The sequence below is a fragment of the Apodemus sylvaticus genome, chromosome 13, assembly GCF_947179515.1.
Source record: "Apodemus sylvaticus chromosome 13, mApoSyl1.1, whole genome shotgun sequence".
Lineage (NCBI taxonomy): Eukaryota > Metazoa > Chordata > Mammalia > Rodentia > Muridae > Apodemus > Apodemus sylvaticus.
The window spans coordinates 41,044,834-41,116,922 of NC_067484.1; the positions used below are offsets into that span (position 1 = coordinate 41,044,834).

At 45.3% G+C, this 72,089-nt stretch overlaps 1 protein-coding gene across 1 annotated transcript; it reads right to left on the bottom strand.

Moving 5' to 3' along the window:
- Positions 1 to 595: 595 nt before the first annotated feature.
- Lmnb1 (lamin B1) lies at positions 596 to 44,844 on the bottom strand. Its single transcript, XM_052155361.1, has 11 exons — positions 44,212 to 44,844; positions 26,130 to 26,286; positions 25,411 to 25,536; positions 23,621 to 23,791; positions 21,819 to 21,944; positions 13,203 to 13,423; positions 12,333 to 12,558; positions 10,080 to 10,184; positions 5,107 to 5,226; positions 3,410 to 3,517; positions 596 to 935 (listed from the first exon to the last, which is right to left on the bottom strand). Exons 1-11 carry the CDS (start codon positions 44,568 to 44,570, stop codon positions 894 to 896), a joined length of 1,761 nt encoding a protein of 586 aa, XP_052011321.1. The 5' UTR covers positions 44,571 to 44,844; the 3' UTR covers positions 596 to 893.
- Between the last annotated feature and the right edge of the window lie 27,245 nt (positions 44,845 to 72,089).

Genomic DNA, 72,089 nt, shown 5'->3' on the forward strand with positions numbered 1-72,089 from the left:
GTTGAGTCATACTATGAATATGCGTTTTTCTGGTGGTCTTAGGTGACCCCAGTGAAAGGGCCAGCACCCCGTAAGGAGTCACAACCCACAGGCTGAGACCCACTGGTCTAAAGGGTTAACAAAGGACAGCAGATTAATAGTAAAACAGCCTTTTATTTGTTAATGTCGAATAAGAAATTTAAGCATGTTACACTATCTTAAAAACTCAACTAGCGCATTTGAAGAGAAAGCCCCCCCCACCCCGCCTGCCCCATTCCCCTCAGGAATCAAGAATCTAAGAGAAGGACCATACCACAGCTCTGCGGAACCTCCATCCAGAGTGCTTACATGATGACTAGATTAATATTGCCTTCTTACAAAGTTTTTCTTCTCTTTTCTATTTAAAAAAAAATTTTGTAACCTTGATCACTTATTACAAAAAAATTCCATACAAAAGTTCATATATTGAAAAACTGCTTTCCCCCCTCCCGCGCAGCACCATTTTATATAGAGCAGAGAAGGAGCGAGAGTGGATTACCCTCGGCTGGGAGAGCGATCCTCAATTACGCCCGGACACGCAGTGGTTCTTACCCTCCCTGTCCCCTCTTAAAAGAACTTTAAAAAAAAAAATTACATACACACATACAAAAAGGAAAGAAAAATGCCAAAAACTTGAGGGCCCCTTTCCAAACAGTACAGTTAGCTCAGTGTCAATAATTCACATCTTGCAACATGTATGGATAGGATTTCTTTTACAAAACTTTCAGTGTCAAAAAGGAAATTAAGGCCATCAGATTCGCAGCTTAAAAATTCACATAAAGGAAATACAAAAATATCCTGTGCTTCTGAGAAGGCTCTGCACTGTGTACAGGACTCCACGCTTCTAGCTTGAGGAAGACGGTGACTGGACAAGCTCACATAATGGCACAGCTTTTATTGGATGCTCTTGGGGCTCCCTAAGAGGGGAAAGAGAGGGAAAGTCAGTGCCAACAATATCACAACGCTCTAAACACAAGCCATTTTCCCAGAGGCTGCATTCCCAACTTAAAATGGACCTGCTCACACCTCACTCTTTCTCGCGTTCCCTACGGGCTTACTCAGCAAATCCCACGACTGAGCTCTTGCTCCTGACTATGCCAACTTTTTCCAGAAAACAAACAAAACAAACAAAAGTTGGTCTAGGCCTGGGAAGCTCAGGCCAGCTGAGGTTACAAACATAAGAAGATCTGATCTATGGGGCTGCAGAGATGGCTCAGCAGTTAAGAGTGCCGACTGCCCTTCCAAAGGTCCTGAGTTCAATTCCTAGCAACCACATGGTGGCTCACAACCATCTGTAATAGGATCTGATGTCATCTTCTGGTGTGTCTGAAGACAGCTACAATGTATTCATAGAAATAAAATAAATATATCTTTTTTTAAAAAAGAAAAGAAAGAAAAATTCTATAAAGCGTGTTTTTTAAAGAGTAGCTGGCAAGGTAGACGAGATGGTTCCGTGGGTAAGCGCACCAGCCACTCTCTAGAGGACCTGCATTTGGCTCACTATAATGCAGTTCCAGGGGATCCTGTGCCCCCTTCTGGCCTCCACAGGTACTGCATGGTTAGGTTACTCAAGTGCAGGCAAAACACTCACAGAGCTGGGACATTACTCAGTGTCACTTGCCTAGCAAAACACAAACCCTTGGTGACTTGTGACTTGCTGCTAACTAGACTAAAATTGAAAGTTGTCAGTCCCAAAGGCACTAGATCACTGCCACTGTGCTTGGTGGCTCTCTGTCATGACAATAGCAGGGGACTCTCCTAGCATGCGGGATGGTCTGATCTCAGTAGCACCTGAGGTCTCCTGAGGTCTAGAGACTACAGCAGGGGGCTCTGGGCCCCTCTCAGGAGGCCTACGACTTGCCATTTTAACCATCGTTGCCAGATGCTATTTTGTAAAGAAGCTTGGGCTGAACTAGCCAATCCCAAGAACCCACCAGAAGAATACTGCCGGCCCTGGTCAATCCCAGTCACATCATAGAATCATCAGAAGCCCAAGTTCAGTGTATTCAAACACTGTCATCTGTTCTTTCTATATATAATACCCAAATATCCTACCCTCTGCCACACTGTCCAAGTGCCTTTTCCACAGCTGTTTACAATGACACCAGGGGCCTCGAGAGCCTTCCCCGGGGTCTGAGCAGCCAGGACTCATGCGGATAGATCACTTGTCTCAAATGTCATCTTCTAGTCATTCAGAGTAGGACCATAACGTACTTGTTAAAATCCCACCTCAAGCGATTACACAAATGGGGTTACACATGAAGTCTGCTGAGGGCAAGATGTGGTTTGAATAAGAATGTTCCCCATACACTCATGTATTTGAAGACTTAGTCTGCCCTGTCTTAGCTTTCTTTCCTCCCGTGGGGATTTGAACAGTTTCCTTACTGTCCACAGGCCTCAGTTTACTTGCTAAGACTTGAAACTAAAGGCTGTGGCTCGCTTGGTTGCCTACTTGTTTGGCATGCGTGAAACCCTGTGGTCCACCCCTAGTACTCTTTAAGCCAGCCGTGGTGCCACAGGCCTACAGTTCAGCATTCAGGAAGGAGATGGAGGCACCATTTGTAAAGATTAGAAGGGCTGAGGTGTGTGCTCGTTGGAGGCAGTATATCGCCGAGGGTAGGTTCTGAGACTTCAAAGGACTCACCAGGCCCAGTCTCCGCCTACGATCAGGACGCGGCACTCAGCCACTGCTCTACAACCATTCCTGCTTTCCTAAGAGCTGCCTTGGTCACGGTGTCTGTTCCCAGCAACAGAACAGTGACTAAGACACAGGGCCAACCTAAATTACAAGTACGTAGACGTGGAGACAAGAAGGGGCAAACTAATGATTACACTCAAAAGCTTATATTCTGTTATATAGCAGAATATAAACTGAAGGCTCATTAGCTATATTGATTTTTTCCCAAAATTAATTAGTTAAAACAGAATTTGGGGTTTAGTTGGAGTTTAACTGGGGCTCTGTAAACCCCTGCAGTTCTTAGTGAATGGCAGCGTAATATAGCAGCAATGCCTTGGGCTCCACACTGAAGGTCAGTGTGGCTCTGGGTCTCCTTTTCTGTTCTGCGTTTACATGCAAATGCTGCTCTCGTTTAGAAGCACAAACTTTCCAATAAGGCCTCGGCATTCAATTAAGCTACGCATTTGTAACTAATACACATGCTCAACACAACATATTATCTATACCAGAAAACAAGACAACAGCTAAAAGTTGGCAAAAAAGGACAAAGTCAAGGGGCTACCATTCTGCTCTGCATCCAAGTCTGTGCCCTGTGCACCACTGGTTGAGTGTGCACTGCCGCAGGGGGATGGCCACTGCTTGGGTTTGAATACAGGAAGGAAATGCTCACAACAAGCTTTCAGGCAGTTCTACTACTAAAAATTAAAATCATACCTGCTGGTAGAAACGCTCCTCCTCAACAGCCACTCCAATGGGCTCTTCCTCCTCCTCTTCCTCCTCAGGTATGGTAGTTTTGAAGACCGTGCTTCTCTGAGCGACCTCCTAAAAGCAACATGGTAGACTTCAAACCACAAGGCTAACGGAGACTTTTTAAAGCCATCTCATCAGCAGCTTTAGCTGGTGAATTTTGCATAATTAGCAGCAGTTAGTAGACCTTCCTTCCCTCTTTCCTGCAGGGAGCTACTGGTGTCCATTGGAAATACCTGCTGACTGGTTTCTAACACTTTTTATCCTAGTACAGAAATTCTGTGCAAGTGACTTGGCATTCTAAATTCTTTATAAAACTCAATGGGAATCTGCTTAAACATCTTAGCCCCTGGCAAAGAAAAGGTGCTAAACAAATGCTGAATAAAACTAAGGCGGAGCCAGCTGCTCCAACCTCAGGGACCTTCAGGGGCCTCAGGGGCAGCAGGGCCGCCCAGGGAGTTTGAAGGCCAAGATAGCACCTTTCATTCTATCAGGAAATGAAACCTGGACGAATTGGCACTAACTCCTAGTAACAGACAGTTGAGCTCAAATGTACTGAGTGGAAACAGAGGCCTGGTCATTCTCTAAAGTACCTATTTCCATTTTCTAATAACATGTCCAAGTACCGCTAACTTTCCTGCAGAGAACACTGAGTCAGGCAAAAGCTGCCAAGTTTAAGCACGAGCTAACCTGCAGCTAGTATGAGTTCTGTCTAGTTCAAAGGCCACGCAGCACAGAACTCCACAGTGGAATGGCTTCAGTAGGGGCCATCTGACATTTAACAGGGCCCCTGGTTTAAAACAAACAACCAAGAAACCCCAAAGGCAGGGTCACGTGGTTTCTTCAATGCACATCCATCAGTGTGAAACACATCCAAGCACACAGTCTGTGAACAACTAGGTGCTAAAGGCTGTGTGTGACTTGAGTTAGTGCAGCAGGGCGGAGGAGGCTCCAGCCTGGGCCAGAAGCTGCAGCTCTTCAGAGTCAGTCTTCTCAAGCACTCACACAGCATTACTGTTCTAACCAGAACAACAGCATTACGATGAACTATTTTGTTGTTGTTTATTAAGAGGTTTCTCTGTGTAACCCTGGCTGTCTTGGAACTCACTCTGTAGGCCAGGCTAGCCTCAAACTCAGAGATCCTCCTGCTTCCCACCTGCTGGGATTTAAGTCTGTGCCACTACAGCCAAACACACTTTAATACAGAAACTGACGCCTTATAGCAAACATCAAAGGCAGCTATTCTATTGTTCTTGCGACAAGAATCCTACAATTAACATGATGACGATGGCAAGAAAATCTGTGTCACAGTCTTACAGTGTTTCCTGAGCCCCGGGACAAGGTTGACAAACATTTGTCAGGTTAACAGAATAAGCTTTACCAGGTAAGCACACTGCACCGTATGCTGTTTCATAAAGTATGAACATTCAGAGGTGAAATTATGCAGGGCCCCAAAGCCAATGTGCAGTGGAGACAGAACCTACCCAGGAAAATTGGACCCTGAGTGAATTAATCAATGCCCTATGCGACATTATTTTTAAAATGTGTGGTGCTTCCGCTTACTCAGTGTCTACTACTTGACAGTCGTAGTCTGACTAAAGTCTCAGTTACTTTACATTTCAATGGATTTCTGATTAGGAAATCCTTCAGTGAACCTTCCGTACCTCTCCCTGAGAATTCTTCAATATAACCTTCACATCTTCACCAGTGCCCCAAGAGTTCTGGTTCTTCCAGATGAGGTCAGTTGGAGGACTGGCCGTGACGCCAGCATTTGCAGCCCATACCTGAAAAAGAAAAGGACATCAGTCCACCCAGAAGCCAGCGCGCACATATTTCACCTTCAGCAACATGATGAGACTTAATTTTCACGTCACGTGGCCTGAGGACTCTGCCCAGCTGTTTTGCTGTTAGCTAGCTGCTTGTGGTCATTACCACCCAGAGACTGTATAAGCATTCCACTTCCTCCCAGGACAGGCATATGGACACATGAGCTCCTGAAATAAAGCCGCCATGCTCCGGCCTAGCTAGTCTACAAAGCAGCTAACCTAGAACAGATTTCCTTATTTTCTTCATATACAAAAACAAGGTAACAATGGTACTTACAATAGGTGGGACTGTTGGTAGACTGGCAACCAATGCAAAGGAGAGAGCTCACTATGAAACCGTAGCATTAACAATCAATTTTTCTACGGGCTTCCTGGGCCCACCCTTCAGCACGTGCGCGCGCACGCGCGCGCACACACACACACACACACACACACACACACACACACACACACACACACACCATAGAACTCCAATTTCAACAAAAGAAATTAACCTTCTAGCAACTAACAGTCTATCTAAACTATTCAGGGAGAGTGGCTCCTCCCCAATCAGAGATAGTGTCACAGTGCCCCAGCCTGTCTCAGATTATTTATGCTCCACAAAGAATGCAGAAAATGTTCCAGGTAAAATATGATTGCTATTGAAATAAGCCAAAGGAAAAAAATACATTCCTCTCATCAGGATGGAAATTCTGCCATATTTTCCTGTATTTTTTGGCAGAAGGAAACAGGTAGACTAGAAAAACACTGGCAATCAGAAACCCCAAGTGCAGAGGCTGGAGAGGGCTCAGTGGGTAAGAGGGCTCAGCGGGTAAGAGGGCTCAGTGGGTAAGAGTGCAGCGCTCTGGCAGAGGATCCGGGGTCAGCACTTGAGCCTCTATCAGGTTGCTAACCAACCACAACTGACTTTAGTTTTAGGGGTTCTAGAGTTGCCCCTCTGGGCAATGCCTAGGCATGTGATACACACACAATCTTATAGAGAGGACATAGACATAAGACATACAGAATCCATTAGGGGAATTCTTAAAAGGGGAAAAGGGGGAAAGAAAACCTAGGTAAAATCCTAGACAAATCATGCTTTTGTGGTCTGTCCTCAGAGGCAGATACAACCAACCCTAACCCAACAAAGAAACAAACAAGCGGGTGAATAAAGAAAACGATTAAGCAGGATTAAGCACAGAAACACCTCAACTGGTTGTAGAATGTTTTGGTTAAAATCAACAATGCCAAGAACAAACCCAAGCTATGAATCTCTGTGATCAATGATCCCTCCTCCCTTCAAGTGCTTTCCTGTCTTAGAAAAGTATCAGGCTGTGAGGGTCCGCCCTCGAAGCAGGTGGGCTGTTCTAAAGTACCTAAAGCCCACAAGCTCACAAGCCCACAGGGGGGGAGGGAGGGGGTGACTGGGCCTGTGTACCTCAGAGAAAGTGAGTCACGTCCCTAGTTCTAGACAGAAAGGTCCATGGAAGCTTCTAGATCTTTCATGAGCGTTACAGACAGAAAGGGGCATTTACCAGGATAAAACTGAAAAATGGAACAGCAGTTTTCAGACACAGAGCAGCTGGCTTCCAGTCCTAAGTCCTAGCAATACTCTTCACTATTTACATGGAATCACATGGTTGGGTTAGTGTGAGTGGTAACCTGTCAGAGGTTCAGATCCTTCAAGGCAGCTAATAAAATAAGGATGTGCTGTGCACCCCAGACTGCAAAGGCTTAGGAGGAAATTAACATACCCAACTAATGATTTTTATACTGAAATAATATTCTAGATTTTTGTTTGGTTTTGATTGTTTCTTGAGACAGGGTTTCTCTGTGTAGTCCTGGCTGCCCTTAGAACTCTGTAGATGCGGCTAGCCTCAAACTCAGACCCTCCTGCCTCTGCCTTCCTGGTGCTGAGACTAAAGGAACATGTCACTGTGCTCTTTGATATGATATTCTGAACAAAACAGACTAAATACAATCCCATAATTAATTTTACAGCTTTGGAAGCTTTTAAACTGTAAGAATTAGTTTTTAAAGGCGCACATGGGAGCCTTTCATCTCTGCTCCGAAACTTCAGACTGACGCTTGCAGTTTGCCTTGAACAATGAATGTCATCGGGAAATCTCCCTCACTACTGTGTCCCAAAACTCCGAACACACTTAATACAAGCTACTAAAGAAAAGATGCGCCGGGCGGTGGTGGCGCACGCCTGTAATCCCAGCACTTGGGAGGCAGAGGCAGGCGGATTTCTGAGTTCAAGGCCAGCCTGGTCTACAGAGCGAGTGCCAGGACAGCCAGGGCTACACAGAAAAACCCTGTCTCAAAAAACCAAAAAAAAAAAAAAAAAAAAAAGATGCACTGTTATCTCCTGGATCCGCCCTTCTGTGAAACAACCCACAGGAGCAGTCCCGGTAGCGGTCATGTTAGTCTCTGGATGGCACATCCAGAGGGAGAAGCAGTGACTGGCATACCAGCTAGCTCATCATGAGACAGAGAATATTCAAGTCTAAACCTTCTGAAGTAAAATACCAAACTTTAAAACACATTATGCAGTTTCCTTAAGACTTATAATAGAACTAAGCAATCTTCTCTCACTATAATTACTAAAGAATAGAGCAGTTAGGATATTTGTTCTCATTTTCACTCATTATTACAAAATTAACACCTGCTGTTTTCAGAGAGATGTCAAAGCTCTCTGTACTTTAGAGAAGTTCTAACCTGCATTTTGAGCCTTTGATCTTCAACATTAAGGTTTGTACTGATCAAAATTATAAACATGTGAGACACTAAGACAGGGTTGTGATCACTTCAAAGTCGCCTGGGCTGTAGAGGGAGACTCAGGGGGGGCGGGGAGAGAAGGAAGCTTGGTGTGGAAGTGACGCTTTAATCCGGGCATTCAGGAGGCAGAGGTAAACAGATCTCTAAGACCTCCAGGCCAGCCTGGTCTCTATATAGAGCAAGTAAATTCTAGGACAGCCAAGGTTACAAAGACCTCATCTGAAAAATAAAACAAGCCAGGCGGTGATGGCTCACGCCTTTAATCCCAGCACTTGGGAGGCAGAGGCAGGTGGATTTCTGAGTTCCAGGACAGCCTGGTCTACAGAGTGAGTTCCAGGATAGCCAGGGCTATACAGAGAAACTCTGTTTCGGAAAACAAAACAAAACAAAAAATAAATAAATAAAATAAAAACAAACCACAGGGGGTAGCTTTTGTTTTCTGGATATAGTGTCTCAAGTGGTCCAGGCTGGCCTCAAACTGTAGTGCTGTGAATAACCCCTGACCTCGGCTTCCCAAGGTGTTCCCACACTCAGCAGCGCTTTATTTTTTTTGTTTTTAAAGAACCCATAAAAACAGATAAAGATGCCTTCTTTGAAATCCAAAGTTAACACATTAGCCCCCTAAGTGAAAAAACAGAGGAAGCTTTTGGTTGCTCTAAATTCAATGTATTCCCATTTAAATGTGGTCCTGCAGAGCACTCAATACAGAGCTAACTGAGAATAAGTTAAGAGTGCCATTTAGCCATCTCTAAATTCACGCTGTTAGGCCAAGAGCCGGTTACTCTGGACAATACTGGGGTCCTAGCCCAAAAGAGGACTTCTTTGTACATTTCTGTAGCCACCTTTAGAGTCTAGAAGAGGGTGTCAGGTTCCCTGGAGTTGAGTTCACAGGTGATTTGGAGCCACCCAATAATGTGGCTGGGACTTAAACTGGTCCTCCGCAAGAGCAGCCAGTGGATATTTTGTTTGGTTTTTCAAAACTAGGCTTTTTTGTGTAGCCCCAGCTATCTTGGAACTTGCTCTGTAGACAAGGCTGGCCATAAACTCAGAAATCTACCTTCTTCTGCCTCCCAAGCCCCAGGGTTAAAGGCACGTGCTTGCTTTTTTGTTTTCTTCCAATTATTTGTATTAACTCTCTGAGATTTCTATTTGAGCACTACTCTGAGCACATTGATGCCCTACCCTAGCCCCTCCCCTTCCCACTCTCACCATCCCCCCAGCCCTTCCCATCTAACTTTGAGGTTACTTTTTTCTTCTTTCCCCACCCAGTTCAGTTGGTGTGGCCCAGCCTATTTGGAACTGAAGGCCACCCCTGCAGTGGGGTCAGACTATCAGGAGTCACATCATTAAAGGAAACTGAGTCTCCTTTTCCCATAGCTATCAAATGCCAACTGCTCCTTAGCCCGTGCCTCCCCTTCTATGCTGGGATCTCACTGGCTGGATGGAGCTGCAGCCGGTGCTCTTAACTGGTCCACTTCCCACCTAGGAAGACAAAGTCTTGCTACTGCAAGCTAAGGTGGCTTTGAATTGCAGTGTTCTGCCTCAGCTTCCCAAGGATAGAGGTACAAAGCACGTACAACCAACTACAACTGACCACTGAAGGACCTTTGTTAGAATCCCAGCCCGCAACTCCATCTCTGAAAACAACTAAGGGTAAAATGGAGTGGCAAGATAGAAAAGCATTAAAGCTTATCCCAGATAATAATTTAGGCAGCTGTTGTTTTAGGAGGACACTAGTGTTGGCTTCCTACAGATCTTTATGCATTGCAGAATCCTGGATTGCACGAGGCTGCAAGTATCAGTGAGGAAGCAACTATTTTATACTCAACAAAACAGACAAAATAATCCAAACTTCAAATCTGTTCACTGCTCTAAGGCATAATTTTTAAGTATTTAGCAGCACACATAATACCCTATTAACATAAAGACATTTTAAAGCCCATTTCTAAAATGCTTCTCTTTCATCCGAAATGTTGTTTTGGTTGTTGTTACAACTACTTTATATCTGTGATTAAGATAAATAAAATTAAATGATGACTGAGTTTACTTACTGTCACAGTCTGGCCGGCCTTCAGCACATATCTTGAGGTATATTTGTAACTGACTGATGTGTCTCCAATTTTCCTGATCATCTCCCAGCCTCCCATTGGTTGATCCTAGTCACAAAATGCAATATAACAAGGTTACTTTACACATACAGAAAACTATGAAATAATCAAACCCATGAACCCATACAGGCTCTGCAAAAAGTGACATCATGAACACTGCGTCCATGAATTTTAAAGGGGACAAAACTGAGGAGATGAAAATTACCACCAAGGATCATGTTCACTGCTCAATTAGATGGGTCCTTAAGATTTACAACACAAGCCAGCCATCAAAAGCACAAACAAAACCCCTATGATCTGACAGCTTTCTGTTTTTAAATCATACTCTCATGACTAACAAAAATCAGGAGGAAACTTTTTTTTTTGGTCTCTTGCATCTGTGTCAGCTTTGCCTAGAATAAGCTGTTCCTGAGGGAGTAAAACCAAGCCAAAGAAGCCATGCACCAGCCCTGGCCCTGCCTGCCCAGTGAGGAGTCTGTAGCCAGCAGAGCAGGAAGGCTTCCTTCACATTGAGCAGACACCGAGGCACACTCCTGGTGGCTGTGCCTCTGGAATCTGGAATCATCAGGATAAAACAATAGGTTCTCTGTTTCCAAACTGTGGCCAACCGGACCTAGAGCCCAGACCCTCCTGGAACTGCCTGTGCTCTCTGACTTATTTAGATGCATATACACACAGTAGTTCTAGTAGGCTGGTGAGGAAGGGAGCTGCTGTGGATTTGGCCTAATGCTACTTATATTATGTTAATCTGGTCCCCAAAATTGCACGAGAATCCACGTAAGAGTCTGAGGGCCACTGGCCCTAGTTGGTTTTGATTGGTAAATGAAGTTGGCAGCAATGGCTAGGCAGGCAGACAGAGGTAGGACTTTTAGGATTCCTGGACAAGAAACCTAAAGGACTTAGCCACCATGCCGGCAAAGAGTCACCGCCACACATGACAAGTGCAAGACAGAGAGACAGACAGCCAAAGTGCAAGAGCCGGGAAGAGCGCCCCTCCCCCCGAGTGGGGGTGGGGTGGAGGAGCAGACTGGGTCTAGGGCAACAAAGATGGAATATAGATTTTAGTAAGTAATAACTCAGGAATACTAGTGGAGGTTCTGGAGTGGCCCAGCCATCAAGCTCTTAAGGTATATTAAAATATAGAGGCTGTGTGTGTGTGTGTGTGTGTGTGTGTGTGTGTGTTTCATTTGGGAACCCAGAACATTGGGGAAGGTATCGGGGTCAATTTGAGTGGAGATTAATTGACAACATCAACAGGGAGTGACCTCACGATTCTTATCAGACCCCAAACATTTTACACTTGAAGTGACATTCTCCACACTGCGCCCCCATTCTCTGCTTTCTCCAGCTCCACCCTACATCCTCAGAGTTCCTTCAGAACCACAGAGCTCTTTAAAATCCAAGTTCTAAATCTCAAAAATCCCTGAGGTGGATACTTTCTATCCAAACAAACTTTCAAGATGGAGATTCCTGTTGTCACTATTTCAGTATAAATCAGATTATGAGCATCTGTTCAGTCATGAACTCTGAGAGTTCAGCATACCTGAGCCTGCACACGTATCTTTCCAGAAAGCTTTTATTGATAGCTACAACTTCAACTTCACCTTCACCAGCTAAGGAAAAGTTATAATTCATCTTTGAGAAGACCATCATGGGGGCTTGAGAGTTAGCTCAGAGGTTAAGAGCGGTGACTGCTCTTCCAAAGGACCTGAGTTCAATTCCCACTAACCACACAGTGGTTCATAAACCTCTATAATGGGATCTGATGCCCTTTTCTGGTGTGTCTGAAGACAGCAATGATGTACACACATACATAAAACATCCTTTTAAAAAGAGAGAGAAGCCATCATAAAATAGCCCGACCAAGTCTGGGATAAAGGGATACACAGTTTTATTAACAAAGGAACTCTCAGGCTGGTAGGATGGTTCAATGGGTTCCGCCAGCACTGATAATATCATCTCAATTCCTGAACCCAACACAGTATAGGGAAAGGGAACTCCTCTGGCTGCCACACCCAGCCGTGGCACATGGACACCATCCCGACCACCACTACAAACAAACATAAAAAAGAACAAGGAAAAAATCTTCAAGCCGCTAAAGCTGAAGCACGTAGAAGATGGATAGCTATTACCACCCACCACAGCCAGGCAGTCTGAAAAACCAGGCCCGAGGAGGAGGAGGGGCGACTCATTTACCTGCTCAGAAGTGTTCTTCAAGCGAATAAACTTCCCATCGACATCGATCTCTTCGATGCACACATTCCCTGTGGCTGAGGCAGAGTGGGAAATGCTGACACTACTGCTCGCCTCTGACTCTTCCACATCAACTCTCTTCCGCTTTCCTCTGGTGGTGCGCACACTGCGACTGGACGATGCTCTGGACACGGTCACCCGGGAAGAAGGACTTGGAGAGAGCTTTAACCTACGTGGGGAAGAAGACGGTGTGGATGGAGTTCATGCACCTGACTCGCCTGGGCTTTGGTCCGCACAGGCAGGAGTTCCTCACCGTGTCACACACAATAACGGTCTTAACCAAAGCAGCATTTGCTCATGCTGGATGCTCTCAGTACACTACTAACACACATGCATGGGCCAAACTGAGAGTCAACGTAATGGCAAATGAAGATTTCTACATACCACCTGATGTTAAAACCAATGACAGGAAAATGTCAAAGTGGCTTCCTTCCTTTTTAAAAGGAATGTTTCGTTTTCCTTAAAAGTGAGCATTTACTATGTAGTTTGCTCCCATCTAATACATTTATTTGGGAATACACACTGGTGGAACAGGTCTCCATGTTGCAGAATGCACTGGGTTCTCAGGACACTTGCAAATGCTTGGGCTCTTTGTATGGGACCGACAAACCCTAGTTGGGCTGTTTTTTACCATGAACCATTTATAAATGTCTTACTCTGATGCAAATACCTCTGAGACACTAGGAAAGATTTCAACTTAAAGCAGTCCTAAAATACTGGATATAAAAATAAGAGGAGGGAAGGGGCGGGGAGGCTGGTTTAACATGAAAACAAAGCCCAGCCGGCACGGCAGGGGCCACGCGACACCCTTACCGCTCTTCTTCGCCTTCCAGGAGTTTCCTGTAGGCGCTGATCTCCATATCCAGAGCCAGCTTCACGTCAAGCAGCTGCTCGTAATCATTCAGCTGCTGCTGCATCTGGTCCCTTATCTCCGCCATCTCTCTCTCTTTGTCTGATAGCATGCGGCGCGAGTTGTCTCTCTCTTTAGCAAGCATGTCCTCCAATTCTTGAATCCTTTCCAAGCATGCTCTAGACTTCAGAGTCAAAAGAACACATTTACTCTCTAGGACCCTTTCACCATGAGCACAAGGCAGCTATTTTAAGCCACCTTCTGACTAGAAAGCAAATACAGCCCTACAGGAAGGAGCTCTGACTCTCAACCCAAGAGATCATGACCGAGCAATTAACTAAATTCCCAAGTCCTTAAAAAATTAAAGGCTTAAAGCTTTGGGTAGTGCAATGGTGCATGCCTTTAATCCCAACACTCAGGAGGCAGAGGCAGAAGGGTCCCCGTAAACTAGAAAAACCAGTCTGGGTCTATAAAGTGAGTTCCAGGAGCTGGTAGAAACCCTGCCTCCCCCAATAAAAGTTTTGGATAACAATAGCTTACAAAGAAATATTCCTCATGTTAAAGCTTAAAAGTACAGATAAATTTTCAGTATTAGCCAAATAAATGTTACTCTACAGCTCTGGAAACCTCAAGTCTGACTTTCCTATAAGGATCTCACTTCAAAAGTGGCAATTAACTGCAGAATGACAGCATATTCCTTCCCAAGAGGAACAGAAGAGGGTGTGTAAGAATACTCTGAAAAACTGCTAGGGCACTTTCTAAAATTAGAAGGAGGGGTTTCTGGCTGCCATGTTGAATACACCAATCTCATTTGATGGCCCCATCATCTCCTGTTTGGTTAACACACAAAACCAACGTGCTACACAGAGATGTATAAAATACTGCCAGAAATATACAAGCTGTATTTGGAATACAGAATGAAAAAAAAAAATGACACATCCAACATGACACAATTCATCTCCGACACCTTGTAGTTCACGCGGTTAGGGCATTCACCTGTGCTCCATCTCAGGGGCCTCTCTCAGAAAAGGATGAGGACAACTAGACCAAAAAGAATAAAGGAAGCCGGGCCCCAGGATCCCACATCCCTGCACCGGTGGAGGAGGGAGCCGGCTACTCTGGAAGGAGGCACTGTTATAAATGCTGCACTACTGAACTTCATGTAACAAGTACAGGCTCAGCTTTTAAACAGTGGGGCTCAACAAGTAGCCACACTGCCTGGACTGAGAGCTTAGGAATACATGAGAAAAGAGACAAAAACAAACAAAAAATACCCTGTAGTATCAGATTTGAGAGAAGTGCATGAATTCCTACTCAAAGGGAGAAAACCCCTTTATAGAGCAATTCTAATCAATGAATATAGATGCTATAAACACATATCACTAGATAGAAAACAAATTAGACTGTGGCTCTGCTAAGTTTGCCAAGTGTGGGACCTGATCTGTGAGAATGAGTGTGTGCCCAGAATCCGAGACAGCATTCAGTGTCTAGATCTTACATTCATATCCCGTTCTCCAGTAAGAAGAACTGGGACTTCTTAGAGAAAGAAAAGCATGGCTAGCACGGCAGAGGAAGTACGTGATAAGCCTAAAGCACACTACAAAATCAGGTAGTAAGGTGATACTGGGGTTGACTCGGTGGTAGAGTGCTTGCCCTGGCTCCAGTCCCCGGCAACACAAGAAAACATAATCTCGCCTGTAAGCCCAGCACTCTGGGAGGCAGAAGGAGGCGGATTTCTGAGTTCGAGGCCAGCCCGGTCTGCAGAGTGAGTTCCAGGACAGCCAGGGCTATACAGAGAAACCCTGTCTTGAAAAAACCAAATCCAAAAAACCATAGATAGATAGATAGATAGATAGATAGATAGACAGACAGACAGACAAACAAACAAATAAATAAATGTTTAAAAAAAGAAAGTACTGAAGAGTAAAGCACACAGCGAAGAAACTTCGAGCACTCCCAACTGTCCAGCCATGCGAGCCAGCCCAGTACACAGTCACTGATGGGGAGGGTGGGCTCTACCCAATGAGTATAGAGCCGTCTCTCTAGGACATAGCGCTTAGTCATACTTGTCTGGGTGGGCCAGAGAGCAGGAAATGAAAAACCTCAGCTCTATTGACAGTTAATAAACCTAGCCAATGCTACTATAATCAAATATCCCCAGTTATTTGCACGTGCTCCCTGCTATGATGTGACATAACAGGTACTTTAAACCACAAGCTGTCTAAACATGTGGAAAGCACACAGACAGGCTGACGGGTATCTAATGGGACACCATGTCCACCCTGGCGCATCCCAAACATCCTAGCTAACAGCAGTACGCGACTGCCAGTTTCTGAGTTTGACCAATGTCCCATGGTAATACAAGATGCTACCAACAGGCAAACCAGGTAACACAGAGGACAACTGTCTCGTTTCTATTTTACTACGAACCTAAAATTAGGCCAGGACAGGGCCAGTAAAGATGGCTCACCCAGTAAAGGCCGCTTCTTCCACCCCTGGAACCCACACGGTGAACAGAGGGAAGCAGTGCCCTGACCTTACACAAGCTGCTGCAGACACAATAAAACAGGAACAACTACTAGGCCTCAGTTCCCCAGACTGCGCACACAGGACTGTGCTGGGAGTCTCCACTCCCCAGACCAGCTCTGCTCTACTTTTATTTCCTTTCTAGAACACCTTGTCTTTACTTTCTTTTCCACGTGGGGGTAGAGGAAAAAATAAGGCATGAAACATGCAGCACCAACGTGAGAGTGGGCTGGAGATGGCTCAGTGGGTAGATGGGACCTGCTCCACACCTGACGACTGAAGCAGTAGACAGAATCCTCATGGAAGGAGGAGACAGTCGCCTGCCACAAGTCATCCTCTCACCCCTAAGTGTGCCTCTGTACACATGTCCACATATATGTCCACATATATGCACAAACAAGTGTGAAGGAAAATCAACAAGCCATAAACTATTTAAGACTTAGAGATTCGCACTGAGACAACAGATGGAAATGTGTGTTGTATACAGCTTTTGATAATACAGAATTAAAAGTGAAGATAAGGGGCTGGAGAGATGGCCCAGGGGTTAAGAGCAGACTGTTCTTCCAGAGGTCATGAGTTCAATTCTCAGCAACCACATGGTGGCTCACAACCACCTATAACGGGAATCTGATGCCCTCTTCTGGTTGTCTGAAGACAGCAACAGTGTACTCAGATATAGAAAATAAATCAATCTAAGAAAGTTTCTAGCCATACACATGCTGTATAATAACCACAGTCTTAACTCTGTCAAGTCTGATTCTGAGATAGTGATTCAATGACAACAGGTTTTCTGTTTGTTACACTTTGAATCTGAGATGCCCTCCACAGGCGAATGTTTAAACACTTGATCTCAGCTGACGGAGCTATTTTGGGATGTTGTGGAAACTTTAGGAAGAGGGGCCTAACTGGAGGAAGGTCAATAGATGTGCATTTGAAAGTTTCATTTTGGCCCCAGTCCTCCTCCTGTTTCTGCCTCATCCACACCTCTTGCTACCATGATGCTCTGCCCAAGTGCATGGGTAACAGATATGGCCAGACTCTCTGAAACCATGAGCCAAAAACAACCTCTGTCCTTTAAATTGTTCTCTCGGGTATGTTAGTCATAACTATACAGCAGTAATTAACTCCCCTCCACACTTGATTTTCCTTGCATTTCTGTGACTACCAAACTCTTTGCCTGAGGTGTTCTCTTTCAGACGGCCCCTTGCCCGACTTCATGCTCAGTTCCTGTCTTAGTTTGGTCTCCACTGCTGTGAGGAGACGCCATGACTGGGCAGCTCTCACAAAGGAGGACATTTAATTGGGGCTGCCTTACAGTTTCAGAGGTTCAGTCCATGATCATCATGGCGGGGAACATGGCGGCATGCAGGCAGACATGGTGCTGGAGGAGCTGAGAGTTCTACTTCTTGGTGAGCAGGCAGCAGAAGGGGACTGTCTCACATACATATGCCAAACTTAAGCATGTATATGAGACCTCAACGCCCCGCCTCCACAGGGATATACCTCCTCTAACAAGGCCACACCTCCTCTAACAAGGCCACACCTCCTCTAACAAGGCCACACCTCCTCTAACAAGGCCACACCTCCTCTAACAAGGCCACACCTCCTTTTTTGAAAGATTTATTTATATGTAAGTATACTGTAGCTATCCTCAGACACACCAGAAGAGGGCACCAGATCCCACTATGAATGGTTGTGAGCCACCATGTGGTTGCTGGGATTTGAACTCAGGACCTTTGGAAGAGCAGTCAGTGCTCTTAATCGCTGAGCCATCTCTCCAGCCATTTCCCATTGGCCAAACACATTCAAACACCCACAACTCCTCTCAGGGCTTCCCTCCTCCATTATGGCTTAGTTTGAGGTCACAGAGTTCCCTCCCAATAGAGCCTAATGTACTGTGACCCTTAGCCTAGGAGGGTCCTGCCCAGGACTGTGCAGTCCTTGGGGCTTCCAAGGTGCAAACTGCCTGTGGGAATAGCTTGCCCATACTGAGATGATTGGCAAGTGTACTTAACCAGTACTAACTAGTTTCTGTCTGTCTGAGGAACCTTGAGCTATGCAGGCATAGTCCATGGCGGGAGGGTTGGGAGGAAGGAGGGGGAGGTGCAGAAAAGGTGGGCAGTGTCTGGAATTAATCTTTATGTGCTCTCCTCTCCATCCTCTGGGCTCTGGCAAGAGTGAATCTGTGTATTCTAAAAGGAATATGGGGCATTTATGTGCCAGAACACTAATAAGAGTCGGTCAGTTTGCCTATGTTTGTTTTTCTTTTGTGTGTGACAGAATGATGATGATGATGATGATGATGATGATGATGTATATACAATTACAAACAATGCTGGGAGCCAGAACACCAAAATGACCCCAATGTTAGTACTCCTGGGTGAGATGATGATGACTATTTTAGTCTTTTGAGACAGGATCTCACTCTGTAGCCCAGGCTAGCCTTGAACTCGGGAGTGCTGGGAGTACAGGGAAGTACAAACATGTATTTTATCAACAGAAGCTCCTCCTCAGGTAGAAAGTGCTGGTCCCTCTGTCCTGCTGCCACAGCTGTAAAACACCAACTCTTCTGGGACCCTGTTTCATCCTAGGAGCTCAATTGTCCTTCCTGACATTTTTGCACGCATAGTTCCTTGGCTGGGCCAGAAGGGGGCTCTGTTGTATCACCTAAGATGCAATTCGATTTCCAAAGAGGAAACAGGTGTGGATCTGGGTGAGAGGGGAGGTGGGGGCTGTCCGGGAGGAGTGGAGGGAGGGAATCTGTAGCTGGGATGTCTTTACTGCATGAGAGAAGAATCTAGTTTCAATATAAAGAACTAAAAAAGAAAAGAGAAGAAACTGTCTCCCAGAAACCACAGCCTCTAAGAGTTCTTCAGCTTGTGGTAGGGCCTGGCTTGGCTTTTGCATTTATATATACTAAATATTAAATATTTGATAAATATTAAATAAATCTTTTTTTTAAAAGTAAAGATAATAAACCTAGGTGTAAAACCTTTTTAAGTGATTATAAGTTCATTACTTTAGATGAAAATGTTTTGGATTTACATTAGGTGTCCAGTTGCACCTATGTGAAATGAAAGGACTATGACCTTAGATCCATGCGTTTTCCAGACCTGCTGTTCCCTCCTGGACAGCCACAGCCTGAGCCAGTGCCCACCACACAGGGCAGGGATGGAGGCATGCTACCTCCAAGTGTCTCAGCCTCTAGCTCTATGCCTGACATTGTATGATCTCTTTATTTTTAAGACTTTCATTTATTTTTATGGATGTTAGAATTTTGCCTGCACACATGTATGTGTACTAAGTGACATGAGTGCCAGATGCCCACAAAGGTTAGAAGAAGAGTGTCAGATCCCCTGGAACTGGGGTTATAGATGGTTTTTGAATCATCCTGTGGGTGCTGGGAACTGACTGACACACACACACGCTGAGCCATCGCAGCAGCCCCAGGTTGTATTTATAATTCATAACACGGTGATACTGATTCATTGTGGTACAAATGCAGTAACAGTTCCCAGAGTCGAGGTGCTAGAAACAGTGTGCAGCTGCAGACTCTTGCAAGGCAGGCCGACTTGGACCAAACAAATACCAAATACTTTAAGAAATTTCTCGTCTCCAAACAATACTCTGATAATCTCTATACTTCTCTAAAAATATTTCTTGAAAGGTAGCTTCATTCTGTAAGACTGTCAGGAGCATAGGTCACATTGGCAGAAGCAAACTCTGACCAACACCAACATGATGATACTCACGTGACTCAACAACCCTTAGACACACAGCAGGGAAAGTCTAAACACATTTTTTCCCTTTTCTTCCCCACGACTGAAAACTCTCAAAGCCTTTTGTCAGGCTGGACACAGAGGCACACACCCGCAATCCCAGGACTTAAGAGTGTGAGGCAAGAGGGCTGGGACAGTCTCAAGCCTGCAGGGGTTCCCCAGCAAGTTTGCAGACTACACTAAAGGGTGAAGCAAGTACGGATGAGAGTTCATCCACATAAAGCCCGAAGCCCATCAGTGATGAGCAGAGGAAGATTCCCTGCCTAATAACTAAAGACCACTCTAGCAGAAGCTTGTCCCCTAGCGACTAAGGCAGTAGGCTCCTAGAAACCCCAAGGACAACAGTTTTAACATCCACTAACCTGAAAGCACTGGTAGGGAACGGAGAAGAATAGCAGAAAAACAAAAGACTGAACCTGAGGTCAGAGGACCCCCAATGGCTTCCAAGTCCCAGAACCCACTGCTGTTTAACCCCAGTAAGTCTTGGCCTCCTCGGCTGTAAAACAAAGACCAGACTCAAGAGAAGCAACAGCCACACACTCAAGACAGGGAAAAGTGAGTGCTGTCTTATGAGGAGTGGCTGGCATCAACTCATCTGTAGGAGTACCAGTTAATGTTCCCCAGTCTCACATGTTGAAAATCCCACTCCTATAACATGGCAGTGCTAAGAGAGGATCTTTCAGCTGAGCCCTCAGAGCTAAATTATACCTTCACACGACAGGCCCTACCCAGGCAGCTGACTCTATCTGCCCTCCTACCACAAAAGACAGAGAGAGCGCCATCTAAGGGTGTGGAGATGGGAGCTCACCATTCACTCTCTCCTAGCCTGTGGCCTGTGGAGCTAGCTCAGTCAGTGAAGTGCCTGCTGAGCAGCCTGGGCTGGGGGGAGGGTGGTGCAGAAGGAGGGAGACAGAGAGATCATCTCAAGCTCAGGGAGTAGTTTGTGACATTGGTACAGCAGCCTGAGAGGACTGAGTCAGACGACACAACAGACAACCATGTTCTCAGATAATTCTCAGTGAGAGTTAGATAGAAAGGAAAGGGAAGAGCGGGAAGGAAGAGAAACCCTTGGTTACCCTGAAGCCTCTGGGCAAGTAATGAAACTCACCTTGGTCTATGGTTTAATCAGGCAGATAGTCCACTGTTACATGAAACTTCAGAATACTAGCAGAACAAACTAATTCTAAATAATTAAAGTTTTATGACACAAGTAATAAATACCCAAGGCAGCAATGTAAAGTCCCTATTAACTGATTTATACCATTTTATGTGACTTGTTTTCTGATTTATTTTCTAAACCTCACAATAAATGATTTTATACCTAAAAAGATTTTGCTAAAAAGAAAATAACAAAAAAGAAACAGGAAGAAAAACCCACTTAATAAAATGGCATAATAAAGTCGGAACACGACTATCTCCCCTCAGAAAAATACAGGCAGAAGTCGCTTCCCACATAAAAAAAAGACAGGGGCAAGCCATGCTAAATGCTGCATGCATGGTTCCACCCGCATCACTTTATCCAGAATGAAACTGATGTGAAGCCACACCCAGGCCTACTCCACTTCACCTGGAGTGTGCCACCACAGCAGGCAGCCAGTCAGCACGAGGGGCGATACAGTCACTTGTTGCTGAGGTAAATCAGGAAGTCGACAAGACCAGTGACTATTAATGAATATAGAAATTCATAACCATTAAAGTATTTCAACCACAAGGAGAATTTAGGAAGAAGACATTCTCCAGTCACAATTTAAGTATGTTTTTGGTTTCCAAATGTGACCGAAAAATAAGTGGGAGCTATACTGTGGAGATGAGACAGAGGGCACAGCTCTGAGTCCTGTGACAGAATCAGTCCGAAGTCTCCACAAAACCGACTCGTCAGGGCCGATGGGATCTCCCTCAGCCCTAGCTTACGTTACTTACTGTTATGAAACAGGAAAAGCATGGTTGGTTTGCTGACATACGAAGGGTGCTTTGGGGAGGAGGGGAGATTCTGAGGCAGCAGCTCACTATGTAGTCCTGGCCGACCTTGAATTTACAGCTATCTTATTTCTGCCTCAGATGCTGGGATTACTGGTGTGCACCACCACAAAGCCTCCCATATTTATATGATGGGAAAAAATCCAGAAAAGCACTATATAAAAGAAAACCCGAAGGAAGGAAGAAATATGTCTCATCTGGGACAAAGGAGAAGTAGCACCAGGTAGACATTGGTGGCATAGGTGGCCAGCCTTCCAGTCAGCCCCCAGCTCTGCTCACAGGAAGATGCCGCCGTACCTCTTTCTGCAGGTTAGAGAGCTGTGAGGAGAGGCTCTCGATCCTCATCCGACTCTCCATGAGCTCCTCCCTCGCACTGTTGACCGTGGAGGTGTTCATCTCCGAGGACAGTCTGGCATTCTCAAGCTGTAAGGACAGGGAGCCACAGTCAGCCTACCCAGTACGTTAGAAATGAGGAAGCGACTCACCAGGCCTTTCACACCCAAGCCCTTCTGGTAACCCGCTGGGGAAACAGGAAAGCACGCTGGCTCTGCTGACGCTGGCTCTGCTGACGTGTGCCACCATTCACCTGCCCGCCTCTTCAGACTCACTTCTAAACTAGGGATTTCAACAATTGCTACATAGCTAGGTCATTAATTCAGCTGATTTTTCAGTATTTCATCCACTAAGCATTTACTGTTTAGGGTAGCACTACCAAAGACACTGTACAATAGAAACTTGACTATAGTGATGTCTGTGAAGGAAGCACTGTATATTCCAAACAAACTCTGTAACCAGAGACGCTTCCTTTCGGAAGCAAAAGCAGGTCTCATAAAACAATACCCACATATCTCCAAATGGTGTGTGTGTGTGTGTGTGTGTGTGTGTGTGTGTGTGTCTGTCTGTCTGTCTGTCTGTCTGTTTAACTTCGGAGTGAAGGGGGAGGGGGCAAGAGAGACAGAAACAGAGAAGAGGGTTCTTTTACAGTTCTTCCCGGACATAGTTTAATGGAGGCATGCAGCAAGTGCTGGCAGCTGCGGGAACTCTTTGTAAGGCCTCTTGTATGTGATGTGATGTGATGCCCATAACTAGCTCACTGAATGACTAACACCCCACAGGAACAGTGTAGCCCAAGCAAGGGAAACTATTTTACATAACTTCACCAATTTTCTAACGCTATCTCCAGCTAATAATTTATTCAGTCATATAACATCTAACACGTGACAAAAAATCACTTGGAAACAAAACCAAGATGTATCGTGTGATCTGTTCATGTATGTGGGATGACTCCACATTTTCCAATTGGCCCCTCTATAAAACAAAGCAAAGGCACTCACAGGGAGTGACAATCTACAGACACAGCAACGTGGAAGTCAAAACTAGAATCAGCATGTGGTGCCGGACATGCCTGGGAGAGCAAGATATTTGAGACAGACACTTTGGGCTTAACTGCCCAGATGGGACCCAGGAGACCACTGACACAGGCACAAACCTCATGTCTAACAACATTGGAATAACCTTGCTTTAATCCCCACCCTAGGAGCATTTAGTCTATATGAAGCTACATTAAGATAATATTCATTTTATTCCTAAAGAAGAAAATCATTTTTTAAAACTTCCTAAAGGTTTATTTTTTTTGTCCATTATTTTATGTGTATGGGTATTTTGCTTACACATATTATTTGTACACCACACTGACTGCAGGGGGAGGATACTAGACCCCACGTGACTACAAGTGTGGATAGACGGGTGTGAGATGCCACCTGGGTGCTGGGAATTCCTAACCCCTAGCTAGAAGAGCAGCCAGTGCTCTTAAACTACTGAGCCATAATCTCTCTAGCCCCTTGTTCTGGTTTTAAAAATGATTGCTGGAGAGACAGCTGAGCAGTTAACAGAGGACCCAGGATCAGTTCCAGCCCCACAGCCCCTCACACCCAGCTATGATTATAGCTTCATGGAGTCCAATGCCCTCTTCTGGTATGCAAATGTACACGCAGACAAAACACCTATATACAGAAAATAAATCAGTCTTAGAAGAAAAATCTAGAAAACAAACACGCCCTCAGAGGTGCGTGTGACCGAGGAGTCGTGTGCACACAAACCTTGGCGTGGTAGGTCTGCTCCAGCTCCTCCTTGTACAGCCGCACCTGCGCGTCGTGCTGCTCCCGCATCTCATGCAGGGCCTGAGCCAGCTTGTACTCGTACTCAATCTGACGCCCAGAATCCACCTCCACCAAGCGTGTCTCGTGCTTCCTCCTTGTCTCATTGATCTCCTGCAGGGAGAAAAACAACATAGATCCAAGCTGCTTGCAAGGGCCAAGCTATCAGCAGCCTGAGACACTCCAGGCCATCCACGCTTTATGAGGCGTGTGTGCAGTCACCTCCGTGCCTGTCCCGACTCAGAACAGGTCCACGGTTACACTGCTGCCCTTTAGTTTTCAAGTGTGACTAATGTCATAATGGCAGTACCCCAGGTCCCAGGAACTCCCCAGCTCTTCTCTGGGGTGCAGCTATTTCATTTCGTTGATGACAAGAAATGGCCTGATGATTTTTTTAAAATCACTGTAGGTCCCTAGACGATACACTACACCAAACAGTTTGTGTTTCTAAAGTGCTTTACTGACAATCCCTATGGACACCTCTAAAAGAGACATTTTCTTGGATACAGTAATAGTTTAGCTGACGCCTCTTGGATTCTGACGCTGCACACTATCAGTAACAATGCATGCAGGCAGGGTCCTGTCCATGGCACTGTCTCTTGACTAAAGAACACTAAGCAACAGTTGTGATCCTTCATTGTTTTAAGGAATGTCCTAGCCAGGCAGTGGCGATGCTGATGTGTGCCTTTAATCCCAGCACTAGGGAGGCAGAGGGAGGTGGGTCTCTGAGGTCAAGGGTCAGCCTGGTAAAGAGTGAGGTCAAGCATAGCCAAGCCTATGACACAGAGAATCCCTGTCTCATCTGTGCGCACACACACACACACACACACACACACACACACACACACACACACACCCCAAAGAACCTGGGACAGACAATTTGAGGCTAGGTACATAAGCCCACTAATAAAAACTATCCATTTTAGCTCTCACTATGAACATATTTTTCTTGAGTGAATAATTCTGGAAGCCACATGGGGGCACTGTAGCTCAAGGTGTTTGTGTATCTTTGTACAGTGCTGAGGATTGAACCCAAGACCTCACAGGTTAGGTGCACACCTACCTAATTCCTAGTACTAACTGTGGATTTTCCCTGCATATTTCTTCATTGTTGTCTTAACCATTAAAAGGGAAACATGTCTTGTACAGTTATCTGTAAACCATCTCCTCTCCCCAAATCCTACAATCTCTGTATTTAGCTACCTTTCCTTACAGAAAACAAAAAACAAAAAAACTGTTTTTGTCTTTTGTGGGGGGCCTTTGTCACACAAATGACCCACACCCACAGAGGTCAGAGGACGGGGTTTTCTGCAGGGGTGAATTTTCCTTCCACAATGTGAGCTTAGGGATCAAACTCAGATTACTGGGCTCAACAGCAAATGCTTTTACCTGATAAAGCATCTCAGGAGTCCATGGATTTTTGAGATAATGTCTAAAATATCGCAGGCTACTCTCTAACTCCATGGCAAGGATGACCCTGAATTTCTAAATTTCGTATGCTAGGATTCCAGATATGAGCCACCATGCCCAATCTGTTTCCTTTAAAGGAACCATGTGCCATGCAGTGGTGGCACACGCCTGTAATCCCGGCACTGGGGAAGCAGGGGCAGGCACATCTCTGAGTCTGAGACCAGCCTGGTCAACGGGGGTTCCAGGATAGCCAGGACTACACAGAGAAATCCCATCTTGGGGGGAAAGAAAAACAAAACAAAACAAACTCTTTATGTAGTTACCTCTTCGTACATATTTTTACGAAACTCCAAGTCCTCAGTAAGGCTCTGACAGCGATTCTCCAAATCCACTTTAAGCAAAGTTTCATCTGCTAATTGCTTTTTGGCAGCAGATAAGGATGCTTCCAGCTATAAGGGAAAAGAATAATATAAATTATTTGGCAATTCTTTAGTAATAATTTAAGACATGACTCATGTCAGGCATTAGAGTCCCTTTGTATTTATTAACAAGATTATATCATTTAACTTTGGGGTCATTTGCTGGTTCTACCAAGGGCATCACATCCGATCACCTATCAATGTAGTCAATGAAGAAGTCAATCCTTCACGTCTCAAAATCCAAACTAAGAATTTTTGCTAAGCACTTTCGTGTTCCCCATGTGTGGTAACCTCTCTCTCTCCCACTCTGTGACTGGTGCAAGAATCAAGCAGGCTTTGAAAGCAGAGGGAGGGGAGTGAAGCCCAGGAAGGAAGCAGAGAGAGCTACGAAGCCCAGGCCACAGGCCAGACAGGGAGGAGGAGCTGCCAGGCTCTGCATGCAACGCCCTAGACTGTCCTCTGGGAAAGCCACCGAAGGATACAAATAGGGCCTCAAAATTAACTAGTTAGTTAGTTAGTTAGTTAGTTAGTTAGTTAGTTAGTTAGTTAAAAAAAAAATCAATCCACAGTTCATGACTACCAACTAATCAGCTAAACATAGGTCAGGGCAGAATCTTACTTACCTGGGCAATCTGATCTTTCAGATCCTCCAAGTCTCCCTCTAAACTCTTCTTGTCCCCAAGGGCAGTAGCCAGTGCCGCATCCTTAGAGTTTAGTGCCGCCTCATACTCTCGAAGTTTGATCTGGGCTCCACTGAGATCAGATTCCTTCTTGGCATAACTGTAATATCAGAAGAACATAATCACAATCTCGCCTTGAGGACTTCCTGCCTATGCAAGGGAGAAACCGCAGCACCATCAGCACCGGCTGCCTAAGGATAAAGCATCAGATCAAGAGTCTGGGTAGATGACGTCTCCCCACATCACGTCATCAATCAAAGTAGGACAAAGACCCAGTCTCTGGGGACTAGAGAGATGGCTCAGGGTTAAAAGCACGGCTGCTCTTACCAAGGACCTATGTCCAGGTCCTAGCACCCATATGGTGGTCATCTCTTAACTTGGGTTCCATGAGATCAGACACCATCTTCCAGCCCCCATAAGCCCTAGATACAAATGGCACAGACATAGATGTCAGCAAAAACACTCATTCACATAAGATCTCTGATATTAGTAACAGCTAACCGGTGCCAAGAAGCTTACAAGGACCTATTTCTAACATAACAGGTGATTTGAAATTTCCTTAGTTATATGAAAGTTCTATGTTAGAAAAGTAATATTCATTATTACATAGTCAATCCATTTAAGGGGGTGGAAGGTTGCACTATATGTACCTCTAACTAACCTGGAACTCTCTATGTGAATCTGGCTGGTGTCAAACTCAGATCCTAGAATGCTTCCAAGCACTAGGAAGAGTAAAGGGTATGTGTGCCAAACTCAGGGAATATTTATGTGGACAACTACATTTTAAAAGACATAATGACTGTAATTTAAATAAATTTTTATCATTAACTACACTGGAAAGCCTTCACAATATCAAGATTCTGAATACTTGTTCTTAATTAAAACTGGAGTATTGCTAATGTTAGGGAAATTGACTCAATGGTAATTTAATAATTTGAGAAGACCCCTTACTCTTTGTGGTATGGTAGTCATAATCTCAACAGAATCTTTTGTCCTGAGTCCAGTATTTTTAGGCCCACAAGATGGCAGGCTTTAGCTGAAAAACTAGTCCAGAAGGGAAAAGCCACTGTTTAAAATTTGACTTAAAACAACAATCTTAAGTTTGGACTGGAGAAATGGTTCAGTTTACTTTCTGCTCAATCATGAGGTCTAGAATCAGGATCTCACACACACGGTCCAGCTCCAAGAGTTCTGACGCCCTCTTCTGGACCCTGTGGGCACCTACTCATATACACTCAGACAGATACATACAAACTCACATGTGCACATGGACATACATACATTCTCAGACACTCAGGCACCCAAGACAGACGCAAGCAGGCAAGTAGCCACGCACATATGCACACAAACACACACAGACACACCTTTCCTTAAAAAGAGAATTCAATCCTGGTCAATCACAGCCAAACAAATTCTTTCGAGCCCTGGGACTCGACAGAAATGTCATGCAGAAGCTTGTGAAAGAACCATGAGTTTATCCCACCAAACGCCCAAAGTTGAACACAGATCACACATACCTAGAATCAAAGGAAAATTATTCGTTTTGAGAAAAGTTTCATGTAGCCCATATCAGCCTATAACTAGCTATGTAGCCAAGGACAACCCTGAAGTCAGATCTACCTACCTACATCTCCACATGCTAGGTTAGGGACACATAGGGACACACAGTTTTACTGTGTTCTGGGAACAGAACCTAAGGTTTCATACATGCAAGGCAAGCAGTCTACCAACTAAGACATGCTTCCTTCCAGCCCTCAAATTTAAAAAACAAAAACAAAAACAAAATAGAAGTTGGAGGTGCTGAGGAGTGAAGCATTTCAGGTTCTTGCAGAGGACCCAGATTTTATTCCCAGCATTCCCATGGTCCACAGTGATTCCCTAACTCTGTTAACTCCAATAGATCCCTCTTCCCACCTCTGGGGGCACCAGAAATATGTGGCAAACTGACATACATATAAGCAGAAACACTAATTCATAGAAAACAAATCTTAAAAAAAAAATCTACTCACATTTTATGGTTTCCATAATGTATAAATTACAGAGCACCATGTGGTGATTCTGTGGGGGCCATGAGCCTACACATGACCATGTTCTTTCTACATGGTATCATTATGCATGCACCCATTGCATTGATACATGCAGAGCTCAGAATTCCTTGTCACACCAAGTCAAGACACAATACTTTGTGAAAGACAGCAAACAGGGAAAGCCAAACGCTACAGTGCAACAGTTTATGACTAGGCACTGCCTTGGTCAAAACCAAAACCAAGGAAAAGACACGAGATGGAAGAATGGAGGAGATGCTGATAGTGTCTGTCTCTTAAGGTCAGGTTCTTAGAGCCCTGATGTCCTCCTATCGAGCATACACTGCCGGACGTGCTCTGTTTGACAAGGGCTGAAAGCATCCACAGCTCTGCAAACTAGTCAATCAGAGACTAGAAACATGCTCCCCTTTTTTGGCAGACAGGGAATGGGGGTTTGAGACAGGGTTTCTCTGTGTATCCCTGGCTGTCTTCAAACTAGAAAGCCACCTGACTCTGTCTGAGTCCTAGGACTGGATGTACATCACACCGCCTGGCTAGACATATGCTTATATTCAAAAAGTTAACTCAGTATGTCTGCCCCCTGGGGAAAAATTAGCTCTTATTTTAAACTCTTGGTCCTTTCTTCTCTTTAAGAATATATAAAAGACCTAGAATAGCTCTTTCAAGAGAGACTCAATTGACAGACTTTTGTAATTTGTACATTAGAAAATTATAATGACAAAAAATGAAGAAGTTAAACTCTCCAAAGAAATTAATAGTAGTCATTTCATAGGCTCCATTCTAGGGGGAAAAATACACACATCAATACACAGACATGTGACTATGCAGACAGTATTTCTAAGAAGGGACCCAAGAAAGCAAAGAGTTCCCATGACAGACTCAAGGGACTAATCTAGTATGTAATTTGAAGAACTATTCCCACTCACAACTACTGAAGTAGTTGTCACACACACACACACACACACACACACACACAAACTGGAGCTAATATGTTGTGAGAAGGCTTAATATGATTATTAAAACCCAAACATCCAGATAGCCCTATGAAACACAAATGACTCCAAAGAAACTGAGGCTTAAGATTTTATCATTCCGAAGGTAAAAGGCCTCACTCTCCAAAAAGCCCTTTATGTATCAGGTTAGTAAGAGTTCTGGCTGCTTCTTCAGAGGACCTAAGTTCTAGTCCCAATGCCCACATGGTGACTGACTCATTCCTGTCTGTAAGTAACTCCAGTTCCAGGGAATCTGACACCCTTTTCTGGCACTGCACACAGATGGTGTACTGACATAGAAGCAGGCAAAACACCATACACATATAATAAGGGGGTGGGGGATCAATGTGAAGTGATGACCCCTCTGGTCACAGGACCAAATTTACTCTGAGACTCAACCAATCAGGATCTACCCTACAAGCCAGCATGGTCATCTCTTAAAGTAAGAGAGCAAGCACTGGCACCTCAGGGAGGGCTCCTGGCTCCTGCATCAGCCACTCGGATATACATAGGTACATGGGTTAGAAACAGAAAAAGGCCTCAGTCAAATCCCTAAAATTAGTGACATAGTCACTTAACACTAAAGCAGTAGTTTTTGCTACACTGCTCTATGCTCCCAGCGAGTAGTGCTTCCAGCCGCCCGCCCAGGGACTCTTTGGATGCATAAATGACAGACAGACAGACAAACAGACAGACAGACACACACACACACACACACACACACACAAGCTTATTTTTAAAATGCCGTGGCTGGTTCAAAGGCTGGGCACGCCTAAACCTTCCGCTGCTAACCTAGGCCAAATCAGAAGTGGACAGTGGCCACTGATCCAAAATCTCCCGCGGCTCATTGGCTTTATCTCCTGCAGCGCCTATGTTCATCCGTATCTGTCCCCCAAGTCATGGGGATCTTCTGTCTCCTCCTCCCTCCTGCGTCACAGCCCCAGTCACTCTAAGGGTCCTGCTCAGTCTCCCTTTGCCCAACCATTTGCCACCGGCATCTCTTTTGATCAATCAAAATCCAACTGGGGACAGGATCTTTAGCATTTGGACAGGCAGATTGCAATTGCAGACTGGAGCAAAACATTAGACCCAATCCCCAACATAACTAGGCTTTGCTTCTAAATGCAGCTGTCTGGTGCTTCAGTAAAAGAATGAATGGATTTGTGGACATGCTGCAGGGAAGCTTGGGGCACACATTCCCTGCAGCTGTCCTTATATCCCAAAAAGTACCTTCCAACTCCAGCAAATGTTCTGTATTCCTTCATCTTTCTCCTCTCCTTCTTCAGTCCCAACATTAACAGTAGAAATGTAGATGCCTCCAGCGAGCCTCTGATAAAGGGAGGAGAGCCCAGGGCCACCTCTATACATGAAGCACACCGGTGTTACACTGAAGACACACAGATTCCTCAATGTGGGATGCTTGGCTCCCTCAAAAGACTGAAGATCCAAAGAAGGGCAAGGTATCTTTTACTATTCCTGAATTTTCTATACAGCAAACCTGAATATAGCAATGTTATTGCTAAATGTCGAATGAACCTGAGGCTGTGAAGTATTCAGTAAGAGTACATGCCTATCATACAGAGCCTGGAGTGCAATTACAGTACCAAACTAACACCCTCCCAAAGCCTCACCCTGGCCTTTCATCCTGCAGAAAATATCTTTTAAGAAAAAGGCTGTAATACTTTTATCACCTCTGAAATTCACTTTTCCAAATCTCCTCCCTCTCATCCTGCCAATGTCGATGAATCATGAAAACATTCGTAGGATTACACAAATCTCCAGATAAACATCAACCACCGAGTTTTATGTCAGACTAGTGGCCAATGCCAAGGGCATGGGAGGCCATTCAGTTCCTGAATTGTCAATCTGAATATAAGCTTGTCACAGGTTTCTAGTTGTTTCCATATTTCTCATTCATGAAACATGGCATGGACAGGCCAAGTGTTATCAGCATGTAGCCAAAGTACAGAAGCTGCAGGCTAGAATTCTGAGATACATTGTATCACTTAAGCAATGTGACATCTGATACTATCAAAGAAGAGACCACCTTAAACAGGAATTAAGGTGCTACAGTACATTTCTCTTTGATTCTTCCTTGGCTGGAGATTTGTACGGTGCTATTGATCAACCTACCTCAATTACTTCTAACTCCAGATAGATCATAACGCTTTCAATTAAATTCAGCACATGAATCTAATGCTACAAATATGCACACTACTGAAAACAAGCCATAAAACATTTCTTCAGACACTTCACACAAGAACCAAAACCCCAACTGCAGCCAAGAGCTAAGCAGTTTTATAAAATGTAGTTGGCACTCTATCCTGATAAAGAACTTCTACCCCCAAAGTTAGCTTTCTTTTCAAGAAAGCTTGAATTTTACCACAAACATTACGCAATTTAATACATCTAACCTGACTGTTAAATAATCAGCTGGCAACTGTCCAGTCACATTCTACAGCAGACTCAACAGTGACAGGGTGTAGTTGTCCTTTCCTAACAGAACTAACACTGCCTGGGACACACCTACTCCCTGAAAGACTAAAAATCTAAGTAGTTACTCAGTACTTTCCACATTCCATGTGCTTCCCTTTTCTGTGCTCACACATGGCCCCTCTCCTCCTTCACGGTCCACATTATGTTAACACTGTAAACGTGGATGCCACCATAAGGCCACTAAGGAGGGAGGAGACAACTGCTACTCTACAGACTGCGACCTCTACAGCGGTTCACACTGACCTCTGTACTTGTGGGTGTGCTCAGGGTGTGTGATGAGTTTAACCTTGACTTGGTTTCAGATCACCATTTACACCCCAGCTTTAGCAACAGATGCTCTGAGACAGGGTGTATCCCCACTGGCTCCACGCCCTACATTCCCCTAGGTACATTCTACTCTAGACCAGCTTTACTCCAGTTACAACAAAGTTACAGCTCTACTCGGAATAAATGCTCAGTGGAGGCGGGCACGGTGGCACACATCTTTAATCCTAGCATTTGGGAGGCAGAAGACAGGCAAGTCTAACATAGCAAATGAATTCCACACTGGCCAGAACTACAAAGTAGGACAATCCACAAAGCTCATTACAGAACAGTTTTAGCTGGGTGTTAGGAAATGATTGCTCTTCTATTAACACATCCTTGTCTAGTGTTACACCTCACAGAAATGATCATCCAAGTGCAATTTCTAGTTTGACCAATAGCACCTACAAAGAATCTATATTTACCTTTAAGCAGAGATCTAGAAAAATGGCTGGGTTGGGATCCTTCTTTTACACAGGTATCGTAATTTTTACTGTCCTAAGTACTTTTGTATTTGTCATTTGATTTTTCACATATGAAAAGATAATGTATAAAAACTATATTAAGGAACTAACTAGTGAGTTACTTCTAACTTGTACTGGGGACAAGATCCTTGGGGTCACTAGTCAGCTAGCCTACATGGCAAGCTTCAGATCCCAGTGAGACCCTGTCTCAATCAGGGACAACTTCTGAGTTAGGATGCTGGAACCTCTGGCTTCCACATGCATGCAAACACACACACACACACCATTAATAATGATATTCAAGAGAATGAGGCAGGAAGGGGGCAAGTTCAAGACCAGCTTAAACTAGTAACCTTATCTAAGGGGGAGAAGGGCTCAGGCCGACTCAGCAGACTACCACAGCTGCATAATGAAACCCCATCTCGGAAACAACTACAGAAGAGCGAGCAATGAAAGAACTGCATTATGGGTGTCTGGGTTGGCAGAACAGCTACAGCTAAGAAAAAAGTATGTTAGTTTTTTTTAAGATTTATTTTTATTTATTTAATGTATGAGTGCTCTATCTGCATGTACACCTGCATGCCAGAAGAGGGCATCAGACCCCATTACAGATGGTTGTGAGCGGCAGAACCTTTGGAAAAGCAGGCAGTGTGCTCTTAACTGCTGAACCATCTCTCCAGCCCCATGTTAATTTCTAACAACTTGATGTACATGAAATCTGCCTAAGATTTTTATAAAACTATATGTGCATTAATGTGGACAAAGTCAAAAAGTTTGTGTTCAATAAAATTGCTAAGTTTGCTAAGTGAGAAATAAGACCATTACAGAACCATTCTTACTCAGAACAATTCTGAGGAACAAAAGGTAAGCCCTTAACTTTCGCTTAGTAGCCATAACAGAAATCACTCTATATAAAACCATTATTCCTAATCACCACAAAACAAGTACTTTTCATTGTTTTGCAGGGTTTCTCTGTGTAGCCCTGGCTGGCCTTGAACTCAGAACTCACCTCTGCCCTCTGAATGCTGGGATTAAGGGTGTGCATGACCAGGCCCAGCAGCATGCAACTGCTGGGAACAGAGCCATCCACCTGGAGAGCCAAGCCAGCCTGCCCTGGCAGCCTGTTCCTGTCCTGATGCGTGGTAAGGTGGCTCTCAACAGCTGCACAGAGGCAGCTGCCCTCCACAACACTGGCGTATTCACTCACAGAGCAAGTGTTCTGGGGACGGAATCAGAGCTCAGAATCAACACACAGTCCAGACTCACAGAAAAAACTTTGAACTTAAGATATTAAGTGTTTTTAAAATAACCTGCAAGCCAATAATCCTGCACTCTGGAGACTGAACCAGTAGGATTGCTGAGTTCAAGGCTAACTAATGACAAAGACCAGGTTCCCAAAATAAACACATCTGCTTTCCTAAAACCAAATAATCTGATTTCATAATAGGCTCAAGTTCCATGATAACCAAGTTTACTCCGTTGTTACTGATCATTTTCAATACTGGGTGAACATGAGCCATCAAAAAATCCTATGAACTGTCCTGCAATTAAAATACATATAATATACAAAATACCCAGAAGAATCTTAATCTTGAGAACACGATTCCCATGAGAAGGTCTCCTATGACACATGCAGAGTACAGCGTGCCAGGCACGCTCAGAGCTGCTAAGGTCACTGAAGGCAGAGTAAATCATCCACTGACAGATGCAAAGTCCAGCAAAAAACAAGCCAATCCCAACAAATCAAATTAAAACCAGGAAAATACCAAGACTAAAACTGAACCACAGAACATTTCTCTCCTCGGTATTAATAAGGATTGGTTCTGGGACCCCTCTTACACTGATAACCAAAACCAGTAACTTCCTTCTACAAACTACTAGCTTATAGATACACGTTATGTTTATATACCATATAGGTGATATCTAAACGTTATATATGAACCTATACATATCTTCTTCTATACTTAAAATCACCTCTAGATTAGCTGTAACACTTAAGACATTGCAAATCCCATGAAATAAGTGGCTGTTCTACTATTTTTGGTGAATTAGGGCAGAAGTCCTTACATGTTTAGTATAAATGCAATTTTTGTGTATTTTCAGTTGAATCCTATGGGTATAGAGTCAACTAAGTACTAATATATAGTAAAATCAGTTCTCTATCTACTAGTCACACGGGCTAACATGTTGCATTTGCAACAGAGTACAGGACTATTTTAAATACCTGAATCTGATGTTCTAAGTGGACCTGCCAACATCTGACCATGGAAGGGATGCTGGGACGAGCGGACTGCAGGAGCTCCACTCCCCGCACAGCAGCCAGTCCCACTGCAAGTCACCCCAAGGCGGCCATCTATCTCATCGCAAGCCCTGAGCTGCACTGCCGCACAACTGGATGGTCACAGGTGGCCTGCTATCAAGGCACAAGTCACAAAAATCTGAGTCAGCGGTCAGGGGAGGCATCCCTAAGTTAATCAACACTCAACAGAGCTGAACAGGAACTACCAAAGATGAAAGAAACCCAAAGGAAACCCAAAGAGCAGGCCTGCTGCTGCTGCAGGGAACCCAGGTTGAGAAGAGATCAAGGCAGATATGTATCTGAGACGACAGACTCAAACTCTTGGGGAGAGACACACTGCAGGTTAGTCAGTCTACACAGAGAAGAGCCTTTCTTTCTTAGGAAAGCAACATGCCCCAGTTTGCTCAAGACCTTTATTTCAAGTGTGCTTGCTGCCTCTTCCAGGACCCAAGTTCAGTGCCAGCAACTACACCCCCACCCCCACACCCCACACCCCACACACACCCCACACCACACCCCACACACACCCCCACACCACACCCACATACCACAGTAGCTCACAACCAACCATCTAACCTGAGGAATCTAACACTCTCTTCTGGTCCCCGAAAGCACCAGGCACGGACACCCAAGCAAAGTCTCCTGAGGGCTGGAGCTGTGGCCCACGCTGGCGGGTAAGAGGGCTTGGTGTGCAGAGTGCAGATCGCAGCACACACCTGCCGCACACCCTGCGGCCACAGTGCTGTGGAGGTGGGGCGGACAGGGTGAGGGATCACTGTGCCTTGCTAGCCACCGCCTAGCCAGGTTCAGAGTGTCTCAAAAGAAATAAATAAAAAGGGAACAGAGTGATGGAGCAGGCCACCTCAAGTCTTTCTTAGGTCTCTACTCTGGCAGACTTGCGTGTATACACACACACACACACACACCTCCAATACAACACTTCAGCACCTGCCTAGCTGTCCCACTGGATACAAAGCTTGGCCTCAAGCACCAGCACAGCCAACACAAAGACTTCTTCCCTTTGCTGCCAACATTCCTGTGGTTTAAACCATGGTGTCCTCTTCCTCACCGGCCTCAAGTGCAGCTGGTGCCTTCCCTCCACTGCATCTCAGGAACACCAGGCTCTCAATAAACCATCTCTCAAGCACTGAAGACAACAGACCCGCTTTCGGCTTCTCTAACCTAACTAACCTTTTCTGATCATTACAGATCACATGCACTGAGTCTTCCCCACCTTCTGCCTCATCTCCAGTACCTCAGAGTTCTGCACTGCCAGCTGACATGTCTACCTCAAAGTCCACACAGCACTACCTCATGACTACTCAGAGACTTCCCTGGGCACCCATCAGCCCTGGATGGTGTGCCTTACACCTCGCCACGCTAGGCTCCTGCCTAGCCCACGCTCACTCAGGGCCTCACACCCACCTCCTCTCCTTCCTGAAAACCTCAGGCCAAAGGCTACTTTCATTCCTTCCAATGTCCTGCTGCTTGCTCTTCTTGTCTGCTCCTGTCTGTGATACAGCAGGAACTGTGTCACACTTCTAAGAGTCCTGAGGGACCTCAACCTTCCATTTATACACCCTAGTTACATGAATTTCTGGTTCTCAGGGAAATTGCATACTAATTTTCCCACTGAGAAATGAAACTCTTCTTTACCAGGCAATATCTAGCGTCTACATCAGTGCCCGCCCACGTCCCGAGGGGGTCTTTCCAATTTTCTCATGACTCCTAAGGAGCCTTGGGTGACACCTTTAGAGATCCAATCAGCAGCTGTCCAGCACTCACCACTTGACATCACAACAGTTTAACACTAGCTTTCTGGCTCCCTGACTGTAATCAACATAATGGGGACAGTGGCCTCCTCTGTTCCCATCACCTGCTGCAAAGACTTAACACACAATCCGTCCCAGTGTGCGCTGGATACAAAATGGAGCACGTTCCAGCCATGGGTATTAAAGATTTAGAAAGGTATTAATTGCTTCTAAATTATTAACCCATTGGTAGGAAGGCAGCTTTGTGTGAAAGTGAAAAGTTACTCTCATTCATTTCTTAAAAAAAAAATATATTTTCTAAAGGACCCTGGTTCAATCCCCAGCACCCACAGGCAGCTCCAACAGTCTATACCTCTAGATCCTGGAGAGCCCGCATCCTCTTCTGGTATGTGGTACACAGACATACCCATGCCGGCAAAACACCTATACACATACATTTTTTTTTTAAGATATTTAAAGGGGATTTATTTTGTCCTGGGGGTGGGGGTGGGGTCGGGGAGCCTACGAAGGCATCATAGACATCCGGTTCCTGGAGTTACCAGTGGCTGTAAGCCACCCAGAGAGGGAACCAGAGCTGAGTCCTCCGGAGGAGCAACAACTCCCTCTTTTTTATATTTTAAAGATGTATTTATTTTATTTATATGAGTATACTGTAGCTGTCTTCACGCACCAGAAGAGGGCATCCAAGCCCATTACAGACAGTTGTGAGCCACCAAGTGGTTACTGAGAAATGACCTCGGGACCTCTGGACATGCTCTTAACCACTGAGCCATCTCTCCACAGCCCATCTTCACCTACTTCTTATTAGCAGGTGACACCCTCAGTATTTCAAACGCCGTCTAAATCACTTCACCCTCCTGACAAATCCAAAGGAGGCAATCCTTGAACACTATCAGCACCAAAACCACAGTTGGTCCCACTGCCCAAAGCAGCACCCTACTACTCTGAAAGGCATCGGTCCTGTGTAAGACTTCTAGTGCAATTATCAGATGTCGGTGCTCGGTGAGACTGCTTCCTGTCTGAGAGAGCAGCACTGCTTTGACTGAATGCGATAGTATGTGAGAGGCCAGAGCAGACTGTTAGAGCAATCACCACTGTCTCCACCATCCATTCATCTGAGTGACCCAGAGCCTCAGTCCCTCATTCGTCAGCAGGGTTACCACAGAGCTTACAGATGGTATCGGTAAAGCTTCTAGTTCAGTGTCTGACACCAGAACAGAACAGAGGGGAAGTTAGCTGTCAGCTCTTTGTCCAGCATTACAGGAAACTCAAGCCCTGCAGACTGCCCTTTATCCACAGAAGAGGCTGATTAGGACAGATGCCCCATCTAACTGCAAAAGCTCCCTGGTTCTCTCTCTATCAACAGATCCAAAGGAAGCGAAAGCAACACAAGCAGGACATTTTTAAAGGTCGGGGCAGGCAGGTTAGCTGAGGAGAGCCCATGACTGAGGCTCAAGCTCAAATGCCATGATTAGACTGAGTCCAGTGTTAGCACCATAAGCAGTAGTGGAAAAGTGCCAAGAGCTACGAGCTGCTTCCAGAAACTTAGCTGCTGCTAGGACCAAACATTCGAAAACTGCCACTGCCGTGCCTTTACCCAGTGGCTAACACTTAGCTGGCAAATTATGCAACATTTGCTAGTAACCTGATACTGTTTGCCAGAGGCTCCTGGATGTTCATGGCATGCTCTGGCCTGAAAAACTGGCTAGCTTTCTGTCAGCAAAAAGTTTTTCCCCTTTGGTCATAGCAGTCCACAGGGCCAGTACAGGTTGCTCTAATATCTGTAAAATGTGCTAACTAATGCACTGAACACATTTACTGCCATTAAAAAATGTCAATAAAAAATGTATATAATAAAAAAAAAATCACCTGACTATAACTCCTTTTTTATTAATGACAAACACAATTCTCAGAACTTTAACATTTTCTCCATTTTTAACATGTTTTGCGGGGTAGAGGGAAGAGGGAGGTAAAGTCAGGACAGCTGGAGTGGGCCTCTCCTGCCACAGGCCCTGGGGATCTGTCTCAGGAAATGAGCACCTTCACCTGCTGAGCCCTCGACCTCACTGCCTGGGTTTGTCTTCCTGGGACAAGTTCTCACTCTGCAACCCAGCCGTCCATGCAACCGGGCCATCTCTGAACTCAAATGATCCTCCTGCCTCTCAGCTGAAGCACAAGGATTGCTAACTAGTGTGAGCCACCTTACCAGGCTCTCCGATCTCTTAATTCTAAAGGACAGATGGGTAATTTTTATTTTCTACTCAGTGTCTGTTTTCTCACTTCCATTTTTGTGTAATTGTATCTTTGTCATTGTGTATGTGCTCGCAGATGCTCATGGGCCAGTCTGTGTGGAGGCCAGAAGACAGGTCTTCTCCTACCACAGGTTCCAGAACTGAACTAGGAATTGTCACCAGACTTGAGCAGAAGTCCTTGTACTTGCTGAGGCCCTCATCAATCCTAAAAATATTTAACTTCCCAAATATCTATGACATGCAAGTACACTAAAACAAAACTGTTGGGCGGTGGTGGCACACACCATTAATCCCAGCACTTGGGAGGCAGAGGCAGGAGGATTTCTGAGTTCAAGGCCAGCCTGGTCTACAGAGTGAGTTCCAGGACAGCCAGGGCTACACAAGAGAAACCCTGCCTCAAAGGGAAAAAAAAAAAAAAGCAAACAAACAAACAAACAAAAAACCAAAAACAAAGCTGGTTGGCAGTCATCTCTGAATCCTAGAAACAATGGGGTCATCTACCCGCTCTACTGTCACCGGCTAATACCTGAGGCTCAGATCATGTGTACAAGATGCAATCCTTTAACTTAGGCTCACCAGAGGTACTAGCTAAACAAATCAAAGAACACAGCAAACCTGCACTTCGGAGAGGGAAGACAGCATGTTTTTACTATGCTGTGTCTGCACAAAATTCCAGCGGGTAGCTTGCTCTGTCTTCCTCGGCCAGCACTGCAAGGAAGGACTTGATAGTCTAGAGCGACTGCTCTTTCAAAGGTCCTGAGTTCAAATCCCAGCAACTCGGGCCCCTTTCCTGGACTTTCACATCAATTTGAAAGGTTTAGCCAAAGGCCCATGTGTTAAAGACTTGTACTGAATTCAAAAGAAGCCTGCCTGAGGTCCAAGGTATCAACACCATGTAAGCAGTTAGCAGATTCTAGCAAGACAGAGTAGGGATGGCTTTGTTGGGATACTCACTAGCCCTCTCACTAGACACTAATAAAGATGGTATACAGCAGGTGTGGTGGCACAAGCCTTTAACCCCAGTGCGTGGAAGGCTCCGGCCAGAGGATCTGTGTCTGAGGACAGCCAATGTGACAGAGTGGCAACCTGTCTCAAAAAGGAAAGTGACCACTGTGCTGTCAAGGTAGCTCTGCTGATGAAGGCGCCTGTTAGCAAGCCTGGCAACCACAAGAGGATCTTCAGACTGGAGGGAGGGAGGGAGGGAGGGAGGGAGGGAGGGACGGAGGGAGGGAGAGAGGGAGAGAGGGAGGGAGGGAGGGAGGGAGGGAGGGAGGGAGGGAGGGAGGGAGGGAGGGAGGAAGGTAGGTAGGAAGGAAGGAAGGAAGGAAGGAAGGAAGGAAGGAAGGAAGGAAGGAAGGAAGGAAATATACAGATCTGTCTGCTGACCTCCACATAATAGCCAGAGAACGCACATGCACAACTCCTACCCACAAATTCAAAACTAATAAACTGGATGGCTGTGATGGTGCAAGCCTTTGATCCTAGCATTTGAGAGGCAGAGGCAGGCAGATCTCTGTAATTCAAGGCCAGCCAGCCTGTTTTTGCACAGTGAATTCCAGACCAACCAAGACTATATATAATGAGGTCCTATCTCAAAAAATACAAGTTAAGGTCATTATTTAACCTGAAAGGATGTGAGGTAATTTTCCAGCAAATATTAAAAAGGCCCGTCTGTAACTTTAGAACTGGTGTGTGCAGCCAATCCCCTAAAGGACTGGAGAAGGAGAAGCAAACGACAACAGAAAATACGGAGGGAAGGAGAGGCTATGGTGACCTGTTTCCCAAAGCAACTAAATCATTAGAGAACCAAGCCTAGAACTGAAAGGCCTTGAGACTGAATTGGGGGGATGGGGGGAGGGAGAGTCAGGAAACTGTATCTAACACCATCAGTCAGCAATTTCAGACACCTGCAACAAAATTTCCAGTTTTCTAGGAATGGATCCCAGGAGACTGTGCCGGCTAGCTTTTTCAACTTGACACAAACTTAAGACATATCTTGGAAGAGGGATTTCCCCGGCAGTGTTCCTCCTCCATGCTCCTGCTTGAACTCCTGCCTAGCTTCCCCCCAGGATGGAATTTAACCTGGTGGTGAAATAAACCCTCTCCTCCCCAAGTTGTTTCTGGTCAGTGTCTTATCACAGTAATAGAAAGTGAACAAAGAGCTGTCAAAGAAACAGTATGTCAAAAACCAATAGCAGGGCTGGAGAGATGGCTCAGCAGTTAAGAGCACCGACTGCTCTTTCAAAGGTCCTGAGTTCAAATCCCAGCAACCACAAGATGGCTCACAAACACCCATAATGAGATCTGACACCCTCTTCTAGGGTGTCTGAAGACAGCTACAGTGTACTTACATATAACAATAAACCTTTACAAAAAATGCCAACAGCAATAGATGCTAGAAGTCAGAGGGACAAAATGGCACTCGCATGGACCAAGATAAAAATGTTAAAATAACCTTACCCAACTATAAATCAAGTATGAGACAGTTATTCTCAACTATCCAGACAGTTTCCTGCTGTCCTTTCCACCTAAGTTACTGAAAAGATGTCATCCAACAGAGTGCTTAGCAAAACCAAAGGAGAATATATGATCCAGAGAAAACTGGAACGCAATCCAATATATCAGCTTACAAGGCACCTTAAAAACAAATGTGGTGACAATACACCTTTAATTCCGTCCTTAGGAGGAAGGGACAGGCTTTGTGTGAGTACCAGGCCAGGCAGAGATTGAGTGAGACCATGTCTTTAAAAAACAAACAAACAAACAAAAACCCATATGATCTTTTTTCAGTTATTAATCCTACTTAAGCCAAGAGGTGACTGATCTATAACACTTACAGCTACTGTCAGCCAGGTGGCAGTATTGTTGCTGTGTAGAAACCCATCAATGGTTTTTCCAGAAAGATTATCAGAGCACCAGCATCAAAATGCCTCAGACCACACAAAAGACAGTTTTTGTTTGCTTGCTATATGGTTTCCCCTACTGCACCCTAAAACTAGGACACTGGCTTATTCATTTATTTAATCGGTGACCTCAACACATGAAACAGTAACTGGTACATACCAGATGTTTGATCTGTGTAACATTTTAACATCTCTGAAATCACCAGTGGGTCCAAGACAAGGGCTGGCCCTGATTTTGTTTTTTTTTTTTGTTTGTTTGTTTTTTTAAACTACTACACATAATAATGACCAAATTTTACAAGCAATGACACCTAAGATTTAAAGAAATGCAAAAAGAGGGGAAAAAAAAAAGGTGAGGCACACCTTTAACAGATGTGACCCCGACTGTCCTGAACTGTGTAGCCAGGCTATCCTGGAACTAAGAAATCGGCCTACCTTTGCCTCCCAAATGCAGAGATTAAAGGCCAGTACCTCTGTGGCCACCACCACCTGCACTTTAATCCCAGCACTAAGGAGATAAAAAGTAGGCAGATATCTGAGAGTTCCAGGCCATCCAGGACTACATAGTTGAGGTCCCGTCTTTAAAAAAAAAAAGATGATAAAGAGATACCAGCCTCAGTGAACGATCACTTCAAAAGGTGATCGATCCCAAATGTTGCAGAGTCCAAGAGCGGAAATGGAAGGTTATACACGAACGGACAGACCCTGGGCCTTAGCTCCAACACTGGGGCTGAAGGACTAGCTTCAGCAACTGAACATCCCTGTCAACGAAGAGGGCAGGGGGAAAGGGTAGGAAAAAAAGGAGGGAGGGACAAAAGAACGCGGGGCATAGCAGCACCTGCCTTAATTCCAGGTAGGAGGCGGAGGCAGTTAGCTCTGATTTGGGGACAGACCAGCATGGTCTACCGAGAACTCCAAGCTAGCCAGTGCTACGTAGTGAGACTGTCTCAAAAAACAAACAGGGCTGGGGAGAGATACCTCCTGGGCACTGAATGCTTCCCCAGTGCATCCAGGTTCCATTCCCAGCACCCACGTGGTGGCTCCCGTCCATAACTCTAGTTCCAGAGAATCCTACGCCCTCTTCTGGACGCTGTGGGCACCAGCAATACACATGGTGCAGACAAGTTATGAGGGCAAACCGCCCAACACGGGTTGGGAAGCCTGTGGACCCTGGTTGCCGCACTTTAGGTCTAGAGGTTCGGACAGCTTGGGGAAGAGTGACTTCTTGTTTCCAAGACAAAAGGGTGACAAGTAAATGTCCATTCTAAGCCAGCCTGTATACTGTTTTATTGTTACCACATAACATTCTCACCGATCTTTAAATATCTGACAAGGTAGTATGCACAATCCTAGAGAAAGGGAGACAGGAAACTATAACGGTTCGGATCACAGAAAAAGATATCCCGGGCAAACAGTCTGAATCAGATACCTCCCCCAAAGTATGCTGGCAGTAGCAAAAAGACTGTAAATTCCAAACTGAAATTTAGCAACTCTAACTCTCTAAAGCTTGACACCAGTACTTGTTGCACACACTGACGGTTACACATTTTACTCATAAGAAAACCAAGGAAAAGAACTGCAAAGGTGTACTCTGGATTGAAAACTCAGCTCCCATTAGAATTACAAGCTCACCCCAAGTTCTCATACACGGAACCCTTTGCCCTTCCCAGGCCTGCTGACTGTACCCCAGCACGGCTTCTAGTTAAAGGACTACTTTATAGGAGGACTAAATTCGAGGAAGAGCGCGCTGCTGCCTACAGGGTGGGCGATCGGCTACTCAAAGGACGACAGTCGGGGCCTACGGAAATTCAGTTTAAGGAATCTGGTGAGCTGAACACCCAAGGACCCGGACGCCACCAGAGGACATCCTTGTGCAAAGGAAACTCCCCAGAGAGGAAACCCTACTAGCCCTGGGCCAAAGGTGTGCAGCTCAGTCCCCGCCCTACCCGCGCAGGGAAGACCAGAGCAGATCGCAGGCAAAATGTCACAGGGCCAAGACTGAGCGCGCCAAAGCAAGACCCACCCCCGGGCGCAGCGGACGCTCCGGGCCGGTCCCTCCCCTTCCTCCGCCCGTCTAGAACTCATTCATTCTTCGGGCGGTTGGCGAGTTCACCCAGCCTAGCCGCCCCGGCCCAGCAAACCCACCAGATGCTTTGTCTCCCACCAGCCGGAAACACTGGCGCGCACTCGAGCGCGCGCAACGGCATCAGTTCCCGGTACCCGGGGCCTACAGATGGGGGAATATGGGGTCCGAGGTCAAGCCCCAGACCCAGTCACCTAGAAATGATCGTCACGACCCCACCATCTCAACAACTCGACCACCCTCCAAGGAACCCCCGTCCAGTTCTAAATCACTAGATTCCCCACTCTGCTTTCAAGACATAGGGGCCCAGTCCCCTTCGGAAGGCCGAGGCACCTGGCCTGTGCTGTCCCTCCCGGGAGCACGGCGCCGAATGGCGTCCCAGAGCCTCTCAGCGTGACAATCGAGCCCCCACTCACTTGAGCAGCAGCTGGTCGTGCTCGGCCTTGAACTTGCCCAGCTCGATCTGTAGCTTGGCGCGCTCGCGGGCCGTGTCGTCCAGCGCGCGGCGTGCGTCGGCCAGCTCGGTCTCGTAGAGAGCCTTGAGCCCGGTGAGCTCGCGGCCGCGCACCTCCTCGCGCTCGGTCACCTGCAGCTGCAGCGCGCTGTTCTCCGTCTCCAAGCTGCGCACCTTGTCGATGTACACCGCCAGGCGGTCGTTGAGCTCACGCAGCTCCTCTTTCTCCTGCAGCCGCGACAGGCGCGTGGGGCTGAGCGGCGTGGCGGGGGCGCTAGCGCGGCTGCCCGCCCGCTGCTGCACGGGGGTCGCGGTCGCCATGGCGGGCGGCGGGACCGAAGGTACAAACCACAGGCCGGTGAGGACGGAGTGTACCTGGGATGGCGGTGGCGGTGCTACCGCACAAAGAGCGAAGCGGGAGGGCCGCGATCGCCCGCCAGACGCCCTTTGTGAGTGTACACGCACACTCGCAAATGCGCGCGGGAAGAGGCCGGAGCAGCCGGGAGACCGAGACGGGTGTGCGCGGCGGACGCGAGTCTCCCGCCCGCAGCACTTTGTTTCCTCTCGGGCTGCTCAGAGCGGCAGGCGGGCCGGGGAGGAGGGCGGCGAGAGGCGGGCAGGAGGCGAGGCGCGGGGGGCGGAGGTGGCACGGGCCGCGCTCCGCAACATGGCGGAGCCCCACGTGACCGCCGCCGACCAATGGCGAGCGGCCGGCGCGCCCCTGCGGCTTGGGGGCCCGGCCTGGAAATTCAAAATCTGACCCTCGGGCAACCGTCGGCCTCGCGCTCGGAGCTGGGCGTGGCGGGGAGGGGCGCCCCGAACTGCTCGTTCCTTCGCCCGGAACCGGCGCCCGCCCCGCCGGGTCTCGTGGAGCCCCGTGGGGACCCCTGGAAGGGCCGGGCCTGCGAATGGCGGGAAAGAGCGGAGGCTTCCGGGGCGGGTCTGCGCCGCCCCCTGCTGCCCGCGGTTCAGGGAAATTCAAAAGTAAACGAGACCGGCCACGGGCGTCCGTGGGCGCCGGAACCTCACCCCGAGGCCTGACCTAAATGGGTGCCTGGGATCCCAAGTGCGTGCCTGTAGTTTAATCTAGGATGGAAAACGATCCGCGGAAACACCTACTTGTGTTGAAGCCAACGGATTGTTGTTTATCAGAAAAAATAAAGCAGCATTGATTTTTTAAAATCATTGGCTACGGATGCCGATGGGCGGTCCCTGGTCCGTTTTTCGGTGTGCGGTTTTGGAAAATCAAAAACAGCCCACCAGTGATTTGAATAATGGGATAAACTCTCGGTCGTGGTTCGCTAAAATAAGATTAATAAAAGAATAGATTTGTGAACATTGAAATGACCTTTGTTTTGTTTTTTAAAAAGCCCCCCCACCACCACCACCACGACAGAACTGGCCCCTGGACTGATGTTTTGATCCTGAGACAAGGTTTTTGCTTACGTCATCCCGGTTAATTTGGGGCAATCTGGCCTCAGCCTCCGCAACGCTGGGATTATAGGTAGAAAAACGATATCACCCTCAGGTTTGTTTTAGTTCTTGGTTTTTTTTTGTTTTTTTAAGTTCTTAGCCCTCGTGTGTAGTGATTCTAGCGGTGCACTGCCTGCTCTCAACAGCGAGTGCTTTTCTATGGATAGAGTTTCTCAAACTCAGATTTTGTATTTGCAGTTGATACATTGTATTTTGTGTGTGCGCACTCAGGAGTCAAAGGAGGCCTGAGGACAACTTGGAGTCCCTTCACTGTGGTGCAGTCCTGGCATGGAATGGAACTCCAGCATGACAAGTCCCTTTACCTGCTGATGCGTCCCCGCCCACCCCAGAAAGTTGTGTCATTTTGAGGACTTATACCTCGATTTCCTCCTGGGAAAATGGGATGGTTCCTAGTTTCCAGGGAAGATGTATTAAGTCACTGTAACGTGGATGGATAGTAACTCTTGGTAATAGTTATCAACTACCCCAATTAATAGCAATGAAAAAGATTTTTAGTTGGATTTGGATAGTTGCCCCTCCCCCACTCTTAGCCACATGTTTTACTAAATGTATTCTCTGCCAGCTGTCACTGTCTTCTCCTGGCATGAAATTTCGTAGCTTTCATCTGCACTTTCCTCACAGCTAACTTCCAGGTGTGCAGCCTCTATTTTCCATTCTTCCCTGTGCTATTAAAAATAATTTCTGAAATCCCCGCACCTCCAGAGTTTTCCATAACCTAGAGATCGGTTTTTTTATGTGTGGTGAGAATACTTCTATATTGACTAGTATAACCATGGTTTCAAATATACCTTCCTGTTTTTCTTATAAAACTCAACCTGTCGAGGCACATCTCTAATTATTGGCTAGTTTATATAGACCCCACCAGGCTCCAACATGCACGCCTTTGTTTTCCTCTTCGGCAGCCTTGCTGTGATGACAGCCCCGTTACTATATACACGTGGTTCTTGCCCTACTTCCTGTTGATCATTTGCGTTTGGGATGGGAAGTGTAGGATACCCAAGAGATCTAGGAAGAAGGGCCCAGAGTGGGATGAGAAGGGTAGCGGGGAGAGGGGAGTACTAACAGGAGCGTAGAGCGACAGCTGGTAGATAGCTAAGCCTGTGGCATGTACAAACAGGACAGCTAGGACAGTGGCACAACTGGAAAGTGCTAAAAGGCTGCTCTTCAGCATAGATTTACTGAGTGAGTGAAGGCAAAATAACTGGAACACATGATCTTTTATGGAGGTCAGTTGCTTCATATTTACTTTGCAAAATGGACTTTTTTTCCAGTCGCAAACGGTATAAGAATAAATGGTGCTTCTAGCGACTGAGTGACTGTCCAGTCTCTCTTACAATTCCGGTTTTGGTTTTTGTGTGTCAGAAGAGCCTAGAGAATGAAAAGCACGGTGCATCTACCATCTGTGGCCCAGCGTCGTCCTCACAGCCCAGCCTCTGTCTGCAAGTTCATGCAGTACTCAAAATTGCTTTCCAAATCCACTTGTTAAAATCTACACGGGTGGTAATAGGATTGGTGTAGTTATTTTTCTTTAACTCTGTAGTTTCACCTTTTTGTTGTTTTGGTTTGAATTTCTTCAAGCCTGAGTTTCCCTGTGTGGCTGGCCTCCACGCAGAAATCCACTGCCTCTGCCTCCCAAGTGCTGTGATTAAAGGCGTGCACCATCGCGGCCTGGCCTGATTTACAGTTTCATTTTACTACTGGCATACTGATTAAGTTTTTTTTTTAAGTGATTTGCACTCTTACCCATAGGAGTCACATGACAAAATGTGATCATAATGCAATAGTTTAGATCAGTGTAAACATATTTTAAAGCATTTTTAAATCAACATTTATGTATCTGCCTTTTAAAGTTTTGTTTAATCTTAAAAGGAAAGGGCTGCCCCTTCATTGTGCATCTCTGCCTTGAGCATGAGTAATTTTTTATTGCCGTCAAAGTGTAAGGTTTGCAGATAATTTGGCTGCTTCTAATCTGATTGGAACTGGACCAGATCAAAGAGTCAGGAGTTTTCCGTCCTCATGATCAACCCTAGGTATGTCACCCTTTTTTTTTTCTTGAGCTATGACTTACTAGTAGCCAAATTTATTAGCTTAATTCCTCTACTACAGAAATGATACTCTTCTCCCTGAAGCACTATGGGTAGTTAATGATTACTGGAGAAAATTGAGTCATTTTTGTCAATGATGTAGGCACTGATAGGTTACCCCTGCTCTCCTAAGTAACGCCCCACACCCACACATATTCATTCGAGCAACTCTTGATTAAACTCAATGGGTCACAGAAACAAAAAGAGGAAAAGAAAAAGATAAGAAAATAAGAGGGAGGTTGGGTGTGGAAAACTCAGATGCAGAAGCAAGCCAATCTCTGTGAGGCCAGCCTGAACTACAGAGTGAGTTCCAGGGCAGGCAGGACTATATGGAGAGACCCCCATCTCAAAAATAAAAAAGGTGGAGGCTCGTTAAAAACAAACAAACAAAAAGGTTCAGAAAAAAAGAGTGGTAGGTGATTAGAAAAAATATATACACGTAAGGCGTTGTCAAGAATGGGCCACTGGAGTGACTCAGTAGGAAAAGCATTTTACCATGGCCGATGACCTGAGTTCAATGTTTAATTCCTGGTGGAAGGAGAGAATGGACTCCCACAAGTTGTCCTCTGACCTCCACACACACACACACACACACACACACACACACACACACACCGACCAATATAATGTCAAGGAATTATAGAGACTGCCTAATACACCTTCCCCACTTGGCCTCCTCATGTCTTCTGAAGACTTCATGTTCCAGATCAATATGAAAAAGATAGGTGGCATCTTTTCCAGTCCCTGCAACTGAGTTCAGGAAAGCAAAGCAAATGGTGGAGGGGGGGGGGGGGCTCTGATGGGGGGATGCAACATCTATCTGTATTGTCAGCATGGTAATATAAAATGATGACGTTTCAGTGACTCTTCCGGTCCCATCTTCCAGTTGTCATTCTTCTGAGATTGTCAGACTGGGATAAGATTTCAAGAAAGAGTCTGACTGAACCAGTCCCCTCCACGATAATCTTTCCATACCTTAATAAAGTTAATAAAGTTCCCAGCTGTGTAAAAGACAGTTGGAAACTGGGTACCCTGTAAAACTCAAGCTCTTTAGTCACACTTGTGGGCTGAGATGAAGGTAGGGGTTGAGGCTTAAACAGTAAAGAAGATGTGTGGCTCACAGAGAAGTCGCCCCCCACACCCACCACATTCCCTCCACTTTGGATCCGTAGAGGAGAGTCCAACCGCTATTTTATCTAGACCTGTGGTGGCCAGAAGCATCAGAAAGAGAGCAAATAGCAGAGCACTTGCCTGGGGCTCAATCCCCAGCACCAGAACCACAAAGCAGTCCTAAAGGTTAAGATAAAAGGAACCTCTGGCCTAACCTGGGTTGCCAGATGCCCAGACAGATAGTCAAGCTTCATTCTAGATGTTTCTGTAAGGTGTCTGGATGACATTTAGTTTCAGTCAACAGACTCAGTGAATGGGAGGCTAGGTTTGAACAGGTGTCTCTTCCAAGGAAGGAAAGGGGATGCTAGCCAATGTCCAGCATGATCATCAGCCTTTCCCAGACTTCAGTTTACAGCCTACCCTGTAGATGTTAGGCTTCCCAGCCTCGAACCAATTCGTTAAAATATATCTGCCCTGTGAAAATATACACCCTGTCTGTCTGAAGGATTTTTAAGAAAACTAGACTAATGCACCTTCCTTCAGCCCATCCAAGGGGTCTGAAAGAGCTAATGAAAGCCTGCACTGGAGTGAGCCATTGAGACAGGAAAGATTCCAACATCTGTTGAACATATGCCTGTTATGGTCTAATGCTCCAATTACACTACGGCATATTACATACCAAACAGAAAACACTGGGGCAGGTGATCCCCATTTCCAAGTTCTCATATAAATAATCTAGGCCCCAAGTACCAAGTGCTGAAAAACCATGAGCGAAGTAACAGTTTAGGATCAACCAAGGACTAAAGGTGTGTGGGAGGATGGAGCAGGAAAGACAGTCTATGAGCTGGCATCTGAGAATGCCAGCCTCCAGGGATTGGCAAATGAATTCGATACCTTGTAGAAACCTGAAAATGCCAACCCACAGCCTCCAGGGGAAATTGGTGGAACTCTCCGGTGGCATCCCTAATCTCCTTATGTTGTGCTTTTTGTTTTAAACTATGCCACACGGGGAGTACTTCAGGAAGTGATGAGGAATATAGATGTCAGTCGCAGGGCCGCCTTCCCTAGGCAAGAACGGAAAACTGAAGACACTACTTTATTATTAAAACAAGTAAATTGGTTAAGATGGATCAAAAACAATAGTAATCTCTTGTCTAGAATAAAAGAGGAAAGCCAATCAGGAAATGTTCTTGCATACCTACGGTGCGTAAGGCACTGCTCTGTATACTTGAAAAGAGATTTTTTTTTTTTTTTTGGATTTGTTTTCTTTTCGAGACAGGGTTTCTCTGTGTAGCCCTGGCTGTCCTGGAACTCACTCTGTAGACCAGGCTGGCCTCAAACTCAGAAATCCGCCTGGCTCTGCCTCCCAGAGTGCTGGGATTACAGGCCACTGCCGCCCCGCTGAGATTTTTTAAAGATTGATTGATTTATTTATTTATTTATTTATTTATTTATTTATTGTAAGCACACTGTAGCTGTCTTCAGACACTTTAAAACAGGGAGTCAGATCTTGTTATGGATGGTTGTGAGCCACCATGTGGAAGAGCAGTTGGTGCTCTTAACCACTGAGCCATCCCCCGGGGTTGAGCCACATGGTGGCTCACAACCATCTGTAATGAATAAAATCTGATGCCCTCTTCTGGTGTGTCTGAAGACAGCAACAGTGTACTTATATATAATAAATAAATAAACCTTTCTTTTTAAAAATAAGAGCTATCAAGAAAGAATTATATTAAAAAAAAAAAAAGACTGGGAAGATGGCTGAGCAGTTGAGAGCACTTGATGCTCTTGCAGACAACCCAGGTTCTATTCCCAGTAACTCTCTTCATCTCTGTAATTTCTGTAAAATCCAACATCCTCTCCTGGCCTTCATGAATACTTTATGCACATACATATATACAAGTGCCTACGTACATACATGCAGGCAAAATACTTAATCTTAAATCATCTTAAATAAATCTTAAAAGAGAGAGAACCCAGGCATGGTGGTGCACACCTTTAATCCCAGCGCTCTGAAGGCAGAGGCAGCCCAATCTCTAAGTTTGAGGTCAACCTGGTCCCAAGTTCTGGGACGGCCAGGGTTACACAGACAGGCACTGTTTGGGAGTTGTGGGGAAGGGAGAAAATGGGAGATTTATGATTGCTGACCTAACATAGGGGATAGGGGTTCCCAGGGGGTTCCTGGAGCTCTTTGGGCAGCCAGTCTTGCCAACTGGTAAGCATCGATTTCCGGGAGAGACCCTTTATCAAAAGATAAGGTGAAAAGCAATTGATCAAGATACCTAAGGACAAGTTCTGCTTTCGGCATGCATAATACCACACACAAAAATAGAAATTAAAGTAGAATTTGACTGAATATTTGTTAGAGAAGTTTTACAAAGTTTATGAATTGGGGGCCGGAGAGATGGCTTAGCAGTTAAGAACACTGACTGCTCTTCTAGAAGTCCTGAGTTCAATTCCCAGCAACTACACGGTATCTCCCAACCATCTGTAACGGGATCCAATACCCTCTTCTGGTGTGTCTGAAGACATCTATAGTGTATTCATATATTTTAAAAAAGTAGTAATTCTAAAATTTTATTTAAAAAATTACGAATTTTCCCCTGGGCACATGAGGAAGGACGGAAGTATACATCCCCAAAAGTACTTCTCAGATTTGAGGGGCACCTGGGATTTCTCCTGTTAGTCAAAGGATCCTGAGGTGACACAATTATGGAGAACACAGAGATGTGGAACTAAATGCTGAGCATCGTTAGAACTCTGAGTTGCATCCAAAACTATTGGGGTAAGCGGCAGATCAGGAACAAAATGTGACTGCATCAGAGAAGGCACCATGACAGCTGGGCCTACAGAAAGGACCCAGCACCTCAGCATCACCGGGGAAGGGCCCTCCCTCCCTGGGTCAGCCCCTCGCGGAGTTCCCAGAAGTGTGTGGTCACTGGTGAGATATGGCTTTCATTTCTCTAACTTCCCCAAGCGTTCATTTACTACACTTCCTTTAATGGATCCCAGTTGGTTGATCTTAAGATGAAGGATGGAGAAATGAAATCTCAACTGTCACAGGAAAAGGGGAAGTCACCTAATTAGAGGAGTCCAAAGGGTTTATTTGCTTATTTTATAATGTTTTGGTTCTTTGAAATTATAATTACATCATTTACCCCGTCCCTTTCCTCCCTTCCACTTCTCCCATGAACTGCCCCACTGCTCTCTCAAATTCATGGCTTCTTTTTAGTTCATTATCAAATATGTACATATACTCTCCCTCTCCCTCTCTCTCTCTCTCTCTCTCTCTCTCTCTCTCTCTCTCACACACACACACACACACACACACACACACACACACACATACACACACACACACATTAAATACATATACAGACGTACAGCCTGCTTGCTCCATGTAATGTCACCTGTACATATCTGGTCTCCGGGCTGACAGCTCGCTATTGGATAACCACTTGGGAGGACTCTCTCATTTCCCCCACTGTCAGCATTCCCCGGATGCCGTCGTGCTTTGTCTAGGGTTAAAGCCCTTCCATGTTATCGTGTGTATTGGTGTCATGCTTGTTCAGGCAACCATGTTGGTCAAGCTTCATGCAAGTGATATCTGACATTTCTAGAAGAAACAATGTCACAGCAAATGATCCCTGAGTCCTAGCAACCGAGTTGGAGATGCATCAGTTTGGTACCATTTTTATTTCTAAAGCAAGTCAAGGGCTGGTAAGACTCCTCAGCAGGTAAAGGTGATTACTGTCAAGACCGGTGAGGTAAACTCAACCCCTGGGAGCCACATGGCAGAAGGAGAGAACTGACTCCCACAAATTAGTGTCTGAGTTCCACACGAGTGCTATGGTATGCGTGCATACATAGACATAAATAACTGCATTTTTTAATTGAAAAATAAAAGTACAGAGCTGGAGAGATGGTGCCGTGATTAAGAGCTTTCGTTTCTCTTGCAGAGGACCCAGGTTTGAGTCCCAGCATCCACATGGTGGCTCACAGCCCTCCCTAACTCCAGTCCCTGGAGCTGATGCCCTCTTCTGATATGATGGTGCACATACATACATTCAGACCAAACACACAAAATAAAACAAATATATCTTGAAAAACTGAAAAATAAATCATTATAATGTGAATAAAATCTTCTGTTTTATTTTGTCATGGACACTGTTTATCTTAGTGTAGCATTGGTATTAAGAAAATACTGACTAGTGCATGCAATAATTGAATTGTTATAGCTTGATTCAATCTTCTTTCATTGTTTTCATTTGAGTTTTTGTTATTCAAGACTGGGTTGCTCTGTGTAGCCCTGGCTATCCTAGAACTCACTCTGTGGAACAGAGCTCTAACTGCCTCTGCATCCTGAGTACTGGGATTGAACACGTTGAATTTCACAAACTTTCCATGAACACGGCTGCAAGCAGCTCCAGAGACATAATAAAGGTAGTTTCCATCCCACAAGAGCGTTAGGGGAAAGGTTGTGGTCAGTTTCTTGACTTATGCTCTCCCACGCTGTCTCACAATGAATGACCTGGAAGCCAACTTCTGTCACAGCGGCCTGGGAGCCAACCTCTCTCCCAACACAAGCTGCTCAGGCCGCTGAGGAATAACATGTCACTTTCCATTGCTGTCAAGGCCTGAACAGACACCAAGCTATGGCAAAAGGCCAAAGGAGATAGGGTCTATTTTTTTCTTAGATACAGTATTTAAATTGCCCACCACTTCCACAATTTGAAAAAAGAAAAGTGACTCTGCATGCCCACAAGACCAACCAGGTTGACTGCTGGAGAGAGGAAAGGGTAGCGTTAAAGGTGCAGCCATCTGCCTGCCCTAACTCCTGGGGAAACTAGACAAGCTAATTGGCACCCTTACCCACCTCTAGACCCACCCTTACCATCACGCCTCCACCATCTGGCTAGATGGTCCTGTCGGCCAACCCTGGGCTCCTTCCAGCTTTCTTTGGCTGAAGCAAACCATAGATGTGCACCCTCCTAGAAAGACAAAAACAGACTTCCGTGGAACTTTTCAGCCTTGAATTTGTAAAATTTCAAAGGAAATTACACAGATTCTCTTCTCTGTCCCCACAACCAATACCCTATCCCTCACTGGCCCGTGTCATCTTTCCTTCTCTCCATCTAGGCAAAGTGGTAGGTGTGGGATCCAGTGTGACTTGTAATTGACAGCTGTCTAATGATAGCCAAGCAACTAATCCTTGCAGTGATTCTGAGTTTCACTCAGTTAGTTAGGGGTATACATGGGAGTCAAGGACTGTATAATATAAGGTCTCTTGCTATGACGCCACAAGAAACAGTGACAGGTACATTTCTGGGACGATAAGAACTCAGATAGCATTGATCCTTACAGACTCAGCAGAAAGAGAATACCAGTAATGCAGACTAAGGTTTTGAGGGTTTTAAGCCTTCTAGCAAGTAAACAACAAGTAGCTAATAACAGAGAAGAACTAGGACTCCTTCTGTCTGAGGACTGATGTGACCTGGGTAAGCTGAAGCTGGGACCACCCGGGTTGTCTTGGTTTAACAAAATCCTGTTAGTCTGCGTTACACACACATCTTTTCCCGGTTAGTTCTTTGTAGTTCTAAGTTGGTTGTTTGTTTCTTCGTTTCAAGATAGCATCTCACTTTGTAGCTTTGGCTGTCCTAGAATACACTGTGTAAACTAGGCTGGCCTCAAACTCACAGAGCCCCACCTGCCTCTGCCTGTACCACATGCCTGGCCATACCTTTTTGTTTTTTCTATCTTGAACTGCAATCATTATAGACTTTATGTATATCACATATGATATAATGTTGAATATATTATATAGTGTTAAATATATTATAGATAATATGATAAGGCCTGTTCAAGACAAAAAGCAATTGAATACACACTTTGATAATCTCAAAGCTATCATTGACTCAGAGTGGGAATCCCAGCTACGATATTGGTAATGGGCTGCGGTTAGCCTGTGAGGAGAAGATAGCCCAGTGTTTACCATGCTGAAGTAAATTACTCGAGGAAAATGCCTGAGTGTACTTTTTACTTTATAACAAAGCCAAAAAAACATAGTGTAGTAGAATGTTTTCCTAAATTAGGTGAAATTAAGCTGAGACCCAGATCTGTACAGAACTCAAGGCATTCCTACCTGTGAGAGATTGTGTTCTATACTCTTCAGTTCTTCATTCACTCTACTGAGTCTAAGTGTCTGGGGAATTCCTCATCATCTGGATTTAGCAAACAACAGGTGCTACCTCCCTCCACCCCTCCTCTTCTTCCTCATCTTCCTCTTCCTCCTCCTCTTCCTCCCTCTTCTCGCTCTCTTTGAAAAGAAAAGAACAGGAAGGCAAACTGTAAGCCCTGGCAGCCTCTGGAAGTGGGAGGATGGAAGAAAGGAAGAAAGAGGAGAGTGAGTGCTTTTAGAGTTAGGGCCTAAGAAAAGAGCGTAGAAAGTGAAGGGTCAGCTGGATGGTGGTGGCACATGCCTTTAGTCACAACACAGGGAAGCAGAGGCAGGAGAATCTCTGCCATTGAGGCCAGCCTGGCCTACAGAGTGAGTTTGAGGTCAGTCAGGACTGTTACACAGGAAAAACCCTGTCTTGGGGGGCAGGGGAGGAGAGAAAAAGAAAAGAACACAAAGGGTCTCCAGAGAAACAGTGAGAACCCCAGAGTGTCAAGGAAAGAATGCTTAGGCCTTTGAACCATGTCCAAAGAAAATATAGAAAAACAGAAAAAGAAAAATTATTGCTTTTTCTTTTTTTTTTTTTTCCAAGATAGGTTTTCTCTGTGTATACCTGGCTGTCCTAGAACTTGTAACCAGTCTGGCCTTGAACTCACAGAGAGTGAGTGCTGAGATTAAAGGTATGTACCACCACTACCAAGTTATTCTTCTTTTGAGTTTGAACTCAGAAAAGCAGACGGGCTTAGGCCTCGCAGAAGTGTTGCTGGTGGAAGCTCTGTGCTAGGGAGCTGCTGCTGGGATGTCTGAACCACCATCTCATTAAGGAGGTAATTACTCCTTCCAGCGTCTTAGTGTGCCTTCTCATGAATCAGCTTTCCTGCAGGGTGGTCTCCAGGTGATTGACAGGCTTGGTTGGCTTAATTCTTAAGGGAGGGAATAATAGTAGGCAGTTCTAATCTTTAATCAAAACCACCTCACGCACTTGACACTAAACCTCCAGCTGCCCATTTCTCCGGCAACTTTAGAGAAAGGCCACTCAGATGAACCAGCTCTGCATTTTGACCCAAAACCCTGTGGCCCAAAGCAAGTGGGGACATCAGGAGCCTGCAAGTGCAGCCTTGTGTGAGGCAACTGTACAGACTGTGCTTGCTGCACTGCATGAACAATCTGACCAGAAAAGTTGCAGGACTCCAGCATTAACCTCCTTTGACCCTGAGCTCTAACCTTCCCAGGAGGCTGTGCGCGACACAGTACATTTTCAGGACTTCCCTCTTCTGCTTATGCTGAGATCACTTTCTACTGTCCTTAACAAAGGAGGGCCTCACCCGTGAGAAAGAGCCTCTAATAGTAACCTCCAAAGATTTACAGGCTGGGGATGTAGGTCAGTTGGTAGAGTGTTTCTCCAGCATGCCTGAAGCCCCAGGCTTCAGTCAGGGAATCTGAGGTTCAGGGTCATATTCAGCTAGCTACACAGAAACTTCAAGGCTAATGTACAAAAGACCCTGTCTCAAAAAGAGGAGCAAAAAGAGTGTAAGGGGGCAGGGGCTGGAGAGATGGCTCAGCAGTTAACAGCACTGACTGCTCTTCCAGAGGTCCTGAGTTCAATTCCCAGCAACCACATGGTGGCTCACAACCATCTGTAATGGGATCCGATGCCATCTTCTAGTGTGTCTGAGGACAGCAACAGTGAACTCACATACATTAAATAAATAAATAAATAAATAAATAAACAAATATTAAAAAAAAAAAAAACAAAAAGAAAAGAAAAACCCTTCCAGTAGTGCCTAAGCTCTTGGGTTTTAGTTAATTCCAAATGCGGTCAAATTGACCACAAAGATCAGCCACCGCAGATAGTATAGCAACATTTCTACGTTTCCTTTGAGGTGGATGGCTACCAAGGAAGCCCTAAAACTTGTGTTTCACCAGGACCCACATGGTGAAAGAGGAGAACTGACTCCCAGGAGGCTTTCTCCATCTTCCACATGTGTTCTGTGACACACATAATCACACACACACAGTCACACATAATTAGACACACACACAAGTAAATAGGTGTAAAAAAATGTAAAGATAGAAAAATTTTGCTTCAGAAATATTTAACACGTATTTATTTATTTTTGTTGGTGGTGGGTTTTATTTTGTTCTGGTTTTTGAGTTGGGGGGGGGTGTTCTGTGTAGCCCTGTCTCTCCTGGAACTTTTTGTGTAGACGAGGCTAGCTTCGAACTCAAAGAAATCCACCTGCCTCTGCCTCCTAAGTGCTGGGATTAAAAGCATACAATACTACCTTTACTTTACATACATTTTAGATTTTTTTTCTTTTTTTCTTTTTTCTTTTTTTTTTTTTTTTCCCGAGACAGGGTTTCTCTGTATAGCCTTGGCTGTCCTGGAACTCACTCTGTAGACCAGGCTGGCCTCGAACTCAGAAATCCTCCTGTCTCTGCTTCTGCCTCCCAAGTGCTGGGATTAAAGGCGTGTGCCACCACCGCCCAGCAAGATTTATTTATTGTTATATGTAAGTACACTGTAGCGGTCTTCCTACACACCAGAAGAGGGTGTCAGATCTCATTATGAATGGTTGTGAGCCACCATGTGGTGGTTGGGATTTGAACTCAGGACCTTCAGAAGAGCAGTCAGTGCTTCTAACAGCTGAGCCATCTCTCCAATGTGTGCTTCCAGTTCAAGATTTGAGCCCTCAACTGCTGAGGCCTGCTGCCTGCTGCCTCTGATCCACCATCATGGACTCTAAACCTCTGGAACCATTATCCCAAATAAACTCTTCCTTCTATCAGCTGCCTTCCTCACAGCATTATCACAGCAATAGAACAGTAACCAGTGCAGTCTAATGCACTTATACTAGCACTTAGGAGACAGAGACAGAAGGATAGCAAGTTCCAGGCTAGCCTCGGCCACACAGTAAGCTCAAGGCAAACCTAGGCTACAGAGTGAGCCCCTGTCTCCAAAAAATTTAATATTATGTTATGCTTGAAAAGAAAATGAGTTGGTCAGGTGTAGTAGTACATGCCTTTAATCCCACCACGCAGGAGGCAGATAGATATCTGTGAGTTCAAGGCCAGCCAGGGCTATAAAGCAAGACCCTGTCTTTAAAAAAATAAAACAAACAAACAAACAACAACAACAAACTCTTCTAAACATTTGGTGCTAAGTAGTTCCTCTTTTGAGGGGCTGAGAAATTGTTCCTGTTGTCTACTAGACTTAGTCACTTTCTCTTCCTAATGCATTAACTGTATATATCAAGTACAATAGAACCGCCATTGGCTCAAGGTTCGGAATAATGCATCAGACATTAACACAAAGGAAAAATGGGCCTGAAGATGTGGTTCAGTTAGTGGGGAGCTTGCTAAGGATGCACGAAGCCCTGGGTTCAAGTCCCTGCACACCATAAAACTAAGTACGTGTTAGTGCATACCTCAAAAGACAGAGGCAATGGAATCAGAAGTTAAGGTTATCACCGGCTACATAGCAGGTTCAAGGACAGCCTCAGCTGTACCAGACCTTGTCTCAGCCAAACAAAATCAAACTAGAGGAGACAAACATGTGTTGCGATTTTGACATAAAGTATCCAGGTATTTAATATCAGGTATCTTCCTGGCATTATTGAAAGGTTACTAGGTCATGAGAGCACTAATTTCATTAAGGAGTGTTTGTTTGTTTGGTTTTTTTGGTTTTTTTTTTTTTTTTTTTTGAGACAGGGTTTCTCTGTGTAGCCCTGGCTGTCGTAGAACTCACTCTGTAGACCAGGTTGGCCTCGAACTCAGAAATCCACCTGCCTCTGCCTCCCAGAGTGCTGGGATTACCAATGTGTGCCACCACCGCCTGGCTCATTAAGGCGTTTGTAGCTGTGGTGGTTTGAATGAGAATGGCCCCCATAGGCTCAGAGATTCAAATACTCGGTCACCAGGGAGTGAATGACAGTGTTTGAAAGGATTAAGAGGTAGTGTGGTCTTGCTGGATGAAGTGTGTCACTGGGGGTGGGTTCTGAGTTTTCAAAAAGCCCCTCCCAAGCCCAGAGCCTGCTCTCTCCTGCCGTCTGCAGATCTGGATGTAGAACTTCTCAACTATGTCTCCGTTACCGTGACTGCCTCCGTGCCACAGCGCTTCCCCCCATGATAATGGACCAAACGTCTGAAACGCTAAGCAAGCACCAAATAAATGCTTTCCTTTGTAAGAGTTGCCATGATGGTGGTGTCTCTTCAGAACTGTAGAACACGGAGACAGTAGCTACGTGGAGTATGGAGGCGGGGCCTAGGTGAAGGAAGCAGTCACCGGATGTGACCCTTAAAGGGCTTATCACGTCTCTAGTCCGCCACCCTCACCTCTCCTCCTATCTGCCATGAGGTGAAATACACTGTGCTCTCCTGTACAATAGTCTTCGGTCTCGACACACATGAGCCCAGACACAACAGAGCCAAGTGACCAAGGACCGCAACCTTTAAATCCGTGACCCAAAACAAACCCTTCTTCCCTTAAGTAGTTTATCCCAGACAAAACACCAAGCAGCACATGCTTACCTGGAATGTGGCAGCGTGGCCAGACGGAAGTAAAGAATCATCAAGTGAAAGAGAGCAGCACCTGGCCAAAGATGACTTAGGTGGGTGTTCTGAATATGCTCAGCCCAGTAGGCGGCACTAAGCAGAGGAGTGGCCTTGTTGGAGTAGGTGTGGCCTTGTTGGAGCGGGTGTGTCTCAGTGGGTTTTAACACCCTTATCCTGGCTGCTTGGAAGCCAGTCTTCTCCTAGCGCCCTTCAGAAGAAGATGTAGAACTCTCAGCTCCTCCTGCACCATGCCTGCCTGGACGCTGCCATGTTCCCACCTTGATGATAACGGACTGAACCTCTGAACCTGTAAGCCAGCCCCAATTAAATGTTGTCCTTTATAACATTTGCCTTGGTCATGGTGTCTGTTCACAGCAGTAAAACCCTAACTAAGACAACTTAATTTTTAAAAAAAAATTAGCTAGGCAGTGGTGGCACACGCCTGCAATCCCAGAACTCTGGGAGGCAGAGGCAGGCGGATTTCTGAGTTCAAGGCCAGCCTGGTCTACAGAGTGAGTCTCAGGACAGCCAGGGCTATACAGAGAAACCCTGTCTCGGGAAAAAAAAAAAATCCAAAAAACCAAAAAAATTTAAAAAAATTTTTTAAAAATTGGAGGCTAGAGAGGTAGCTCAGCGGTTACGAGCAGTGACTGCTCTTCTGAAGGTCCTGAGTTCAATTCCCCACAACCACATAGTGGCTCACAGCCATTCATAATGAGATCTGACTCCGTCTTCTGGTGTATCTGAAGACAGGTACAGTGTACTCACATATAATAAATAAATAATTCTTTTAAAAAAAAGTCTGTGAAACTCACATAAGAAGATGATGAAAAAAAAAAAAAGCAGGTCAGTGGTGGCGCACACCTGTAATCCCAGCACTCTGGGAAGCAGAGGCAGGTGGATTTCTGAGTTCGAGGCCAGCCTGGTCTACAGAGTGAGTTCCAGGACAGCCAGGGCTATACAGAAGAAACCCTGTCTCGGAAAAAAAAAAAAAAAAAAAAGTCAAAAAAAAAAAAAAAAAAGACGATGGCTGCAGACCCACTCACCCATGAGACAACATGCTTGAAAGCTCTCAACTGATTCAGCTTCCACTGAAGGTCTGAGCTGCAACACAGCCCACAGCCACCAAATTCCACAGATGTACACACCCTGCACTGAGTCTTCACTTCTGGACCAGTACCTGAATTTGCCCTGTCACACCTATTTTCATGTGATTTATTCAGCTGTTCCGTATTCTTGGAATGTCTTTTCTACTTATCAACATGTATCTGGTTCCTGCAAGTTCTCAGGGTTCACCCAAAATGCTTCCTTCCGCTTTCTTATGCCCTAGCTTGGGCACCTCCTTCAGCACAAGTCAAACTCATTTCAAAACGACGATTGCAGACACGGTACTTAGATATTTTTTGACCACAAAGGAAGAGATCAGAAGAGCCAGTGTGGTAGCTGGGGTTGTAGCTCAGTTGGTGGAGTGCTTGTCCAGCATGCAGTAAACCCTGGGTTTTACCCTCAGCACCAGATAAAACAGGCATGGCAGCACAGATCTCTTGTCATAAATCTAGCTAGAGTGAGAATGGAAATCTCCCTTCCTGCTAGCTAGCATTCATGATCCCAGAAGGTGTTGTACAGGACACAGGAGGAGGAAAAGCATCAGTCATCTTAGCCAGCTGGGAATCCTATGAACTAAAATCCTAACCTGCTAGACGAGATGTGTCCCCGGTGCAATAAAGGCCCAAGTGCTATGGCAATAATCAACTGTGCTCTGACTGGATTTTCCTGTTCTATAGGAAGGGACCTATGCATGATACTTAAACCTAGTCCATATTTCATGGTTGAGAAGTTTGTAGGCCCTGGGGAGGAGGAACTTTACTACTGTTGTGTAGCTAAATCAATATGAACCCAAAGTTATATTGCATCTAAATATTTATATTTATATAGTCAGTCTCACTGGAAGAGAATAAGACCACTACCACAATTTTTGAGCCAAATTTGAAGCAAGCTTTATTAAATCCAGGTCACTGGCCAGGTCCGTATAGGATTCCCAGGGAATGTCTGTGAATTGCATTAGTCCAGTGATTATAAAGGCAAAACCCACAAGGCTACATACTTCCTATCTTCATCCAATCAGAGGCAAGCATATATCCTGGCATACTTCCTGCCTACATACGTCCCATCTACGTGATCAAGCACATCCTGTGAAGTTGGGAAAACCAACATTGTTCACAAAAATGAAAGCACGGGGCCGGTGAGATGGCTCAGCAGTTAAGAGCACTGACTGCTTGTCCAAAGGTCCTGAGTTCAAATCCCAGTACCCACAGGGTAGCTCACAACCATCTTTGATGAGATCTGACACCCACTTCCGGGGTGTGTGTGTGTGTAGGGGAGTGAAAACACATGATTGCTCACAGAAGTCCATGAAGTTTTCTGCCCTTTGGTAAGTAGGGTTTATAGGTTAGAGGCGTTTTTGTTTTATAGATCTCTTAAGCACTGCTTTAGTTTTGTTGCTGTGAAGAGACACCATGACCACAGTGACTCCTAAAAAGGAAAATATTTCCTAGGACTGGCTTATAGTTCAGAGGTTTAGTCCATTATCGTCATGGCGGAGAGGATGGTGGCACGTGGTGCTTCAGAGGTAGCCGAGAGCCTAGGCTTGCTTCCTTAGACAACCTGGGAGAGTGGGGCAGATGGACCAGCCCAACGCTGGGCTCTGGGGAACACTGCAGCCCATGATGAGAACACTGGGCCCAGGTGTCCACGATTTCATTCTGACAGAAGAAATGAAAACTCATAAACTTTATTTGAGTGAGTTTCCTTTGTTAATTTTTTACTTTTTTTTTGTTTTTGTTTTTTTGTTTTTTGGGGTTTTTTTTTGTTTGTTTATTTATTTATTTATTTTATGTATGTGAGTACACTAGAACTGTCTTCAGACACACCAGAAGAGGGCATTGGATCCCATTGCAGATAGATGATTGTGAGCCACCATGTGGTTGCTGGGATTTGAACTCAGGACCTCTGGAAGAGCTGCCAGTGCTCTTAACCACTGAGCCATCTCTCCAGCTCCAATTTTTTACTTTTTTTTAAGACAAAGTCTCATGTCACCAAGGCTGGCTTTGAATTTGCCATATAGCTAAGCGTGACCTTAAACTCCAGTCTTCCTGCCTTTGTCTCCTGAGTGCTAGAATTACAGGCATAATCTACCATGCCTAACCAGGAAGGGTTTTGTTGTTGTTGTTGGTGGTGGTGGTGGTGGTTTTGTTTTGTTTTATTTTGTTTATCTTTCCTTTCTTTGTATATTTTATATTTTGTTTTCCTTTGGGGGACCTATGGAGTGACCAATGTGTTGTCATGGTCTTCGGACTGAAGTTGTCAGAGAGACTGGAATAAGTACTTACTACAATTCTCAGTAATAAAACTGTGCAAGAGTTTATTTTTAAAGCTACTTTTAAAAATTGCAGTTGGAACTGGTGAGATGGCTCAGAGGGTAAGAGCAGAGCGCTCACTGCTCTCCTGAAGGTCCTGAATTCAAATCCCAGCAACCACATGGTGACTCACAACTATCCCTAATGAGACCTGACGCCCTCTTCTGGTGTGTCTGAAGACAGCTACAGTGTACTTACATATAATAATAAATAAATCTCTAGGCTAGAGCAAGTGGGGGTAGAGGGAGCAGAGGTCCTGAGTTCAATTCCCAGCAACCACATGACAACTCGCAACCATCTGTACAGCTACAGTGTACTCATATACATTAAAATAAGTAAATAATTTTTTTAAAAAATTGCAATTGATCAAATGATAAGGAGAATAGCTCATGAGATAGTGTCTTCTTTTTTAAAAATTTTCCATATGAAACCTTAAATACATTTTGCACTGGAAAAACTAGACACCTATATATGGAAGAATGAAGCCCAAATTTGAGTTGCAAAAGTTGACTCTGAAGATGGATCAAAGACACCTGAATCTGTAAAACTACGACAGCAGGACAGGTGTGGTGACCCCGCAGGTAAAGCAAGGCGCTGACTGCCTAGCCTAGAGACCTCAGTTAGGTTCCCAGCACTCACACAGGCAAAGGAGAAGAGTGACTTGTAGGGTATGTGGGACCGTGCTACCAGACAGGCACAACCTGGAAATCTGAGATTTAACTGCACAAGTGGAACCATTCCCTGCGTGTCTCAGTACCTGCTCTGGAACAAGTAACCATGGCACCCCACTGAGGACCATGGGTACTCAGTCAAGCATTTACCCGGAGTTCTTCTCCATGATGATGAAGTATCTAGATAGCCTTGCGCCTTCAGCCAATGATCTTCCCTTCCTGGGTATTCTTTCCTCTAAGAAGTATATAATCCCCAGTTCACCCCAAATAAAGTGTATGCATTCACATCCACCACCAAAAAAAAAAAAAAAAAAAAAAAGCAATATGAACACGCAAGGATCATCTAGAGAGCTGCTTCATTAAGGAGCCCCACCTAAGACTCTGAGGAAGGCTTTCTCTCCTCCAGACCCTACCCTCACCCCCAATACACACACAAATTCAGTACTCACTCACAACCAGGCCAGATCCTGTTCCCATAAGTTGTTCTCTGACCTCCACATTCACCAGCATACATATACAAACCAACACAAATATATGCACAGAAAGAAACCATAAGGGAAGCCCTTCAAGTTTCAAGCTTTGACACTCACTTGTCCAATTAGGACTCTGCTACCTAGAAAATAATAGCAAGAATTGCTGAGTGGGCTTGGGTGTGGCAGCGCTGTCTCATTACAGCACTTAGGAGGATGAGATTTGAGGAGCTCTGTGAGTTAGAGACCAGCCTGCTCTACACAGTGAATTCCAGGTCAGTCAGAGCGACATAGTGAGACCTTGTCTCAAAAATAAAAACAAGGTGTCTTAGTTAGGATTATTATTGCTGTAAAGAGACACCATGATCATGACAATTCTTTTTTTTTTCCCCTGAGACAGGGTTTCTCTGTGTAGCCCTGGCTGTCCTGAACTCACTTTCTAGACCAGGCTGGCCTCGAACTCAGAAATCCCCCTGCCTCTGTCTCCCAGAGTGCTGGGATTAAAGGCATGTGCCACCACCGCCTGGCTATGACAACTCTTAAAAAGGAAAACATTTAATTGGGGATAGTTTACAGTTCAGAGGTTCAGTCCATCATCATCATGGTGGGAAGCATGGCAGTGTGCAGGCAGACATGGTGCTGGAGATGGAGATGGGAGTTTCAGGTCAGGAGGCAACTGGAAGAGAGAGCAACATTGGACCTGCCTTGAACTTCTGAAACCATAAAACCCACCTCCCAGTGACATGTTTTCTCCAACAAGGCTACAACTTCTAATAGTGCCACTTCCTATGGGCTTGGGGGGGGAGGGGTCAATTTTCATCTAAACTACCATTTAAGGCCTGGTGTGGTTGGCGGCACATACCTTTAGTCCTAGCCTAAGGGAGGCAGAGCCAGGTGGATCTTTGAGTTGGAGGCCAGTCTGATCTACAGAGTAAATTACAGGACAGTCAGGATTATAGAGAAACCCTATCTCAAAAAGATTAATTAATTAATTAATTGATTAGTTAATTAATTTATTTATTAATTAATAGAAAAAGAAAAACAAAGGGAAGAGCATTAGAAAGATGTGGGTTGGGATTGTAGAGATGGCTCAGCTGTTAAGAGCACCGACTGCTCTCCCAGAGGTCCTGAATTCAAATCCCAGCAACCACATGGTGGCTCACAACCATCTCCAATCCAGAAAGCAATATGGATGCCTTCACACCTTATTTATCATGGCCCTGCTCACCATCAACCAAAGGAATCAGCCTGGTGCCCATCAACCAATGAACTAATGGCTAAAGCCGAAACCTGAGCTATGCAGTTCTGGAGAATCCTGACCTACAGGGTTAGGCCCTTGTCTCCACCATCCAGTGGCTAAAGCAAATATATGCAACATTACTCAGTTATGAAGGAGGGTGAAATCACTTTGTCTGAAGGAGAAAAGCTGGAAGTGGGGACCATGCACATAAAGCAAGATAAGCCAGACTCAGAATGGCAAGGTCCTAAGTTTTCGCCCATATGTGACTCGAGGAGGCACGAAGGCAGAAAAGGTGATACATGCCTACTCTCTGGGAAATTGAGGCCGGGGAAGCAGAAGACTTAGCAACCTAGCAAGTTCAAGGCCAGCCTGGGTTCCATGCTCAAACAAGTAAATGGAAAAACTAGAACAACAAAGAAAGAGGGGGAAGAGTGATGGAGAGGGGAGAGAGACACAGAGAGAGTGACAGACAGACAGGCAGATGTTCATTAAGAAAGAGAAAACAAAAAATTTTTACATATTGTAAAAACAAAACAGAACCAAAAATCACTAGGCTACAAAGTGAGTTCTTGTGTAGTCAGGGCTACACAGAGAAATCCAATCTCAAAAAAACCCAAACAACAACAAACAAACAAGCAAACAAACAAACAAAAACCAAGAAAAAGAACTGAAGAGAGGAAATAAGAGAAGAAAGAGGTGAATAGGACCCAACCATGTCATATGCATACATACATACATACATACACGTACAATGTACATTAAAATAATGTACAATGAAACCAATTATTTTGTAGAATTAATATATACTGACAAAAATGTTTAATGTTTGTCAGTCTGGAGTAAAGAGTTCTAAGAGTCTCAAAAATATTAAGGCCTTGAAAAAGGAGAAACTGCCAGGCGGTGGTGGTGCACACCTGTAATCCCAGCACTCTGGGAGGCAGAGGCAGGCAGATTTCTGAGTTCGAGGCCAGCCTGGTCTACAGAGTGAGTTCCAGGACAGCCAGGGCTATACAGAGAAACCCTGTCTGGAAAAAAAAAATCCAAAAAAACAGAAACAAAAACAAAAAACAAACAAAGAAAGAAAAAGGAGAAACTGCTCTCTGTGTTCTCTGGGAGTGGAGAAACGTTATCACCTAGACAGGAAGCTCATCTCAGTCTTCCTGTCTGCATCTCAGAGCTTCAGCAAACACTAGGAACCCAGCGGCTGGTCCGGGGCAGTGCTCTTCCTGCTGCTGCCTTGTAGACTGGTGACACAGCAGGTGTGCGGACTGACCCCTTCTGCATTCCTGAGAGAGAATTTCCAGTCTGTCCAGTGACTCCTGGAAGTTGTCCCCTGACTTCCATATATGGACAATGGCATGTAGGCGCCTCCCTCCCCCCCCCCCACAGACACTTAGAGAAGGAAGAAGGAAAAAAAAAAAAAAGACCAGCCTGCGCTAAGCAGAAAAGTCCCAGAGCATCCTGGACTACAGAGTTAGACCCTGTCTCAAAACAAACAGGAAATAACGGGAAAAAAGAAGAAAGCTAAGGAATTCACAGAGAAACACTAGGCCTGTTAGCCTAAAGGTTTCTTATTGTTTGGTCTGGGTTGAGGAAAAGCCAAGCACTTCTCAGGAGACTGTGAATTATCACTATCAGGCCATTCACCTTTTTTTTTTTTTTAAGATTTACTTTATTATTCTGTGTGTATGAGTGCTTGCACATATGTTTGTGTGCCACGTGTGTGCCTGATGCCCTCAGAGGTCAGAAAAGGAGAGTCCGATTCCCTGCTATTGGAGTTGTAAGCCACCATGTGGGGTCCAGGACTCAAACCTGGGTCCCCCACTCTTTCTTTGTTGTTGTTGTTGTTTTGTTTGTTTGTTTGTTGTTGTTGTTGTTGTTGAGATAGGGTTTCCCTGTATAGCTCTGGCTGTCCTGGACCTCACTCTGTAGATCAGGCTGGTCTTGAACTCAGAAATCTGCCTGCCTCTGAAGGGTCTGAATGGGGCCACTCCTAACTGCTGAGCCAACTGCCCAGCCCCACTATTCGACTCCTCAGAGTCAACTGAGTCTTCTTGGACTTAGTCATCAAGCATGAACGCTCTTGCCTACCTATGCAGGAAGTAAAAGTCCTAAGTCACTATGTGCCAGGAACGTTAAACAAAGCAAAACTTTAAACAGGAGGAAATGGAGCAAAACCATTCCTAGAGCAGGCGGTGTCCTGTCTTGCCACAGTCTACAACGGCTTGCTACAACGGCTCTGTGCTCATAGGCTCTTGAAGAATGTACTAGATGCTAATTGCCCAGACTGGAGCAGGCAGCATCCTTTAAGTCCCTAATTCTAACGTTCAGATGAAACCAACCTTTCGGTTTTGTCTGACGTTCAGAGTTTGTCTCCAACTGAACTGGACTCTCAGAAACCTCTGCTGACTGCTTTTTCAGGGTCTCTGTCATTAAAGTTTCTGCCCTCCCCCAGCCCACTCCAGATATGGCAGTGCTGGTCACTGGCTCCCAACAGTCTCCATTAGGGGTAGATGAGCATCACGGACAATATCTCCGGTGGTCCTGGACTGGCTGGTTTTCTGTGTCAACCTGACACAAGCTAGAATCATCACAGAGAAAGGAATCTCAACTGAGAAAATGTGTCCATGAGACCCAACTGTAGGGTATTTTCTCAATTAGTGATCAATGGGGAAGGCCCAGCCCGTTGTAGATGGTTCTACCTCTGAGCTAGCTGTCCAGGGTTATTTAAGAAAACAGGCTGAGCAAGCCATGGGAAGCAGGCCAGTAAACAGCACCCTCCATGGCCTCCGCATCAGCTCCTGCCTCCAGGTTCCAGCCCTGCCTGTCCTGACTTCCTCTGGTGATGGACTATGATCTGGAAGTTCGAACTAAATAAACCCTTCCGTCCCCAACTTGCCTTTTGGTCATGGTGTTATAATAATAAAATCCTAAGACAGATCTCCAACAAAATGATCTAAAACTGGGGGCCGGTTGGATACAAGGATAGTAGAGATTTGGATGAGTCTGTAGCTAATTACACTATCCTGTAACTGAATGCCACTGGCACACTAATTTTTTTTTGTTGTTTGTTTCCAAGAGCTTATACAAGTTTATAAGACCTTATAATTGTTTATAAGAACTCTGAAGAGTTCTTGCTAGGCAAGAACTCACAATGTAGACCAGCCTGGCCGAGATCTGCCTGTCCCTGCCTCCCTGATTAAGGGCGTACACCACCAGCCTAGTTCACTTTGAACCTTTTGCCCTTCTGCGTCCATCTCTCAATACTGAGACTGTAAGCCTGCACCACTACATCTGGTTTATTTGATGCTGTGACTCAAACTCAGGGCTTTGTGCTCGTTGGGCAAGCACACTGACTGAGCCACCTCTCCTGTACCTTGTAAAAGAAATCTTAGAAGGCCACACTCCTCCAGTTCTAAATGAGAGGAGTTTTTTGTTTGTTTGTTTGTTTGTTTGTTTGTTTTGTTTGTTTTGTTTTGTTGAGACAGTGTTTCTCTGTATAGCCCTGGCTGGCCTGGAACTCACTCTGTAGATCAGGTTGGCCTCGAACTCAGAAATCCACCTGCCTCTGCCTCACAAGTGCTAGGATTAAAGGCGTGCTGCCACCACCGCCCAGGCCAGCTAAATAAGAGATTCAAGCATCACTTAGAGGTCTTCGAGATAGTTCCAATAATTGAGTCTCAGTGTCGGCTGAAATGGACAATCCCGCTGTCCTGCTATCCAGAGAGTCAATATATATTTTTCAAATCAACATATCTTCTGTATTTCCCTATAGAATTTTTGTTCTCAGAGACAATGAAAGTCACATAAACTTAAACTTTAACTGTGACACAAAGTTGACTATGTTCATGCATGGAGAAGAGGCTTGAAGTCTGTCCCAGGAAGCTGGGAAGGCAGCTCTGTTGATATAGCACTTTGCTACATAATCATGACAGGAGTTCCCGTGTCCTAGGAGCCACATGACAGTGAAGGGCAGCGGTGTGCCTCTGTAACCCCAGCTCTGAGGAGGCAAAGTCAGATATATTCTAGGAAAAGTGGAGAGAGCTCGCCAGCCAGCCAGTCTAATCTAGTCTAATCAGTGGGCTCTAGGTGCCTTGCGAGACCCTGTCTCAAACACAACACAAGCCAAGGTGGTGAGCTACTGAGTTAGGCAGGTGGTCTCAGCTTCCATACAACGGTACACATATATTATTTTGCGCGCGAGTGTGCTCGCGTGTGCACACACACAAAGTTTATCTTAATCTGTCATGTGGTACACACTTGGAATCCCCATACATGAACAGTGGAGCTGAGAGGATCCATACTAGGTCAAAGCCAGCCTGGCCTCTGTGAGACATGAACCCGTTTCAAAGAAGACAAAAAGAAACAAAACAAACAAAAAGCCACCTTAATATATATCCATCAAATCAAGAAAATGTACTATGTTGGGCAAACACTAATATATCCTGAAAATAGAGAACCTTTGGCTGCATTGTGAAGACTAATATACAAAGAATCAAAGCAAACAAAAATGATGCAAAAGCAAAACAAAAACCAAAAACTAAAAACCCAGGGACTTTGTGCTTGGAATCAGGAATGTATCCCCAAAGGAGAGGAAAATCTCACCCAGTAAGTTTCAGGAAGATCCACCGAGCATGGGACTCTCTTATCTGGAAATGGAGCCCTCTGACGGTAAGGGTGGGGCCCTCTGACTGGGAGTGGAGCCCTTTAACCTTGGGGACTGCCCCTAACACAGCTCTTTGTTTTTTTTGTTTTTTGGATTTGTTTTTTTTTTTTTTTTTCCAAGACAGGGTTTCTCTGTATAGCCCTGGCTGTCCTGGAACTCACTTTGTAGACCATGCTGGCCTCGAACTCAGAAATCCACCTGCCTCTGCCTCCCAAGTGCTGGGATTAAAGGCGTGAGCCACCACCCAGTTCCTAACACAGCTCTTAAAAAGACACCTTATTCTTTTCAGTTGGCTGATGAGTCAAACCAAAATCGTCAGGCAGTCTACTAGGGTTTCCCCTCTTTCCTTTTGCAACTAAGACAAGATCCTCTGTCTATTAAAGGGACACCAGAATATACCACAACAAACAGTGCCACTTTAGCATAAAGAATATTTTGAACTAAAGGCCATAAAAAAACAACCCAGGGAAATGTCACCCATGTTCCTTTGGCCCAAAAGCGGGTCACAAAATCCCCTTTGTAAACACATTCTCCTCACCTTTACTAGGAAGAAAAGATTGACTTTCATGTGCACAGCACTTACTAAGCACCCAAATCTACTATGCATTTTATGCACTTCTTCATACATAACAGCTTCTAGAAGCCCAAGCCCCTTTCTCCTTGTTAAAATGACACATAAACTCCTGGGTCTTCCTGGTTCTTTCAGTTTCTACTTCTTTTGCTTGAAGCCCATATGCGCATAAAATACTAACATTGTCTTAGTCTCCTTTCTGTTGCTATAACAGAATATCTGAGAATGACATGTCTAAAGGAAAATGTTAATTTTGGCACATGGCTCTGTAAGACCCCCAAAAACCAAGGGTGCCCCAGCACCCCACGCCCCGGAAGGCAACACCCAAATCACTTGCGAGAAACGGTCTTGATGCAATAGCATGAGGATTTCTTTATTCTAGAATTCTGGGTTCCATAGCCACGCACCAGGCAGGGTTAGAGGACTATGGACCCCAAGTGCCGAATTGGACAGCTTTTATAAGTTTACAACAGAGCCCTCGAATCACAAACCAATCATTTCTTAGCATGGAGAGCCCGCGAAATGCGAGCCAATTGATTTGTACCACTCCATAGTTTTTAGGCCAATCAGTTTAAATTATCGGAGCCCGTGCTCAGTGAACCAATTAGTTTCCTATAATGTCTACAGCGGCATGAACTCCTGCGTAGGGGTAATGGCGTAAGTTTACAAGAAGCAAGATAAGCTTAGCCCATTTCCAGTTACCCTATGGGGCCAGGATCACCTATTCAAGGCTTTTCTGCTAGGTCTAAACAAAGGGCCGGCTCTGGAATGTGACCTTTTACCTAGTTTCTAACAAAGCGAGATGGCATTTTAAACTTCTGATTTCTTGGGGTCATTAGAGTTAGGCTGTATTTTCTATCCTTTCAGATCTAGAGTCTGGAAAGGCCAAGAGTATAGCACCAGCATCTGGAGAGGGCTTTGTGCTGTTTCAACCCATGACAGGAAGTAGGACAGACAGCAGAGGAGGGAGAACTCATGGTTCAGCTAACCATTCCTGCGGGAAAAGCATGACGCCATTTTTAAAGGTTTGCTGCCACCATGCAAACACCGCCCACTGGAACCCACCTCTCAGTACTGCTGCGCTAGGGATTTACAATTCTACATATGAACTAGGGATGGGGGATGGGTGAAAACAAGGGTATGACCACCCCTAGGTGTGGTTCAGAAGACGGGTTGTTTGTTTTTCTTTTTTGTTGTTGTTTTGTTTTGTTTTCCGAGACAGGGTTTCTCTGTGTAGCCCTGGCTGTCCTAGAACTCACTCTGTAGACCAGGTTGGCCTCAAACTCAGAAATCCACCTGCTTCTGCGTTCCAAGTGCTGAGATTAAAGGCGTGCGCCACCACTGCCCAGCTGTTTTTAAGACAGGGTTTCTCTGTGTGGCACTGGATAT

Bases quoted from the DNA above. Each gene is read 5' to 3' on its own strand.
- Lmnb1 (XM_052155361.1), bottom strand. From the start codon at position 44,570: ATGGCGACCGCGACCCCCGTGCAGCAGCGGGCGGGCAGCCGCGCTAGC. The intron at 21,945-23,620 runs GTTTGTGTGCAC...CTGTCCTTACAG, and splicing joins AGCAGACCTACCACGCCAAG to CTTGAGAATGCCAGACTGTC. The intron at 10,185-12,332 runs GTAAATGAGTCG...TTTTGTGACTAG, and splicing joins TGAAGAACACTTCTGAGCAG to GATCAACCAATGGGAGGCTG.